General features: G+C 56.5%; 1 protein-coding gene across 17 annotated transcripts; it reads right to left on the reverse strand.

Annotated features, from left to right (window-relative positions):
- Nucleotides 1–15,548: 15,548 nt before the first annotated feature.
- IGSF9B (immunoglobulin superfamily member 9B) lies at nucleotides 15,549–58,802 on the reverse strand. 17 transcript variants are annotated; one of them, XR_010993590.1, is made up of 22 exons: nucleotides 55,660–56,306; nucleotides 50,713–50,910; nucleotides 49,061–49,207; nucleotides 47,468–47,619; nucleotides 46,252–46,369; nucleotides 45,147–45,288; nucleotides 44,872–45,017; nucleotides 42,419–42,561; nucleotides 41,494–41,634; nucleotides 40,166–40,282; nucleotides 38,445–38,537; nucleotides 38,191–38,341; nucleotides 37,518–37,641; nucleotides 34,629–34,804; nucleotides 33,820–34,046; nucleotides 32,899–32,983; nucleotides 31,453–31,614; nucleotides 30,682–30,727; nucleotides 27,722–29,353; nucleotides 19,459–19,580; nucleotides 18,762–19,056; nucleotides 15,549–16,032 (listed from the first exon to the last, which is right to left on the reverse strand). XR_010993590.1 is itself a non-coding variant. In XM_068172193.1 (21 exons), the coding sequence occupies exons 1-21, from the start codon at nucleotides 58,607–58,609 to the stop codon at nucleotides 18,833–18,835; spliced, it is 4,410 nt and encodes a 1,469-aa protein (XP_068028294.1). In that variant the 5' UTR covers nucleotides 58,610–58,802; the 3' UTR covers nucleotides 15,549–18,832. The 17 variants fall into 17 exon arrangements, 5 of the variants coding, with proteins under 5 accessions (XP_068028294.1, XP_068028293.1, XP_068028297.1 ...); XR_010993582.1 differs by having other exon boundaries at nucleotides 15,549–18,299; nucleotides 55,660–55,973; XR_010993589.1 differs by having other exon boundaries at nucleotides 18,196–19,056; nucleotides 55,660–55,954.
- Nucleotides 58,803–70,001: the final 11,199 nt, after the last annotated feature.

Genomic DNA, 70,001 nt, shown 5'->3' on the forward strand with positions numbered 1-70,001 from the left:
TGCAGGAGAAGGAGAAGTGTGGATGTGATGGTACCCACAGTCCAGCACCCGGGGATGCTTCCATGGCTGCAGGAGAAGGAGGTGAAGTGTGGATGTGAGTGGTACCTGCAGTCCAGCACCCGGGGATGCTTCCATGGATGCAGGAGAAGGAGGTGAAGTGTGGATGTGATGGTACCTGCAGTCCAGCACCCAGGGATGCTTCCATGGCTGCAGGAGAAGGAGGTGAAGTGTGGATGTGATGGTACCTGCAGTCCAGCACCTGGGGATGCTTCCATGACTGCAGGAGAAGGAGAAGTGTGGATGTGATGGTACCCACAGTCCAGCACCCAGGGATGGAGCAGGCCCAGTTCCCTTCTGCAGTTCCTGAGCGCTTTGGAGCCATCTAAGAGAAAAAATAAAACCCCAAGGGATTTGGGAGCTTCCCTCCTGGATGGAGACTTGAATTCCAAGCTCAAAGCAGGGTCATGGCCCTGGGGCTCTAGGATGAGGAGGGTTCCTCTGTCATGCATGGATGGAGAGAGAAGACAGGGATGATTTACTGGCCAGGATGGGAGATAAATGAAGGAGCAGATGGTGGAGTTAATGAGTGGAAAGGGTAGATGGATGGACACAATGTGATAATGGATGGTTGCATTTCTACCCTGATGAGGACGAATGTTCTGACGTGTCCTCACAGCTTGGCTGCTGTCTAGGATCTGTGATGGTGCCCACAGAGGACAGTTCTTGGTCCCTGTCCCTCTCACCCCCATATGGTCTGTGTCACCCTTCAGGAGCACCTTTGCTGTCACCAAAAATTATTCCAGTCACTCTTTGAAATATTCCCAGGCTCCTGCTCCACCAAAACAAGCATCAGAGTGCTCAGAACATGTTGGTCTCTATGGAACAGCTCCCAGCTTTGAGGAGAAGCCCCATGGGACCGATGGCTGCAGGCAGGGAACACTGCCCCACTGCAGTCCCTTGGTTGCCTGGGCTGTTTTCCCTTCCTTGCTGCAGCTGCTCGAGCTTGAAAAAACAGGAGAGGAAAAATAAATCAATAAGACACAAAGATAAATATGCTTTCCATGTTGCAGCCGATTCCTCTGGACGTGCCGTGGTGGCTGCATAATTCATAAACTCACCCCTAATATACAAATGGGGCAGTTCCTGCCAGGCTGGCCCAGAGGGACCCAAATTTTCCCCCACTGGCAGGCAAGCCCCCGTTGTGTGTGGCTTTTGGGGTGCAGAGTTGTGTGCTCATGTTCAGCACCGGTGTGATCCATCCCTTCCTGCAGCTCACATCATTCTGGGCTGTGGGGTGAGAAAATATTCCCTCCCCCTATTTGTGTTCAGCCTGTCCCTGCTGCAGTCCCTGGTGTCACCCCACAAGGCTTCTTGGGGGTTTGGGGCATTCAAAGACACTTCTCTCCCTGGGATAACATCCAGCACAGGGTTTGTTCCCCTACAGGCTGCCCTGGCTGCAGAAATCCTCCTTTTGGGGTCTGGAACCCTCACACACTCCCCCACAGAGTGATCCTGGGGCAGCCCCAGGTCTGGAAAAGGCTGGAGAATGAGGCACAGGTCTGGAAAAGGCTGGAGAACGAGGCACAGCTCAGCCTGCAAGTGCCCGTGAGAATTCTCTTGGGGCATAAATTCCTGCCCAGCCCCAGCCAAGCACAGACCCCTCCAGCTCTGCATCCACCCATTTCCAAACTTTCAAGGCAGCACTTCATCTCTCCTCACAAAAGCCATGTCTCTGAGAATAAACCCCAGCCAGAACCCAAGAAACTTCTCCAAAGTGAAGGATAAAACCCTCTGCGTGTGTCTAATGCTGCATCAGCCAGCTCACCCCATGACTGGACATCTCCTTGTGGGGGCAGAGCTGCACAGCCCCTCTCACTGCAGGGTTACTGTTGTTTTGCTGGAGAAATCCTTTTTTTTCCGTATTTTTATACTGCCCCCCTCACTCTGGGTCACTGGGGTGATGATCCAGCCAAAGATTTCCCCGGGTGCTGCATGTTCATGGAACCAGAAGGATTTGTGCCATCACATCAGGGATGAGACATCCCCCCAGTCCCATGGAACCCCCCTCCTGCCCACAGCCCCCTTGGATGGGTTTGATCTGAGGATCCAGGTCTTTAAAAAGGAAAATTTCACAGACATTTCCTTCCCATCCTTCAGACAAACACAACAGTGAAGGAAAGCACCCGGCTAAGACCTTGATGCAGCAGAAGGGCAAGAAAACCTACGTGCTTTTATGAGGGATTAGGGCCAACTTAGTTGTGTCTTAAGATACTAAAGGCTTATAAAAGCCCTGAAGAATAGGCTGCACTCCTCAGAAAAACCTCCCAGGGCTCCACTAAAAAAGTCAATTTAAAGTTAGAGTGCAGCCTGCTTCAGTGCAGAGCCGTGTTCTGCAAACAGCAAGCCTGGAGAGGGGAGTTTGGGGGGAAAAAAATGGGATTTGGGTCCCCTGCATGGATATCACAGAGCTGAGGGGCAGCTGGGAATAAACACTGTTCATCAGTATGGGTGAGAATGATGGGTGTTACAGAACTCAGCACCAACTTCTCAGCTAGAAAAGCAGTTTATTGGTGATTTTAGCACTGCAGCATCCTCAGGGACTTGTTTCAGGCAGCACATGTGTCGGAGCATTGGTTGGTGGGACGGTCGGGACGGATGGAGACGAGAGATCTCTGAAGTCAGGTCTTGGAACTTGCAGTTTATTACAAAGGGCGTGGGTGCAGGGACCCTGCTGAGAGCTGCCAGCCACAGCTCGGAGCAGGCCCAAAAGAGCAAGAGAGAGAGAGGCAAGAGCAAGAGAGGGCAGGAGTAAGAGTAAGAGTAAGAGTAAGAGAAAGAGAGCAAGGTTCCCATTACAATACAATAAATCTTCTTCTGTGCTGAATATCCTAATTTTCACTAACCAATCTCGTACAAGATACAAATCCCATATCATTTACATACAGCCTATAAGAATCATGACATTGCCAGACTGTGGTACATTTTAAACCCTAACAACTCCTCTTTGGACCCCTTCTGCCAAGCTGGTAGGGTCTGCTCTGACCCTTGGAGCTGTCTGCAAGCAGAGGGTATTGTTTCATCAGAAGGGGATTACTTTTAGCATCCCGTTGTTTTCCAGTTGTTCAGTAACCAAGGCTTGGTGTCCCAAAGCTTGCTTTCATTTCAATCTCGCTTATAGTTTCCATTTTCTCAAAATCTTTTGCCAGACAACCACATTTATAAGGCTTTCCTGCTTCATCTTCCCCAACACATGTGCAAGACCAGGATCTGACCTAGGGATCGGCAGGGTCCTGCCAGGCAATACTGTGGATGGAACCCACCTTGCTCAGCTCCCAGCTGAGATTCTTCCTTCCCAGGGGCTGCTCACAGCCTTCTCCTGCTTTCCCCACCTCTGTGCTCCTTCCTCCTCCATCCTGCCAGCACAGCTCACCAGGAGCGGCTGCTTTTCCCAGAGAAATGGCTTAATTAGCTTCCTATTGACTCAAGCAAGCACATTTCTCTGGCAGGGCTGGGAAAGGAGAGGCAGCAGCCCGGGGAGCAGATCCTGCAGCCCAGCAGCACCGCAGGCTGCCAGGATGGAAAGCTCTTTGCCCCATGGAATCACAGCTGGGAAAGGCAGATCCAGCCCCAGGAGGGGTTTGTGGCCCCTGCATGAGCATCCATGTGAGCATCCCTGGAGCAAATTCCATCCTGTATTCCCTGGGAGAAGAGGAACACACAAAGGGTGAGACTGTGGCAGGAGGAGAAATCCAATAAATAAAATTATTTCTTGATTTTCAGGGGGGAAATAAAATAAAATAAAATAATAATAATAATAATAATAATAATAATAATAGTAATAATAATAATAACAATAATAATAATGCCTTTGCTGGACAGTAAGTCTGGAAATCCAAGCACGAACACCAAATATGTCTGCAAGACACAGGGAAAAATTTTAATTTTGGAAACTGGCAAAAGATTTGAGATAGCTGGAGAACAATCAGCGTTTCGTCCATGCCTGGAGGGACTGACAAACTTTGCATAAACAATTTTCTTTCCCTCTGATGTGGAAAAGCTGCCATGGAGCTGTGGGAGAGGACGACGCTGGTCCCCACTGACTTGGGGAAAGCCAAGCCCAGAAGGATTCCTTGAAAAATGACATTAATGGCCCAGAGCAGCAGGATGGGGGGAATGCAATGGGAGAGGGGGAAGCAGCAGCTCTGATTTCTGAGGGATTTCCAGGGATCCTGTGCTGCTTTCTAATCATGAACCTGCCCACCCTGACCTAGTAAGAAAAGATATTTCCCTGCCAAGTTAATTGCCGTCCACGGAAAATAGAGTGGGGCGTTAGAAATAATCCCTTTTCCAGGCAAACCCCCCCAGACTGCACCATCCTGAGACCAGCACTCGAATATTAATGTGGTGGAGGATGCTGTCCACCTCAGCCAGGCACCAGCTCCAGCACAGCACAGAGATACCAGGAGCTCAATTTGTGTTTGCCTGAGCCAAGGAGAAAATCTAATTAAACATGGCGTGGGGGCTTGCAGGAGCTGGGGATGGGGCAGGAATATAAAGCACGGCCGCTTCCCGCAGATCAGAGGGCAATATTAATAAACCCACGGAGGGGGACTGCGGGATCAGCTGGTAATATTGATAAATGTAAAGCAAAGACAATGCAGCCTGGGAATATTGGATGGCAAAGCTGATAAAAACACAAGCAGGGATGCAGGCAGCTCTGTTGTCCTGCTGGAATGAGCAGTGCAGCTTCACAGCGGGATGGCACCGAGCGTCCCAACAGCCCCACAGCTGGGCGTGGGGGAATTTTGGCCTCCTGGCCTGCTGCATCCATTGCTGTGCCCCAAAACGTGCAGCCCCAGAGCAGCACAGCTGCCCTGCACACCCCTGAGCCAGGTCAGGGTGGGAAGAAGCTGTGGAGACACAGACACGTCTGGGATTCAGCCCGGGAGCTGGGGAAGCACTGGGGATGGGGAGCAGGGACACAGCAGTGGCTGGGGGAAGTGTGGGGGAGCACAGCAGGGTGAGCTGGGGGCACAGAGCCCTGGAGGCACTCCCTGCTTGCTCCACCAGCCACAGGGATTCGCGTGGATGCAGCAGGGATGGGGCTGAAGGGGGGGCAGAGGGCATGGCACAGCTCCCTGAAGCTCCCCATTACCTGCAGCCTTTCATCTGGAGCATGAGGTGAAAGTTTCTTTCCTTCTGCCCTCAGCAGAGTGACCTTGAGTGTCCCCAAAGCCCCTGGTGCAGGGACTGCGCTCCCCCAGCCGAGCACCCAGCGCTCCCCGCCCCTGCCAGCAGCACATCAAGCCAGGGCATCAAAAAGAGCCACTGAGTGTGTTTTAAATAAAAGATCTCATCTTTCAGAGCTATTGGAGTGATGATTTAAACATGAAGTCAAAGGCAGTAATGGTGTTGTCAGAGCCGTGGCGGTAAATCCAATCAATAATTCACTGATAGCAGAAACTGTGCCTCCAGCCAGAGCCACCTGTGGAGGGCACGGAGCTCCCCCGGGAGCAGGAGGTGCATCCCCTCGCCTCTCTGCCACCTCCTGCCAGTGCCTCCCGTCCTGGCAGCAGAGGTTTGGCCCCAGTGGGGCTGGGAGAGAGCCAGATCTAGGCCTCCATAGGAGGGGAATGATGCCTGGCACCAAGAGGGGAAATAAATTTGTTACCTGGGGCCAGGTGTTCAAATTGCTGGGAACACCTCAGCTCGGTGATTGCAGCTCAAAGCTTTTTCTCAGCCCCTGCACCCTTGGAGAGAGTCCAAACTGCCCTCAGGAAATGTCAACTGTCCTTGAAAGGCTTAAAGGCACTGCCAGGGGACTGTGCCCCAGGCCATCATCACGGCTGGGCTGCCCACCTGCACTGGGGATACTGGGGATACTGGGGGCCCACAGCTGCCATGCACACCAGTGCCATCCTCCCCCAGCCCAGGGAGCATCCCTGTGACCCACACAGCTTGCATGAGCTCCAGCAGCATCATTCTGGTGCCTTAGGATTTCAGCTTTTCTATTTTCCATCTATTTGTAATCCTGCAGTTCTTTAGTGTAGAACTCTAAACTCCACATCCAGTGTGAGCTGCTGCTTCCCCATTTGGGGCAGACACAACAATTCCTCTCCAGGCCTGGCAGTCAAGGACACCTCACTGCCTCAGGCCAGAGAGATGGAAACAAAAGTGAGTTGGGGGAGCAAACTTGGGGTAAATGACTTCATTAGCTGAAGCTGTAATTGGAAGATTGACCCCCAATATGCAAACGAAACAACCTTATAAAAGTATGAAAACTCGTGACCCATTGTCCATTTTTTGATTTAGCCCTGGGGGGGGTGGGGTGGGAGGCTAAATGTACTTGAAGGTCCTTCAATAAATAGAACTGCTTTTTATTCTCTTGATTTTGTCTGGCCTGTTTTTAGACACCAGTTCAACTGCACAATCCTCAGTCACAGCCCAACCACCCTGCGTTTGCCCCCTCACTCCCAGTGAAGCAGCGTGGACCAGTTCTCCTGTAGATCCAGCTGGGAGGGTTCCCACTCCTTCGCGCAGGGTTTCAGCAAGCCGGGAACAAGGCTGGAGGGCAGCACCTGAACAGCTCCCCGGCATCTTCCCACCTGTGCTGGGAGCACGGCAGGACGGTCCCTGACTCCTGCACCGACAGAGCAGAGGTGTGCAGGGTCCAGGGCTGCCTCAGCCCCCAGTTTTGGGGAACAGCTGGGGAAGGATGTGAGAAGAGCCTTTCTCTGCATCCCTGCTCCCCCCTGGAGTGGGGTTTAACTCGGAAGCCCCAGAGTTGGCACCCCAAAGATGCTGCAGTGCCCTGAGCTGCATCCCTGCTCGCTGGGGGGGTTCAGCTGGGACCGGGGTTTAACCCTGGAACCGACCCTAAGGACGTGTGTCCCCAGCGTGCTGAGGGGTGTGAGGGCCGCACATGTTCCAGCCCCTAAAAACCTTGCAGGGAGGCTGGGGGGGACTTCGTGCAGACCCCGGCGCTGGGGGTTAGCTCAAGGGCAAGCAGGAGGACAGACAGGCAGGCAGAAGCATCTCCTCCATCCCGGCCCGGTGGGGGACACACGGAGGACAGCGATGCTGGAGGTGGTCGAGGCAGCTTCTTCTCCCCCCGAGCGCTTCACCAGCGCCGGGAGCTGCCGAGCCGGCACTGCCACCTCGTGGCACGGCCACCAGCCAGCCTGGGGACACTGTGGCCTCGCACGGTCCCGGACACGCTCCATGGCTGCACAGAGATTTTATTATCTTGGGGCTCCTGCGGGATGAATCCGTGAAAAGGGGTGGCAAAAAACTCCAAAGGCAGCAGGTAAAGGGGAGGGGATGAGAAAGGGAAGCTGTGGGAGGGGACAGCAAGGGACAGGGTCACTGTCCATCATCACCCTGCCAGATGGGGTTGGGATTGTCTCCCCTCCTGTTCCTTGCCCCAAACAGGGACCTGAGCATCGGTGTCCATCCCAGTATCCACCTCGGCCTGGAGCACCAGCTGGGACATGCTGCAAATCCCAGGGGGACAACACAACTTGGGATGCTTAGGGCAAAGAACAGCCCAGCATCCCCCACAAACACCTCTGGGGCAGCCCAGCCCCTCCCCACAGCCCCTCTGACCAAATCAATGACAGCAACCGAGCCTTTTTATAGATATATTTTTTTTTTAGCAAATGTTTATTTATATCAAAATACAAAACATTTCTGAAGCAGGGTAATGTTACATGAGGAGCAAGTTAATCGATTCCAAAACCCATCATTCTCCTACAGCATGGCTAGTTGTACGTAACATTGCAACACTGCCAGAATTTCTTATAGTGGGTACATTAAAATAAGAAGAATCAACTCAAGAAGTCAATCTATGAACATGCAATGTTACCGGCGATAAATTAAGTACTCAGCAGGCCTTAAAATTCCAACAGGCAGAGACCGAGGGGCCAGCTACTCCCAGTAAGGCAGGGCTTCAAACTCTCATTTCTTCCACTTTTTGTTGGCTTATTAGCATTTACTCATTAACAGACAACAGTCCAAGAGCCAAAAGGACCCAACTTTCTTGGCAGGGTGGGATTATTGCTTCGAGCTATCAAAGCAGCCCCAGCTCCCGGCCGGCCCCAGGGGAAGGGCTGGGAGAGGGCAAGAGCCAGGGGTCTGCCTTGGCTAAGCACTGCGGAGGTCGGGCTGAGCTGGAAGATGTAAAATCCCCCGGAGGAGGGGGCTCGGTGGGTGAAAGCCCCTCGGAGCCACCGCGGGGATACCGGGAGCAGCGGGCAGCGCTCCCGGCGAGGTCTCGGATCCCTGCCCAGGGCAGGATAGCACCCAGTCGGAAGGAGAGTTTGGGGTGAGGGACCCCCACTTGTGCCCCTCATCGCACGCCTGGGGAGTGATGCTGAAATTTGGCTTTCCCTCCCTGCGGGCCGGGAATTCCGGGGAATGACGATTCCCATCCCGGGGAATTCCAGGGATGCCGATGCCGAGCGTGGCCATCGGTCCCTCCTGCTGGCATTTCCTGGCCTTGGCGGAGGCCGAGAGCAACAATACAGATACAGAGAGATTATAGAGAGAGCGGAATAAGTTTCGTATAAGGCTTTGGTACAGCACCATCATGTCAGATTTATTTGTAAATCGTTTACAGAAAAAAAAAGCTTACTGAAAAAATAGTGTCTTGTTTCTCTTATCTTTTTTTTTTATTATTTTTTTATTATTTTTATTTTCTTCTGAGGAACATACCTGAAAGTTCAAAAATTAACCCTCTAGTTGCCATCTGGGCTCCCATCACATGCTCGTTTTGCTGTGTGCAGTTCCAAAATGAAGCGATCCCAAATCCCACTAAATTGTGACGCAGCCCGCCCAGCTCACGGCAGCCACCAGTCACTAAAATCAACACCACAGAAACCTGGCAGCTGATCGCTACTCACTGTTTAGTAAAAATTAAAAAATAATTAAGAAAAAAAAAAACAAAACCCTAACAAAACTTCCATAAAAAGAAAAAAAAAAAAAGTCACGACAACGAACGTTATGGAACCAGCGGCACTAAAGTTTCTTTTATTGTTATTGTTATTTTAAAAAGTCAGTTCCACTGGTTACCATTGAAACAGCACCAAAGAGCACCCTAACGTGTGTTATACATCGTAATACTAGACATTCAAGAGATGGAAACGAGGTTGGATGGTCTAGTCTTTATATCCAGAGGCAAGAAATTCTTCTTAAAAAGAGGAAAAAGTTGTCCCGCGCAACCAGAGACACGTTGGGTCCAGAAGAAAATCCTGCCTTAGGGGAAAACACTATGGGGTTAGGAGGGGATTAAATCAAGAGCTACCTGTGGAGGTCTACGAGGGTTCAGAGAGTCTACAAACCTATTAAAAGGGAATTAAAAAGTCTGGGCTCCCCCCGGAGAGCCAGCGATGCTCCCATGGGAGAGCTGGAGATGCTCCCGGGGGGATCCCGGGCTGCTCCCCGAGGAGCTGGCGTGCAGGTGTGATCCCCAAATGCCCAAAGGATGAACCTTATGGCAACGTGGGCATTCCCAGGATTTCCAAAGGGCTTCCCCACATGGGAAATGCCAAGGGACTGGAGTCTGCACAGATGTGGAAGGTCCTGCACCCCCGGGGGCCACGGGAGCATCCCCTACCTGCTCTGTGCCAGCCCCGGAGAAGGAAAAAAAGGGAAGTTTGGCCTTAAAGTGCATCTGGGAGGGCAAGGAGTGAGTGCCAGCATCTCCCACCAAGCCAGAACCTCCCGAGCAGAGACAGGCGCTTCCCACAGCTCCCAGCCGAGCGGGAAGAGCCTGGGAGGGAGGGGGCAGAAGCAAACCCCCTGGACAGCAAGCTCCGGCCAGGTGCACGCGGATGGAGGCAGCGGGGATGGTGTCCAAAAAAAACCAAACCAAAGAAACCACGGGGAGCAGGACGATGCTGTGGGAGCCACCACCCCTGAGCCCCCCGGAGCGCAGGGGGGGAGGGAGCAGCTCCTGATGTGTCTGTTTGGCATCCAGAGGGTTAACGGTACTGTGGGAAGTGTGCTTTGTAAACATTTCTAGCTTTCCTTTGCCTGCTTTTTTTCTGTAAGTGATTCCAGGGGAGATGGGGAAAGGAGAAAGCTGCCTGCCCCCCTGCCCACCCCCAGCAATACCCAAAGCCCCACCGGTGAGGGGCAAGGCCGCCCCCCAGCCCGGACACCGAGCGGTGAGAAATCTCATCCCTTCTCTTTCTCCTGACATCTTTTTTTTTTTTTTTTTTTTTTTTTTTCCCGTTTGTTTGGTTTTTTTTAACATATAAAATACTCACTCATGTATTTACCGCTAATAAATGCAAGTTAGTCCCATCAAACATGCTTTGCTTTGATATCAAGAACTGGTGCTGAACAAATCTCGGCTGGATATTAGAAACATCCCCCACCCAAACCCCCCCGACCCGACGAAGAAGAGAGAGAAATATCATGGAAAATACAGGTGACACCTACAGAGGACATGGGGCCGCTGCTCCCGGGAGCACATTTGTGCTTCAGCCATGGGGACATGGCTGGGGGACCTCTGCCTGCCTCTGGAGGGGTGTAAGCACTCCAGGGCTGTGCCACCGTCCCTTTGGGGACATCTGAGCCCAAACAACAGCACCTGGACCCTCCCAGAGCCCAGGATTGCGGGACACAAACCAAGGGGAGTGAAGCCTCGGTCACCAGTGCCCAAAGACAATCCCCAAATTGTGCCCCAGCGAAGGCAGAGGGGTGGTTTGCAGCTCCCTGGCATTGCTCAGTCCCAAACTGGCTCCTTGTTCCCCCGCAGCTCAGGGGGAAGGGGGCAGGGATCCAGCAGAAAAGCCCCAAATATCCACAGCACACCCCCCACTGCGCTGGGGCTCGATGCCACCTCACCCATTGGGACAGGGACAGCCCCTCATCCCATCCATAGGGACAGGGACAGCCCCTCATCCCATCCATAGGGACAGGGACAGCCCCTCACCCCATCCATAGGGACAGGGACAGCCCCTCATCCCAGCCACAGGGACAGCCCCTCACCCCATCCATAGGGACAGGGAGAGCCCCTCATCCCATCCATAGGGACAGGGACAGCCCCTCATCCCAGCCATAGGGACAGGGAGAGCCCCTCACCCATCCATAGGGACAGGGACAGCCCCTCATCCCAGCCACAGGGACAGCCCCTCACCCCATCCATAGGGACAGGGACAGCCCCTCACCCCATCCATAGGGACAGCCCCTCATTCCAGCCACAGGGACAGGGAGAGCCCCTTATCCCATCCATAGGGACAGGGAGAGCCCCTTATCCCAGCCACAGGGACAGGGAGAGCCCCTCATCCCAGCCACAGGGACAGGGAGAGCCCCTCACCCCATCCACAGGGACAGGGACAGCCCTTCACCCCATCCATAGGGACAGGGAGAGCCCCTCACCCCATCCATAGGGACAGGGAGAGCCCCTCACCCCATCCATAGGGACAGGGAGAGCCCCTCATCCCATCCATAGGGACAGGGAGAGCTTCAAATCCCACCCATCCAGGCAGGGAGAGCCTCACATCCTGCCCCAGTGGACAGCAGCAGCCCCCACAGCACCAGTAAGCCCTGGGACTCTCCTGGAGAGGTACTGACATTCCCTACGGAGAAGGTTCCCCGCTCCAGCCGGGTGCAGGGACCTGGAGAATCCCACTGTGGCCACCTGGGTGGCTCTGAGGGGCTCCACCAGCTGCAGGAGGGTTTCAGAAACCCTCGAGGCTTATGAGGGCAGTGAGGACAGGTGACCAGGGAGGCAGCAGCGTGGGGACCCTGTCCCCACAGCATGTCCCCATCCTGTGCCACCCCCAGGCTGCAGCTGCCTAATGCTCCCCGAGCGCCCTCGGAGCTGAAATTTGTCTTCTTTCTCTGAGAAAAAAAAAGCCCAAGACAGCCCTCAGTGGAAACAGCACCTCGCCACAGCCCTGGGCAAGCTGGCAGCAAGCCCAGGCTTCCCCATCCCGGGATTTTTTTTCCCTTTTTAGTGTTTTTCCCTATTGAAACAGCAAACAGTGGTGATGCTGGGCCCGGAGCGGGCGGATCCCCCGGAGCACTGCAAGTGCCCCAGCCTGGCCCAGCCCTCCTCTCCCTCGCCACCGTATTGCTCAAACAGCACTAGGCATGGATACAAAAATAAAACAGCTATGTGACTTAGATATATATAATTTATATATATATATATATATATTTGTATATATATTTTTGTCTATTTATAGGTGGATGGAGAAGCAGAGAAGCTGAAGCGCAATATAATGTAAAAATACTCGCTCTGCTCCTGCTGTTGAGACTCTCCCCACCTCTGACAGCCTCTCTCATGCTGCACAGAAGTTTCTGACACCTATTACTAACGAATTATTTTAAATAGTTATTCTCCCCCCCTTCTAAAATAGAGAGTAAATATATATTTGTTTAATTTTATATACAATGTGGTTTCGATACACCAATATCATTTCTTTAGATAGAGATACTGGGGCTCATTGCTCAAGTCTCTTTTTTTTTTGTGTTTTATTTTAATCTAAGTGCTGGGGGGGAGTGGGTGGAAATCTGAGGAGCTTTCAGACCTGGGAAGATGGGCACCCTCTTTTGCAGCCCTGTAACCTCAGGAGAACAAGAATAAAAGCCCTCTTGGGAAAGAAAGTGTCATTTTGATGGTAAATATAAAATCTGGGCAAACTGTCCTCCATGGGGGATGCAAAGCCCCTCCATCCTGCATTTCCCACCCCACTGCAACCAGTACAAAAATCCTTAGCTACCTCTACAGAGCATGCTTGCCTCATCCAACACCCCCGAGCCTGGACCAGCCCCTCTTCCCCCCCCTTTCTCTGCCCACCCCCTCCCCAGGTCCTTCCTCCATCCATGCACGTATCAAAAGTCAGCCAGAGCCCCAAGACTAGGGATGCTCGTCCTGCTGCCACGCAATGCCAAGGAAAAGAGCTCAGCCAGCTGTGCTAAAACACCTAAACTTGGGGAAAATGGGCAAACACGGCTCCCCCTCAGCCCAGTCACCCAGGCAGGGAGCAGGCTCCCACGTCCAGTCCTCTCCCACAACCACACTGGTCCTCCCTGCTTGGGGATGTGCCAACTGATGGTAATAAAGTGTAATGTTAAGTTTCTTCTTTTGCTGGCGCCAGTGTTGCCAAATCTGCTCGCTGCTTCCCAGCCGTCAGTTCCTGGATCAAGCACTCCCTGACAGATCTCTGATAGGAACAACTGCACTTCCCACCTCTCCTTCCCACAAACACGGGCAGAGAGGAGTCAAGAGACTCAGAAACAGAAAAGAAAAACAACAGAATTAAACTTAAGGGCAAAATGGGAGTAAATATCCTGCTTTCTGTAAGGGCTACCCCATGCCCAGACAGAACAGGAGTGGCTCTGGGAGAGGAGTGGGAATCCAGCCTGAATCCAGCTGCCCCCATGCCCGGGGTCAGCACCAGCTCTCGCATCACTGGTGACTAAATCCCTCTCTGCCTCAGATCCTCAAAGACCTGCTAATGAGGTTTAAAATAAAAAGACACTGTCAAGAACATCTTGTCCCTCCGAGGAGGCACTGCTGGGGCTGGCTGGCACAGCCAGTGCTACATTCCTCAGCTCAGGGGACAAATTTAGCTGTATCCCTCTCTCATCCCTTCTGACTCACACTTCTCTGGGAAGAACAGACGCAAAGCAAAATGCTTTCACATGAGTAACCAGAGAGCAGCATCTAGAGGGACTTGAGGGAAGGGTTTCTGCCTGGTGCAGCTTTTTCTTTAAGCGATGGCACCAGAGATGAGTCAACGTGACATCCCCCTCCCATGTCGTGTCCCATGTCACGCCCTACGTGCCTCGGACACGCAGAGCACAGGACCTGTCCCTCCTGCTCCTCCATGTCATGGCCCAGGGGTGAGTCACAGACAATGAACAAAGCAAAGCTAAAAACTGGGGATGAAATAATGAAACAGAGCGATCTGTCGTGTGCAGCAGGGCCACAGCGCAGCTCACGCCATCCCCAAATTCCCCTCAGGCTGCAGCTGCTCCCAGCCCCTTCCCCGCTTTGCCCGTCCTGATCCCCCACTCCAGCACGGCTCTAACCTCTCCCCATGGCACACACATACCCCGACATGCAAATCTACTGAATTCTGCAAACCTATCTACCTTTGTCCTATGCTTCTCTATCTATTTATATCTCATATGTACAGTAGGTTTTACTCCGGTTCCTTGATAAGATTTCCTTCCAAAAAAGCCCTGACTTCAGTCTGGGGCTCCAGCGAGCCCATTTGGGGCGTGTGGAAATCCCTGAAGGTCCAGCCTCATGGAAAAATACCTCCAGATGAGAGCTACAGCTGAAACCAACCCAAAACTCAAAGAACTCCCAAATCTACATCACTGCCTGAAGCAGGAAGAGAAACCAAAATGCCAGGTGGATTTTGTCCTAATGCAGAAGGCAAGGTGGGAGCAGCAATGAGTCTGGAACGTGTGTCACGTTTGGATGCCACCAGACATGACTAAACCCTGCCAGGACCGTGCCTGGGCTGCTCAGCCCAAATCCAGTGTCCTCAACACTCCCAGAAGCAGGTACAGCAAGTTGTTACTCCCTTTATATTCCCTTTACATTTATATGTCCAAACAGCATCACCTCCAGCCTTCCTCCAAAGCGGGTGGCACTGAGCCAGCGGACAAGGTGACAAGCACCAGATGAACAGCCTGGGGTCCCCCAGTGGCCCAAAGCAGCCTCCAAGTCACAGGTGACCACCACAGGGCAGCAGGAATGAGAATCCTCCCAGGAAAATCATCCCCTGCTCACACAGACACCCTGGGGGCTCATGGAGATCTCACAGCTCAGGGGGCAGACTGCAAACCACACCGAGGTTCAGACTGGGAAGGGACCCTGGGACCTTGCAGCTCCCTAATCCCACAAACTCATCACTCCCTGTGCCAGTGGGTGCTGTTAGTGGCAGGCACAGAAACGAGACCCCACAAACAAGCCCTGAACGCTCCCTCTCCTCCCCTTACACTAACTTGCATTTTCCTTCACATCAACACCGCAGAACCAAAACGCTGCAGGGGCTGCACGGCGAAGTCACCTTAGAAACACGTGGATGAGAGCTCAGCAAGTCCTGCTGGAAGAGCAGGCAAAGCACTTTCCCTGCTCTTTTTCCCTGCCTGCTCCAGGACTCATTGTCGGACTGCAAGGGACAGCACCCCAGAGCACCCCTTTTCCACAGGATCTCAGTGGCATCCTGTACCCACCTCTCCATGTCACCTCCCCCAGCTCAGGGTGCCCCAATCCTGCAACCCACAAGGCGGCATGAAACCGGTGCTGGAGCATCCCCACCGTGGCTGCCTCGCAGGGAGAGGCATCAGCAAGCACCCCCCAAAACTGGGCTGGCACCCCTGCATTGACACCTCAGCAGAGCCCAGGGACAAATAACCTTGTGATTCAGAGGCATTTTTCCACCGTGGGCCAGGATTTGCCAAGGGATCTAATGGAACATCACGTTCACAACGTGCAAGGAGGAATCATATGGTTACTGATACAGAAAGAGCCATCTACCTCAGACCAGCTTAGAAAATAAGAGAGTTTGGTCCAGGAAGATAAAAATCAAGATATATTTTGCAGCATGAAAGGAAAAAAAAAAAAAAAAAATGAAGAAGCAGCAGCACCAGCAACAGCAGCTGTGTTTGCAAACCACCAAAGCGACACGGAGTTCAAACTGGGGTGAAATGGGGGAAGTGTTTGGCATCGTCTGACACGGCTTCGATGTTTCCAGGTCCACGGAAGGAGAGAGGAGCAACCCTGAAGGGCATGGAAACCAGAGGGCTGGGAGAAGCGAGGAGGTTGCCAAAGCAAGAGGAGAGCCAGTCAGCCAAAGCACGGCCCGAGTCTATCAGAAGGTAACTTGGTCTAGCAGGGAAAGGACTTAAGGATGGTTTTAGGGAGGAGCTGCTTCCACGAGGCGCCCGGGCGGGATTTCCCACTCCAGCAGCGTGGCAGGTACACGGCTGAAAGAGAGAGGGCTGCAGCTCCAGCCTCTAAAGGTCGAAGACCATGAAAAGCCCAGTGGCTCAAAACACCTGCAAAAGGAAAACAACTCTCAAAAGACTGACCCAGCAAGCCGGCATGCTCCGTCAACCTGCCCTGCACTCCAAGTCCTCTAGAGCTCCTTAAGATGGGATGGGGCATAGTCCTGAGGTAGCAACCTCAAGAGCTTGAAGACAGCGCCTGGCCCATCCAAACTGGTGTCGTAAATCGTTTGGAAAGCACTCAAATGGAAAAGCAACCCTCTGTTTGAGAGGCTGAGGCGATGAGAGCAAAAGGAAGAGCAAGTTGGCCATGGCACGGGCAGCACAGAGCCTCCACGCCTCCCCCGGCCCCGAGGGTCACCTGTCCATCAGGAGCAGCCCGGCTGGAGTGACTGGCGAGCTGAAGTTGGCCAAGCCAGGCAGAGTTTTCCCCGCTGCCAAGCGGGAGAATGGCATTAAATCAATTCAGATCCGAGCAGGTTCTAGGGAAAAACCCTAAAAACACACCCAAAGAAAAGAAATTCGCAGTCATACTGTTAGCAAGGTTGAGTTCTCACTCTGAGAGTTGAGGTTCTTATGTCAGGTCACTCGTCACGTCAATAAAAAGCCCTGGTGCAGGCTGGAAAGAGAGGGGCATTTCTGCCAGACCCTCCCTCCTTCCCAAGACAAACCTGGTGATGGTTTGAGAAAGTTGTTAAAGCTCAGAAATATCTGGTTATCGATTTAGAGGATTCATTGTCCAGTGGTTCAAACGTTACTTAGGGCCTGGAGATTGGAAAAGACACGGTGCTCTGCTTTTGGTGGCCACAGGTTCCCGAGCATCCTGCTGGGAAAGGAAGCACAACCTCTAAAACCAGGTATATGGAGGCAGAGCAATCAACGGGCTCCGACCTAAAAGTGTGGCGTGGTCAGAGAGCCGGATCACAACCAAGAGCTCACGTCTTCCTCCAAACATCTCAGCCCTTGTAGGTTCAACCAGCAGCAAGAGCAAAAACCAAGGCAAAGCAGAATTAAAGGCGAGATTGCAGAGAATCTCTTGGCAATTCTACCTGGGAATAAACAAAAGTTTCATATGCAAATAGAGAGCCTGGGGCTAAAAACATGCCTGCAGGCTCTCCAGCTCTCCTGACACTTCTTCTACAGCCTGAATCCACACAAAGCAAGGATATCTACATGAAACACTCAGTGTTTTATTCCCAGGCAGGCTGGAGGGTTTAGCACTTTACCGCAGAGGAAGAACTGTGCAAACCTGGATGCAGTGGTTGATTTTTACCACTTCAAACAAAAAAAAAAAAAAAAAAAAAAAAGAAAAAGAACCAACTCTAAATATTTTAAAGGTAGGGATTGCTTGGTATTAGCACTAAGCATTTACATAGCACTTGCAGTCTGTATGTCACCAAGTGCTTGTCCAAAGTGCTCAAATATGACTTATCCCCATTTTACAGATGGGAGAACTGAGGCACAGAGAGGTCAAGTGACTTGCCCAAGGCCACGCAGTCAGAGAGTGGAGGCAGAGCAGGAAAGTGAGCCCAGCTGTTCTCAGGTCACACCTTGCCTGCTAAAAACAAACCAAAAAAAAGGCCTATGCAATCCAGAAAACCACCAGCCACCTAACCTATCCTATTCTGAAGAGGAAATACATTCTGGTGGAGAGTTAGAACAGCATTACTGAGGGGAACAGGGGGCAAAGGGAGGGACACAACCCTGGCAGGTGTCACAGCCGACACATCCGGGCTGGAGCAGGAAGGAAAAGGGGAAAAACGGTGAAACCAGCAGCAACATATTTTAAGCTGGCACGAAACACTGGGCTTAGCTTTGCACGGAGCCATCCCCGTCCATCTGCAGAGCTGGGCACTTCCAGATGCTCTCCCTGGGGCTCAGCACCTGCCGACGGAGGCTTTGGGGACCACGCAGCCAAACCCCGTTCGCTCGCACGTCTGCATCTCCCCGCTTTGCAGTTATTGGTAGAGATGAAACATCACACAGTAAGAAATCACATCACCACGCGGCGCTGAAGAACATTTGCCTGAGATACACAGAGCGTCGGGCTGTGAATTAATCAAACCCACCCTCATCAAAGCTGGCACACACCACACCTGGAGGGGGAAACACCCTCAGATCACATCAGCCCCGTAACTGCGCGCTCGCACGGCATCAAGAACACGTTACCGAGGCTCAAGTGCATTTGCACACAGACAAATGGTGACTTCTCACATTGATTCGAAGGTTCAGGGTCTTTCTGACTTTTCCCTTTCAGAGATAGGTATGGAAAGATGTCACAGATGGTTTTGCTGCTGTTACCTTCACGTCAAAGGAGGCTGGGAAGGGGGAGGCAGGGAGATTTTCACGATTACAGCTTTCCTGGGATTATTTGGTTGTGTTTTTATCATAATCAGATTCATGGGATTACCAGTTCCCGCCTGGGTTGTTAGGTTCTTGTCACTTAATTACACCCTGTGTCATTTAACTTCTTCTGGCAATTGAGGGCCAGCTGCTCAATCCCACACTTTCCCGCTAAATGCATGCTGCTGACGCAGATGTTAAAAGCTCCATCCATGCCTTTGAAGCCTAGAGTTCTTTTCCAAAACCGAGGTGCAACACCCCCCTTCCCACCCCACCCAAACTTTTTGGGGTAGGGGAGAAGTGGATTTGAGGAACACCCAGCCCAAAGCATTCTCCCCAAAGCATCCCCCGGGTCCCCCCAGCTTGTCCCCGCCGTGAGCCACCGAACCCCTCAGAGAGGTGACAGCTTAGGGATGTCCCCCCCTCTTTCCCATCACCTCCATCCCCCCGTGGTGTGACACCAGCTCCCTCCACCGCTCCTGTTCAACCTCCTGGGACCGGCGCTAGGCTAGAGCAGGGTGGCATGCCCACTGGTGTCATCGTGGTCCACGCTGTTGAGAATGGCTGTCTGGTCTTCAGGGAGCTGCCGGTGGCAGAGGTCGTCCTTCAGCGCTGAGAGCCGGGCGAAGGGGTCCTGACGAGGGTGTCTCTTCTTCTTGCGGAGGCAGACAGCTTCGTCAGGTGACAGTACCTGAGAGCTGGGAGGGTGCTGAACCTGGGAGGCAGAGCCATCTGGGAAGGGGGGAGAGAAGGCAGATGGGACTGGGGCCAGCAGCAGGCAGAGCAGAGCGCTTTGCTTGCTGAAAAAGGGAGGTGACAGCAAGCCTGGCCCTGAACCCACAGCCTGGTAAGAAAACGCTGGGCATCAGGGGAAATGAAATTAACACTCAAAATCCAAACAAATGACTAAATATGGGAGATGCATGGAAAGGACTCGGTTTGGAGGAGCAAAGGAGGGATAACCTGCAGGCAAGCAGCCTGGGGAGACATCCCTTTGGGAGGCAGGGAACAAGGGCAGCATCCAGGAACGGGCTTGGAGAACCCCAGCGCTGGAGCCGGCAGGGATCTGCCCAAGCTCTGCTCACAGCAGGACACAGGGAATGCTGTTGGGGACCGTGGGGTCCTCGCACTCACTGAGTTGTTTTCTGGATTTCGAGGAGCCCTTGGATGACTTTTTGGGCTTCTTTATCCGCTGGTATTTCAGAGCTTCGAGCCTCTCAGGTGCAGCAGCGTCCCCGGGCGGAGATGGACGTTTTCTAGGAAGGAAAAGCAGACACGCGCCATCAGCGGCTCCCGGCCACGCTCGGGCCGCTGGACGTCCCCGGTGGGGGATCGGCCGATCCCAGCTGGCTCTGCCGTGGAAAAGGAAGAGGTGAGAAACCTGGGGCTGAGGGAGCAGGGCCAGCCAGGTGTGCCAGAGCGCGGGATGGAGGAAGTGAGGCGTCCCCGCTGTGCCCCTACGTCTCCTCCAGGTTTTCGAGCGGCACCGCGACCCGGCCGGTGCCACGTCCAGCACAGGCACCCCCAGCTCACCTGCCTGCCATGCCAACACTGCTAAACAAAACAGGATGGGGCAGATCCTATGTCCGATAAGGCATTTCTGGGAAGTGGTAGGAAACCCCTTGGGATGGAGAGAGAAGAGAAAGAGATAGGCAGAAGCGGCACGGCAGCATCGAGACGGGCACCACGAGCCACCCGGGGCGGACAACACCTGCGCCACAAACAGCAGGGAGGCAGGATCCTGCTGGCCCTGCTTCCACTGCCAGAAAAACCAGGGGCCACACGACAGACAGGGACACCAAGGGCACACACCGACAGAGCTGGGAGAGGTACCTCGTTCCCAGGTCCCTGTGAGAAGCGACAACAGAAACGCAACAGCACAGGAGCATCTGCTCCTGGAACAGCGAAAGGCTGGGAGCTGGAAATGGAAACACTGACAAGGTTTCACTGCAAGGACAAGGAGGACATTTGCAAAGGGGTGCTTCCTGCGGGAGAGCCAGCAGCCGCAAGGGATAGTTTATCAGCGGTACCCCCTGAGGAACTCTTCTACAGGAACCAGCTCAAGGTGCAGTATCCTCCCCTTTGCAAACAGATTTTTTGTTTTATTTGCTTCACTGTACCTGTTTTTCCCATCCAAGGCCTGGAAAGCATGACTGCTGTAGAGAGCAGAGCATTAGAGGAAAACCTTTTCCTTAGGAGAGCAGGCAGTCCAGCTCTTATCTATAGCACATCACAGCATCCCCCCTGCTTGCTGCTTTCCCGTCTCCTTCCCCCTCTCCATTTTACTTCCACAACCCTCCAAGAGTCACCAACTCCTATTGCCACAGAAAAAGTCTGAGGCCATCTGTTATAAACCCAAGCCACTTGCAGACAAGGTGTCCAGAGAAGACAGGAAGCGTCCACAAAGCACCTCTCAGTGCGATAAAGCAAACACTTTAAGCCAGGCTCCAATGAGGAAAGGAGATTTAAACTTTCAGAGGAGGAGATGACTCTCTTCTGCTCTCACAACTCGATCACCAGAGGTCAGCAACCAAACCTTGTCACAGGAGCCACACAGAGGACAGTGCTGATGGCAGCTCCTGCATCCATCTGTGACCAGGGCAGGGATCAGCATACCCCACAAGCCACGGACAGCAGGAGGGCAGGAACAGCCACCTCAGCTGGCTGCAAGAGGCAACATCAGTGCCTTCAGACTCCTGCTTGGGCACAGAACCATTGAGGATGATGTCCCCCCGTCTTTCAGCAAGGTGTGCCCCATGCAGCATTGCAAAACCACCGTGGCTGCTGGCAGGAGCAGCAGGGAAGGGGCGAGGACGTGGGCTGGAGCACAGACACCACACTCGCAGGGTGTGGTACCAGAGTACACCCACCCACAGAGAGTCTGGAGCTCCTCATCTCCCCTGGGGTTCAGGCAGAGCCTGGCTGGCACTGAAGACACCCTGCAGGCTTTCCCCCAAAGGTCCCATGTGTGCCACCACTGCAGAGCAGTGTGACAACAGCGCTTCCCATCCGACATCCCAAGGGTCTCCAGTGCGTTGAAATTTCAGCTGGAGCGCACAGGCAAGGAGCTCCCAGGAGATTTTTTCCCCTTGGGGAGCAGGAGGATTTTTGGGTTTTTTTGAAGATGAGTGTGATTGCAAAGCTTCTCAGTTCTGCTGGCAGCACTGGAGAGCACCCAGGGAAGTGCAGCGTGAGGTGAAGAAGCAGCTGAGGCGCAGCAGACGCAACAGAAATCCAAACACCGGGCACAGAAAAGCTCCTTTTCATGTTTTCCAACGCAACAGAGACGTTAGGGTGCAGGGAGTTCCTGGAGAGCCTCTGTTCCAGCTCCCAGCAGAGCATCACATCAGCTGAAGATGAAGCAGCTCATTAGACATTCTGGGAGTCCCGCTGGCTGGATCCAAGCTTTTCCTCATCCAGAAGACAACGTTTACATTTGCAGAGCTCAAACGCCTTCCCAAGTGCAATCAGCCTCTTGTGAGAGATGCTGCCAGCACCAGCTCTTCCCTCTGAGCTGAACCAACTGAGCCATGCACATGCTGGCTGAAGGTAGGACCACAGTGACCCACAGGTCACAGCACGGCATTCCCTGCAGCAATTCCTGCTTGAATTGCCAGTGACAGGCTTTTCCCACTTACAGCCAACATTCTGTGGGGTGCACATGAGTTACATTCCTGCAGGTGCTTGGCTAATGGTGACTTCAGCTGCTCCAGTTCCATCACCCACAGAGTTGACATGTGCCAAGCCCTGGACAGCACCGAGCTCGGCGATCCTGCCACCATCCTGCCCACCAGCACCTGCCTTCCACCACCTCTTCCCACCACCCAGACAGCTTTTGCCACTGTTATTAAAGCTCAGCCTGTAAAAGTCTCTTTCTGTTTCCACTCTTTTTTCTTTCCAAGAAGAAGCTGTTGTGGCATGCTGACAAAATTAAACAGATTTACATGAGGGATTACGAGGAAATTGCCTGAAGCTCATTTCCACTAGTTCTCCATAATTGAACTCGTATTTATACACACAAACATAAACAGTGAGTGCACTGAACCCATGTGTCACCATAAATACTGTCTGACCTCTGGCAAGGAAGAGATACAGAGGACAAAACAATGCTACTCAGCAGCCAAATTTTATCTGCTCTACCCACCCTTTATCTCTTCAAAGGGCGCCGATTCTTCCAAATTAATTTTCATTTTAAGCTCAGCCAAAAGAGTCTTCCTGCCCCCAGAGTTCACATTTTGGGCAGCTGCCCACACATGAAGGAGCTCTTGAATACCAACAGATGAGATGTTCAGGGAGGTGGGCGAACGTCTTCTGGAAACTTCAGTGTAGAGCCAAGCAAAGGAGCTTTGAGAAGCCCACGTGAACTCCTGGCACCAACCTTCTGCAAGGTACCACCAACACCTGGAGCAGCAGTTTTCCTTGAGTCTTCAAAGGAAAACCCTTCTGCATGAGCAAGTGTCTGGACTGCATGGACTGGGAGGTACTGGAGAGGCCACAAAGGTACTGAAGGACCTTCAAGAGTCCCAGGACAGGAAAAGGAAGTAGAGGAGAAGAAGTATCCAGCCCAACACACATCACAGCTGTTCTTCTTCAGATGTCCTTCCATGTACAAAGCAAAGATATAAGGGAGAAGACCCCTGAAATTATCACTGGCCTCTTTCCACTCAGAATGGGAACCCATATAAAGGAAGGGTCCAGGACATTCAAGGATCCTATACGTATATTCATATATATTCAACCTCATGGAGATCTGAACACGCCATCCCTGTTTCCTCCTCTCCTTGAGCCAAGACATTGACATCCAGGAATAGTTCGGGCATGTTAGAGCATCTACTTGGATAAAGTAGAGTATCCACTTGAAAGGAGCCCACTGTGTCCTTCAAACATCCTCCTCACATGAAGAGCTCAGTTCTCCTACAAGAGGCTCCTGCAAGTCAGAATTCCCACTCTGCTCCGAGGCAGTGCTGGCTGCTGCCTCCATCCCGGAACGCTTGGGATCCTTCAGCACAAGAGGTGCCAGAGAAACCGCGGTGACAGCCCCAGGCCAGGGCTGCTGCTGCTGCCAAGGCACCACCAGGAGGGAGGGAGGGAGGAAGGGGCTGGTCACAGTGGGGAGCACACCAGAGAAGGGGTGCCCTTCTACAGGTCTGCAGACACCACAACTCATCTACACAACGGACTTCACCACCATGCTGACGGAGAGGAGAGAAGGCGAGGGAAATGGGGCTGGGCTGGACAGGAAGAGGGGGATACAGTCATGGGGAAGGGGAGGGGAGAGAGGAAGATAAATGAAAAACAGGAGTGAGAAAATATATAAGGAAATTAAAGAGACTGAAAAGAAAAATAAACTAATAATAATAATAATAATAATAATAATAATAATAATAATAAAGAAAGAAAAGAAAAACGCACTCAGACAAGCGGACTCACAACTTCTCCAAGCGGAAGGAGGCATGGAACACATGCAGAGGATCAGCACATGGACAGTCTTTAAAGGGGAACCTGTTTTCTTTCAAGCAGGGAGCGAGGGCTGCTGCTCCTCCCGCAAGCCTGGCGCCGACATCCCTTCGTCACTCAACGCTACGCCACTGCCAAGCCCCCCAGCTCCCAGCACTGGCAGTGCTGCCCTGGCAAGGAGGGCCTGGGGAGGCCACCCAGGGCAGGCTGCCATGCCAAGGGGCAGGGGAGTTTGGTGCCTTGTCTGTGGTTTTTGGGTTTCCCTCTGCAGGGAGACGACAGCCCCCTTTTCCCTGTTCCAAGATGCACGCTGCATCCTAAGAAAAGAAGATGGGAGAACTCCTTGTGCTGGCTCAGTAATTGCACCATTTATCCCTGCCCATCCATAAAAACTACGTGAGCTTCACCTAGCAAAAGCCACCATGCTGCAGCAGGGAGCTCACATGCTGCCTCTCCTTCTCCTCTCAGCTTCTAATGCTGCAATAGAGAAATCTGGCTGGTCTGGTGAAAAATCCCCGTGCTCCGCATGCACTGACAATTTTATGACCCCAAATCATCAAGAAATTACTCGGCTGGGCTCTCTACAGGATTCCTTGCTTATTGAAGTGAGATTTATTCTTCTGGTTTCCCCTTTTTGGGGATAATGACTCTGGAGTTGCCCCTGTGACTGCAGCTCCCAGCAGCATCCTGGAGTAGGACACACGGCTGCTCCCACCTTGCTGGGCAGTGTCACCCTGCTCCTCAAAATCCATCAGCCCACAGCAGCCAGCACTGGAGCCAGTTAGGATCTAAACAAAAGCCACACCAAACTCAGACACGAGCCTGGACTCACCTCTGCTGTGTTAAACCCATGACTGCTCGTGTCCCTAATGCTGCCAGAGCAGGGAAGTGCCACAGAGCAAGAACAAACAGCCACATCCTCTCTGAGGGCTTCCCCATTTCCCAAAAAACCTGGCGCAGCCCAGATCTCAGCAAGGCTTGGTGCCAGCTTTGCTCCTCACAGGATGCCCTGCTCTGGGATCAGCAAGGAAAAACAGAAGGAGAAGGCAGACAAGTGCTCAATAGATTTGAAGGCTCAAACAGGATGGGTTTTGTCACGCCAAGAGGATGGCTCCTCCATGGAGCACACACATCCAGCACCTCCTCCTTGACAATCCTGCTTTCCCCACCCCAGGACAACCCTCCAGGTCAGCTGGAGGAATGCCCCTCTCCTGGAAACCTCTCCCTGATTTCTCTAGGCATCCCACCTTTCTCTCACGAGGCTCTTTCTCAGCCCAACAAGGCTCCTCAGGCTGTTGGAGAGAATCAGCCAGGACCTTGACTCTTCCCAACCAAGGCAGCAAAGCTCAACCTATAGTAAGACATGTCCTAAGGAAGTTTGGGCATGGCCATACCCTTAGAAACAGGCACATCTACAATCCCATCTCTGCTTTCACAACCAGCCTGGCTGATGGCCAAACAAGTGTTGCCAATTCTCTGGGTCACAAATTACTATTATTCCATCTGGACTGGGCAGTTTAGTGATATTCTTCTGCTTCTAAGGTCTGAAAACCATCTCCAGATTACTCCATCCCAGTTCCAGAAATGCCCATGGCTATCTAGGAAACCAGCCCCATGAAGGCAGCCCAGGAGGAATTTTCTTGGAAGAGTCTTTAAAGATCTGCTTAGTACAGTTTAATTACAGCTGGGTCAGAAGAAATCAAAAGATTTCTCCAAGGAGAATTTCAAGGATTTTCCCATGACTACACCTGTGATAGGAAGGAAAAAACACCTTTCTGGCAGCCTGAAATCATAGTTCTGCTGCTGCCAAGCATACAATCCCTCTTGAGAGAAAGATTTCTTCCATTTTCTGTGATTGAAGAGACTTGGGAAAAGAAAACAGATCCAGATACTGCTGGAAACAAAATTCTCTGTGTCCTGGACTGCAGCTGGAGACTGATTTTTGAAGCCTACTCTGAGCATGCTGTGTAAAGCTGGTGGCTCCAGAGGTGGCTGTTTCTCCTGGCTCCAGGGGGTGGCTGTGGGCTCCTCCTGGTTTGGATCATCTGGGACAAGCCCACCTCAACACACACCTCCCTAACACCACACAACCCTTGTGCACCCTGCCAGGGCCAAAAGTGTGTCACCACTCCCCAAGAAAGGAAGGGTGGTCCAGGGAGACGGCAGCTCGGCTCATCCCAAACCCCAGCCCCAAAGGCAGGGGAGCAGCGTGTGCTGCTGGGAGGGGAAACCCAAAAGCCACAGAGACTGTGCGTCCAGAGGTGTTTCCTAGTGTTTTCGCATTCCATATTCCCCTTTAAAGGAAGAGATGGTATTGGAAAAGCCCCTTCCGTGTCCCCTGTCATGCCCCACTCCCGGCCACCCTCCACAGCACCCACACCATCCTTTCGGACATGGATCACCCTTACCTATTGAGCTGAGGAGAAGCTTGTCTCGACAACACTGCCCAGATAGCTGAGATTAATCAAAAACAAAGCAGTTATCAACACCCGCAAGGAGCCGAGCTCCGCAACACATCAGCACGTCAACAACTCCAAAGGAAAAAGGAGGGAAAGAAACCAAACTGAAACACAAACGAAACGAGGCTGGAGAAGAAAGGGGGAAAGAAACAGAAGAGAAAGGAAAAGAAGAAACAAAAACGATAATCAACAAAGCGAATGGATACACTGCATAAAAGCACGGACAACAGTGCTGCTCTAACACGACTCTGTCCTGGACCTGGCTCTCCTTGGCATGCCCTGCTAGAGACATGGACCTGTGACTACATCCCTGACTGCATCGCTCCATAGCTGGGTTTTCCAGAGGCACACAGAAGTCATTTCAGGCTCATCCACCTGCTCTCCCTCCCCATCCTCTCTCTCCTGAGCCCTCCTTCCTCCTGTTCAATGCCGGAGGGATTTGCTAAGGCCATAACGCTTCCAGGTACCAGAGGGCGGGAGTGAAATGCGGAGGGCACTGCGGGGTGAAACGCTGCCTCCCCCCTCCCCAGATCACAGCCTCTTCTCCAAACGCCTCCGACCGCGCCGGCTCCACGGGGCTGGGAGCCCCGGCCCCCGACTCCTCTCTGCCACAAGCTGGAGGAAGGGCCTCAACCCCACCAGACAAGAAGCCAGAATGAAGCAAGACGAAAGGATGGGACGAAAGCACGGCTACGGGGTCTAAGGTGCTGTGAAAGACGGAAGGAAAGAGGAGAAATAGAGAGAAAGAGAGAGAGAGAGAGACGCTTTTGCCTGGAGCAACCCTGGTACCTGGAAAACCAGCCGCTACTGTCTAGTGCAGCCACATCCCTCTTTAGGGCAGGATCTGAGCGTGCCGGCAGCCTCCCGATCTCCGCTGGGCTTAGTTTATTTTTATTTTTGCTCCTCTCCTGACATGCTGCTGGTGTGGCTAAGTCCTTGATCTCTCCCTGCCCGCGTCCTGGGGCTGCAGCATCCCTTTTGCAGGTGGGGCGGTGACCGTGATAGCTGTTTCTGTCATGCATTAAAGCTCTCTAGACTCCGCGGGAAGGAAGAAGAGGAAGACAGAGGCGCGGCGGCGGCGGCCCTAACGTTCGAAGAAAGCCAAGAGCCAGCAGCTAGAAGAGGAAACAACCTCCAGTGACACCAGGACACTTACCTAAGCGAGCCAGGTCTGTGTACACCTGGTAGACGGCCCGTAGCCCAAGTCACGGCGCTTCCAAATTCCCAAAGGACCGGGAAGGTCACCTGCCTAAAACCCAGCGCTCTCGGGCGGCGGCCATGCAACCCGTGCCCGTGGCACCAGCCTCTGCCTAGCAAAGCCCGCGGGACGCCGTCTCCAAAAGGGATGCTGCAGCGTGCCCAGAGAGACCCTACCAGTTGGGATGGTGATGGCAGGGAGGGAGTCAGAGGGAGCGGGTAAGGCAGGGTGGGGGAAGCCAGGAAGGGGCTGGGGGGGATCACCATGGGGCTCACGCACTTACCCTGTGGCGGCTACCGTGGTGGTGGATGTCGGCTCCGGTTGGAGAATCTCCTCGTCAGCCCTCCTTGGAGAAGGGATGTCTCCGAAAACATCCATGGTTTCCACGGGCAGGGAGGAGCCCTGGGAGTTGGAGAAGCCGGTGCCCACGGGGGTGAAGGCGGTGGTCGGTCGGAAGCTGGGGCTGTCCCCGCGGCTGCTTGGCGCCGGAGATCCCGTGGAGGATGGCGTGGATTTGCGGGAGAAGCTGACGGCCGCGGGCGGCTGCAGCGTGATCTCCGACACCTCCGCCTGCTGGATGAGGCCCGGGCGGGGCCGGGCGCGGGCAGTCAGCTCCGGGGAGCTGTTGCGGGAGCTCAGGGGACTTTGGGTCAGAGGAGAAAGCCTTGAAGGTTGTAGCACCACCTGATGTAAACTGGGCTCAGCCCTCCTGACCTGCCGAGGGCTGGGCCGAGGTCGGGGTTGGGGCTCGTACCACCTGGTGTCCAGGCTGAATGTGCTTGTGCCGCTGGGGCCGACGGGCTCGGACGGTTCGTGGTAAGGCAACACGGGTATGCCCATACCTTGGCTGGTATGTCTTAGCTGCCCTTGACATCCCATGGGTTGCATAGGTTTGTCCTGCCACTTGGTGGTAGTGGGCACGGAGGATTGACCCCTGCCCGGTGACTTGCCCGTCCAACTCTTTGGTGCCTCCAGGGGCAGGATGCCCGAGTAGGATGCAGGGACCACCTGGAGGGAGGAGGGTGGTGGCCCCCGAGGAAGGCAGCCCGTGGGCTGGGAGCCCTCGGCCGCCTCGCAGGGCTGGAGCTGGTGGGGGAACGGCGCGGGGGCCAGCTCCAGGCTGCCGAAGGGGAACTCAGCCCTACCCCAGGGCTCGGGGGACCGGCCCCCCGTGGGGGTCTGGGCCAGGGGCAGCGTGCTGTTGGAGGCATTCTCCCCGTTCTCCTCGGGGATGGTGGGGTGTCCGAAGGGCCCCTCGGGGGGCAGTGGTGGGGAGGACATGACCGAGCTCAGCGGGCTGACTTCTGGCATGTAGAAGGGTGGCGGGTCCACCTCCCCGGGGCTGCTGCTGCTGAGGTAACCGTAAAACTGGTGGTGGAAAGCCCGGGGGGCCGGCGGGCGGGCCTGGCCGGTGGCCTGCAGGGTGCCGGGACCCTCCAGCGCCCGGTGGAACCGGGGGCTGTATGCTGGTGGCTGAAGGTAGGACTCCTGGCTGGAGGAGAGTGGGGTGAGCTGGGCTTTCAGGGCGGTCACGGAGGTGGGGACAACGGGGTCGTCATTCTCCTCGTCCGACTGCCTGAACTCGGGGTACATGTCCGTCTCCTCCACGAAGGGGAAGCCCTCGATCCGCCGTGTCTTCAGGGAGGGCTCCATCTCCGCCGGGTCCATGACGAAGCGCCCATCCGGCCCACGGCTGATGAGCTCGATCGGAGTGGTGGCCTCAGCTTCAGCCTCCGCCTTGGAGACGCTGTACTTCTTGCTGCTGATGGCTCGTTTGGTCTTCTTGTAAAGGGAGAGCTCCTTCTCCTTGGTGGGGCTCAGCATCCGCTTGGCCTGAGGGCCCTGGTCGTCAGAGGACTCCGAGGGGGGACGGAGCGTGCGGATGCTCTCGGGACTCACCTTGCCGGAAGACAACCTGGACCACAGGGGAGAAAAACCGAGAGAGGGGACGGTCACCCGGAGTGGAAATGAGCCCTTCTCGCCCAGAAGACCAACTCTGGATCCTGGAAACAAAGTGCTACCAGCTCTCAAAAGAGGATCCTCTTTTGGCAGGAAAATTGGCAGGAGCTAACCAGGATGGCAGAGTCTCGCCAGCAGTGGTGCACGACATCCCTGCTCCTTGGGAGGGCAGCTCAGAACACTTGGGGCTGAAAGCTCACACCAACACCTCGCAATAAGCTCCACCAACATCCCAACACCTCACAACAAGCTTCACCAAGACCTTGCAACAAGCTCCACAGCCCCCCAGGGAAAAAAGACACAACCAGAGCTCACTTCCAACTCCTTCTGGGGTTTCTTATGTCCACCTAAGCTATCCATGCCCAGGAAAGGCCCTGAGAAGAGGGACATCAGGCAAATATTCCCTCCCAAAGAACTCAGCCTCTCACTTGGAGATGCTGACAGATCATTTCAGACCAAATCTTTTGCCCATTCTCAACACTCAGACTTAAGGCTGAGCACCTCAAAAGGCAGAGAGCATCAGGTTATTTCCCTCATCCCTATCCAGACAGCCTTGGACAAACAGGATTGAGAGGCAAAAGACAGCAGATTCAACAGACAGTGCAGGTTATTTCAGTGCAGTGGATGAACTGAAAACAAGGGAGATTCAGATCCACCAGCACCAGGACATTTTCCAACAGACGAGGACTCAAAGAATGAGGTGTCCACATCCCAGACTCTTGCACTCCCACCGGGAATATGCTCCTGCTGATTTGCAGCTACACATGATTTTGATGGGCTCTGCAAGGAGCAGTGACTTCTGCAGCACCACGATCCACCACCTTTGGGCACGTGTGGAAAGAGGCTTCAGCAGGGCACTCTTCAAGAGAAAAGATGAATTTCCCAGGAAAAAAAAGAGCCAACAGAGAATGACTCAAAAACTACACTGAGCTGGCAGGAAGGACTCCATATGCAGCAGGCTAGTTCTTGTCCTAAGGAGCCCCTTCCAACTGGTGTGAAATTGAGTTCCATCAGCCAACTCCAGCTTTGGAAAATGTTCACAGATCCAGCGGGGTCATCTCTTAGCTCAGTTTGCTGCATTTGTCCCTGCTGATTTCTGCTCCAAAGCCCATTTGTCTCTTGTGAACTGCTGTGCTCCCAAAAGTTCAGGGAGCACCCAAAAATAGCTCATTGGGAGCAACCAAATAAGGATGAGATATTTCCATTTGAGCTTTGCAATGACTGTAGGAGGGAGGCACCTTGAAGACCCCACAGCCTGGTGCTGCAGCTAAGACAGATACTTACGGGGACTCCAAACTCTTCCTGCAGTGGGTTATCGAGAGAGGAGGGTCTGGAAGAGAATAAAAAGGGGAAAGAAGAGAGAACGCTGAGGAGGCGCAACACGACAGAGACAAGACCGACTCAACATCACGACAACAAAAGACACTCAACAAGAGGCCAAGGTTTCATTGCTCCAGTGCTTTAATGGTTGCTGACAAAAAACAGCTCCCGTCACAGGGTCCTGCCCGTCCTGCTGCCACAGCCCCACAGGCTGGAGGAGACAGAGCCGCTTCCCTGCCCTCTCCAGCTCCCCAGCCACCCTTTTCCCTACCAGCCACTCCTGCACAGAGGCTGCAGTCCCAGCTTTTGGGAAGCAGAGCAGCAGGGTCTCCTTTGGGGTCTTCTCTAGCCCAGCACTGCCCGCTCCAGGCTGGGAGCAGCTGGAGAGCCCAGTTCCAGGAGGACCTGGAGGAGGTGAGCAGTGCCCCCTGTCTGCATCCCAGAGGACAGCCCAGCCCTAAATCCCCAGCTCTAGGAGTTATCACCACGTGGGAGAGCTCCCTCGGAATTCCCAGGCTAGTTTCTCTGGCGCCTCTTCACCCACCCTGCCTCTCCCGCTCCCGACCACGGGCACTTTCAGGCACAGCCGAGGGAGGAAGTCAGGGCTTCACCTGAGGACGCGCACGGACGAAGAAGAGACAGACAGGGAAGAAGGTTACGACCACAACACAACCAGGGGGGAGAAACGAGGGGGAGACAGGAAGGAGGGAGGAAGCACACCGGGAATGGACTCACCTTTCTTGCGCTTGAGCTTGCGTTTGCGTTGCTTGTTGACGAAGCAGGCGGCGAGTGTGCTGAAGAGGATGGCAGCAGCCAGGAAGCAGATGGTGGCAACGATGCCAGCCAGCACCGGGCGGGCTAGGCCCTCGTCCGTCAGGTCAGGCTGAGGAAAAACATCTGGGGAAAAAACACAGTTCAGTGTTACACCTGCTGCCTTCCCCAGAGAAGGGGAACTCCACAGTGTGGAGGCAGTGATAGTCTCCAGGAATGATAATCTCTGTAAAGACCCTGCTTCCAAGCCAGCCCACCCAAGGAGAGCAATCAGCGCTGCTTCAGGACCAAGGGGTTTGGTGATCTCACACCAGATCACAGAATCATAAGCTACTTTGAGTTGGAAAAGGCTTTTTAAGGCTGTCCAGTCCAACTCCACTGCAATAAGCCGGAACATCTTCAACTAGATCAGATTTCCCAAAGCAACCTGATAAACTTTTCTGTGTTAGCTGGTGGACACACAGGGAAGAAGCTTCCACACCAAACAAATACATATTTATGTCTAAACAGACACAACTGCAGCAAACCTGCAGTCACTTCCTGGCTGAATAACACACTGCAGCAGCACAAGGTATTTCAACCTCTTTGTCAGTGCTTCATTGCAGCGCTCCAATGAAAACCAGGCTCCAAACCTTTGCTAAACAGGAGCACATGTGAAGCCCCAGCAGACCTCAGCTGGGGGCAGGTGCAGATGTGCACCCTGCACATCTTGGTGCTCCTGCCGTGTGCCATATCCAGGACCAGAGCATTCCCCCACAGAGCCGGGGCTTTCAGCCTGGCAGAGCAGCTGCCTGGGGCCGGGCACCTGCCGAACCCCATCAGAAAACCTGGGCGTGAGGAGCAAGGGCAGCGAGCAGGGAAGCTGCAGCAAGCTCTCCTCACCACACCGGCACCACTTGGGGGCAGAGAGAGACCGCGGCATCGCAGCACAGCTGGGCTGGGCTTTCCACGAGAGCCAGAAAATCCGGGCTCGCCGCATCCCCATCCCTTCCTGCTGCCCTCGCCTTCCCCAGCGCCATCACAACCCTCCTCCGCCTGCCCCTCGGCTCGAGGAGCATTCTCCGAGCTGCATATGCAGGGAACACGCACGAACTGCAGCACTTTGCAGTCTCCCTGCTTGCAAAGCTCTTTTCCCTGTGGACTCTGCACTGCAGTGCTACGTTTCCCTCTCTCCACCTTTCATTCCTGCGCCCAGGCTGCGCCAGTGCCCGCTCGGAGCTTTGTTCTCCAGGCTCGCCGCAGAGCCGGGGCGTGCTGGGCTCTGCGGGGCTCCGGGGATTTGTCCTCGCCTGCTCCCATCGGGGCATCCTGGGGTCAGCGCAGTGTTCAGCACACCCATGACAGCCCTGCACCCCCCTCAGCCCAGCTCACAGCCCCACAGCCAGGGGGAGAAGAGGAGCCAGCCCTCACCTGTACTGGACACGCCAGCGACGTTGCTGGGTTCGCTGATGAGATCCTGCATGACCGCCAGCACACGGAACTCGTACCAGGTGTCCTGCAACACCAAACACACCTGTCAGGGCCCCCACACAGCCTCCAGCCTCGTCCTACCAGAACCTCCAACATCGCCCAGATAAATAAAACCCTCTAACAACACCTTTTTAATGTTAGCAAGTCAGGCTTTTATCCTTGCCCAGGGGGTGTGTGGCCATTTTGTGTGGCCAACCAAAATTCTGACCTCCACCCAGACAGATACAAAACTTTTTCATCTATTAAGAGGTTTTCATCAAACAAAAATTATTGTTCTTTGGTTCTAAGTTACACAATTCTCTTTCATTAATTAGTATTCTATCCTCTATTGGTTATTGATTTCTCGCTTCTTATGCTAATTAGTGCATATTTTTAGTATCTTTTTCCTGCTGTAGGGATTTTCTAATGTATACTGAGACTTTGTTAATCTCTTTAGCTTCTGGTTTCTGTAAAATGTCCTTGTGGTCCACAAATCCTACATTCCAACCTCAACAATACATCCTTCTCTCCCTTTGTTCATTGAAGCATATCAGACTGACTTTATCAAAACTTTAAGTCTCAGCCATTTTCTCAAGCTGTGCTGCTACAAAAGTAGCTTATAACAACTTTGCCAAATGCTGGCTAAGAGTAATTGAAGAGTAACACACTATTTATCATTTATATGTATATTGATTGTGATTACTTAACACCATCAGCTAAAATTATTAAAATGTTCTATCTTTTCCAACACTTGCCCAGCTCCTTGATTGAGCCACTCCAAAACTTCCCCGGAGCTGCAGCAGATGGTGCAATATTATCACAGAACCATGAAGGCTGGAAAAGATCATTGAGTTGGGTGTGGTGCGGGCATCCCCTGCTCACCTGGGACAAGTCCTTGGCAAAGAACTCGCTCTCGGAGCCCGGGATGCCATCATCCAGGATCTCCCACTTCTCCGCCACGCGGAATTCCATGATGTAGCGGTCGATGGGGAAGCTGTGGTTGGCGGGAGGGAGCCACGACAGGAGGACGCCTTGCTGTGTCCGGTTGGCTGTTAGGCACCTCGGTGGGGTAACCAACACCAGAGGCTCTGGAGTTGTTACAGGGAATGCTGGGGACAGAGCAGAAGGGACAGGGACACCTCTGAGTTGGGGCAGGGCAAGCACAGGAGATCCTCTTCCACACGTGCCCCCACCAGCAGCAGAAGGACCACTGTGGCTGTTCCCACATTCCAGGAGTTTAGGGCACGTCTTGGGAGTCTGGTCTCTTGTCATAGAAATAGAAAAGTGGATTTTCAAAAGGCACTGGACTAATGAGGCCATGATTCCAGGCCTTCTTGCTTCCTCCCACCTCCACCTGAGAGCCCAGAGGCTTTGAGCTGTAACAAGTGATCTCGTGCTCTATTAATACCTCCTGATCCCAGCTGAACTTAAGGAGGATCTGAAAGGTGACTGGCACAGTACAGCTCTCCCATGCTGTCTCTCAGGACAAGCCTTCCAGAGCCTCATGCATCCAGCAAAGTCTGCAAGCTTCATCCAGGACCCTCCACAAAGTATCTCCTACATGGCTGGAAATTATTGCTGATGATGTTCATCTCCATCCCCAGCAGACAGGACACATGGAGCAAGCCCCTTCTCCCCACAGACCTCCCAGATCCCTTCCCAGCCCTCTCCTGTTCCCAAGGAAGACCTACCTAGAGTGTTCACAGTGACCACCTCACTGAAGGAGCTGGTGCCCAGCTTGTTTTGAGCCAAGACACTGAACTGGTAGGCAGTCTCTGGTTCCAAGGTATCCACCAGTAGCCAACTGGAACCAGCTGGCACAGGGAGAGACAGCCAGTCATGGGGTCCAAACTGGGCTCTCTTCATCCTGCCGAGAGAAAAGGGAGCATCCTCAGGGGAAGGTGTCTTTGACAGGGAGGACAAAGAGGCAGCATCAACTTCTTATGCAAAAATGGAGCTTTCCCGAGTGATGGTTTGGTTTGACAGCAGTGATGTGGATGGACATGGGGCAGCCCCTCACCACCCACGAGCTGGCAGAGGACACCACCCCCTCGTGTCCCACCAGCTCTCAGGGGCACTGCCACCAGCTCTCCCTTCTGCCCTGAGCAGGGTCAGGGATAACAGCAGTGCCAAGAGCCCCGCTCTGACACGATCTCCACCAGATTCCCATGGGCAAAAGCGGGAGCTGGAGCATTTTGGTGAGTGCTGCAAAGGGAACGGCTGACGCAGGAGACAGGCCCTGTTCCCATTTATACCTCGACATCTCCTGAGCCAGAGCCAAGTTCTCCCTCAGCTGTAGCCCTGTACATGTCATCCCACGAGAGACATTTAACTAAATCCCCATCTCTGCCACATTTGCACAAGACGGGGGCTGCCAGCACAGCGTGGGGCACCACTCAGGGTTTGGCAGAGCAGCAGAGGCACTGGCAGGGAGTGCAGGACACAACCTTTCTGCTGGCGTCTAACCACAAACCCAGGGTGAAAAACCCTCCCAGAGCCAACCCAGTGCCACCCAGGAGCATGCAGCCACCTCCACAAGCCATTAATCCCACCAGGATCCCACATCCCAAAGCAGCACCACTGCATGACTGCTATACTGCAAGTATAGGTGCTCGTGTTAGAAAGATTGTTTTAGGGAGTCTGAGCCCTCAGATGCAGGATTTGGTGGTGTCCATGGAGGATTTGGGAAGGATTGGTGCAGATGGTCTGTCCTGGACAGGTAAGGGGGCACACCTGCAGCCACCAGCACACAGCCAGGTGAATCCACCCAACAGGAAAAGAGGAAAGAGAAATGACGCTGCTGTCCAGGGAGCACAAAGTGAGGCAGAGAAACAGCAGCAAGCCATGGAAACGAGCAGGTCGGTGGAGAGCCATGCATGTGCTGTGTGCCTCTGCCAAACCCAGAGAAAGCCTCTGGATCACTGCAGCTCCAGCTGAGACTGCAGATCCCAGGATCCCCCACCACCGTGGCAGAGGCAGGAGGGCAGCAGGGCAGCCCCTCTCCTGGGCAGGTCCCTGCAGTGTTTAATCCCACTGCCCTCACATCCCTCCTTCCCGGCACTGCTGCGGGCAGGGACACACAAGAGAGGGGCTGAGGGTGGGGAAGGCAGGGGGTAAATGCAGCACTGAACTGGGAGAACCCCCTTGCTGAGGGAGCTGGAATGCTGTGCTGGCCCTGGCCACCCCTGGGGAGCGGGGTTTGCATTTCCAGCCTCAACAACGGCAGACACAGGAGGAGAGCACGAATCCAGAGAAAATGGAGCCATGTTTTGCTTGAGCATCCCACAGCCACAGCAGGGAGGAAAGCACACGGATGGCACTCCGGATGGCACTACGTGAGCCAGCTGTGTCCCAGATCCCTGGGCCCAGGGAACAGCACATCCCCCAGGGATCACACCCTAGGGTCAGGGCAAGACAGGTCACTGCCTCCCTGTCCAAAGTCCCCACAGCTCCCTGTGAATTCCTTAATGCAAGCTTGGTGCAAACACCCTTCCCTGCTGGCTGCTCTCTCCCTGTGGAGTCTGGAAGAGCCACGAGGAGGCAGGAATCCGAGAGTAGGTTGCAGAGCAAGAGCAGCAGCAGCTGCTGATGCAGCCAGAGCAGAGAGGTTTAACCACTCCTTCCCAAGGACATTTTCATCAAAGCAAGGTCTGCACTGCTCAGCTTGCTTCCTCATTTTCCCCCTCTCTGTTCAATCCATTCCTTCTTTCCATCTCCAGACAGACAGCCCAGCCCCAGGCTGGAGCAGAGCAGAAATCATTACAGGCAGCGTCTCCCTCTCTCCTCTCTATCAGCAGCCTCCATCAGGGCAAATTAAGGCAAGGAAAGAATGAAAGAGTGAGAGGAAAGGCTGAAGAATGCCAGCCCAAGCCTGGAAAGGGAACACATCACCCCCTCCACATTTCCAAGGATGATTCTTCAGAAGAAGATGACAACAGCAGAGCCCAAAGAAAACCCCAGCCTTGCTGCAGCTACATTTCTCCTTCCCCTGCCCCAGGGGAAAGGCACAGGGCTGAGCCTGGCCCTGCTGCAGGAAGGTGGGATGCATCTGGGTGCTGGGGAGCACAGGAGCCATGGGAGCAAAGCCCCAGTGCCAGGATCTCACAGTGGCTGGTCATGATCTCAGCTGGGATTTAACCACCTCCAGGGAGCCACAGAGCAAGGAGAGAACATTTCTGCTTAGTCACAGCTCTTCCAGGACACACTCTCTAAAGGTTGAATTTTCCATCCTCTCCCTGGCTGGTAAGCCTCATAAACAGTTTATCTTGAAATTAGATGCCAGAGGCACAGCTACAAAATGCAAAGCATCTCCCATGTACCACAAGCAGAGTAAAACCTGCTGAGGCAGACGGAGGCAGAGGCCAGCACAGAAGGGAGAGGAAATATGGGAACTATGCGATCCCACCACCACCACCACCACCCATCTCTCCGAGGAGCCCCGAGGGAGCTCAGCCCTGTAAGCCCCACGGGCACAGAGCTGGGCACACCACCCTCCCCACCCTCCTCCCCCCGGCTGCTCGAAGCTCGGGTCGGCTAGGAAGGAAAAGAAGCAGAGAGCAAAGCATGCCAGGATGACTCACAGAGGGCCGTACCAAACTGAGAAAGTCTGCTCGTATCCACCGTCATAGCCGGGCTCCCAGGAGACGTTGGCTGAGGTCATGGCGGCCACGACGTGCACGCTGGTCGGGGCGTGAGGGCTTGTCCCTGCAGAGAGAGGGGACAGCTTAGAGGGGAGCAGCACCAGGGCTGGAAGGGCTCTTCTCCCAAGCCATGGTCCAAGGGGACTCCTCTTGCACCAGGGCAATGGCCAAGGCCATTTCTGCTGGAAATGGCTGCAGGACGGATGGTCAAAACAACAGCACAGAGAAAGGCAACTCCACCAGGAAATAACATTTAAAGGAGACATTGCTCTTAGAATCATTGAGTGGTTTGGGTTGGAAGGAACTTGGAGAGAGAGTTACTCAAACCCTCCTGACATGGGCAGGGACACCTTCCAGTAGACCAGGCTGCTCCAAGCCCTGCCCAACAATACCTTGAACATTTCCAGAGATAGACCAGCCACAGCTTCTGTGCCAGGGCCTCATCACCCTCAAAGGGAGGAATTTCTTCCCAACATCCCATCTAAACCTCCTGTCTCTCAGTTTAAAGCCACTCCCCCTTGTCCTGTCACCACAGATCTCCTTGTGGGGAGCAAGCCCATCTCCTGCCTTGCCTGGGGGGCTCTCCCCAGGCCCCTTCCCCCCCTGCCCGTACCTACGACGGTCAGGTGGGTGCTGGCAGTAATGCTTGCGACGATGTTGGTGGCGACGCACTCCCACTCGCCGTGGTCGTCCTTGCCGAGGGAGCGGATCTGCAGGGTCCCGCCGGGCAGCGTGTTGTGCTTGCTCCTGCTGGGCTTCCCTACCTTGGGCAAGGAGCGGGGTGGGGGGCCAGGCAAAGAGAGAAAAAACATGACTCAGCAGCGGGTTGTGGGGCAGGGCGAGGCGGCGGCGGGGTCACTAAGCTACCTGCGCGGCCCAGGGGACACCGCCGGCCACCGGCAGGGGATCTGGTCTCTCCGGTCGTGGCAAGGCAGACGGTTCCCCCGTTTCCGAGAGGACCTGGGGGGCAACGCGAGAGGCATGCGTCAGGAGGCTGCTGCTCAGCACTCACACACAAGCGGGAAACCCCACGGCACTCGCACGGACAACGAGCCCCGCGCCGGGGCTCAACCTCCGGCATCCAAAGCTGAAACTGCTGCAAGGAGGGGCACTGGCCGTCCCAGCAAACCCCCTCCCGGGAAGGGGAAGGCATAGGCTGCCCCAGGAGATGCCTAAACTGCCCCTCAGCCTCAGTTAGCAGCAGATGAGAGGCTGGACCCTTCACATCAGAGGTCTGGGCAGCAAGGGCCCCATGGGGATGTGGGAGGATGGCGTGTGTGGAGGTGCCTGGAATCTCTCAAGCCGAGCGGAAAGATGGATCTTGTAACAACTCATCTATGTCCATCAGCCAAAGTTGTGCAAATCCCACGTTGTCCTGAGTCCTCTTCAGCTGTTCTTCATGTGGGGGATTCTGCTGATCAACACCAGGACCCACAGGTTGATGCAAAGAAGGAGAAGCAGAGGAGCCCACGGACACGTGGGGTTAGCAGTGCAAGGCAAGGAGTTCTTCAAGAGACTGGTCAGCACTGGTGGGCTGATGGGGAGGGAGGAAATTGGCTTCTGCCACTGGCAAACTGAGCTCAGCCCAAGCCAGCCCTGACTGAAGTTGGAGATAAGCCCAGAGCCACAAAATGAGGAGGACCAGCAGAAGACACAAGTGGGATTGGAAAGAAACCTGTCTGGAACTGGTGAGGTCATGGAAAATAAAATAAGATGGAGAAAAGACTAAACAGCCAACAAGCTTTAGGCAGGTCACTTGCAATGTGTACAAGTCATGGTCCTCCTCGTGCTGCTAAAAGGGACCCAGAGATGCAGCAGTTCAAGATACAAGGATTTGGGATGCTCCCACTGGGAGTCCCTCCCCATCAGAGGGACCCAGATCACTCTCAAGAGCCCTAAGAAGGGCATGAAAGGCTTGGAGGGAAGTTCCTGACAGCACAACAAAGAGCCCAGGAGGTCTCCTGCACAGTGGCTTTCCTATGGGAGCAGAAAAGGTGGGAAGCAAGGGGAAGGCTGCAGGAGGACTGCAAAGCCCTCCTTGCTCCCAGGCTGTGCCACCACACCCCACTCTATGACAAGGGACATCTTGAAGTCTTTATATCCAGTTCAGGATCATTAAAACAGCTTCTTCCCAGGGCCTTTGAAATCTTGGGGCGATAAAGCAGCTGCTGACTGGTCCAGAGCCAAAAGACCCCTGGATGTGCTGCGGTGACACATCCCCTCCCTCCACAGGAGGCGTGTGCTGCGAGAACGGCATTGCCACGACTGCCATGTCCTGCTGGTGTCCACCTGGGAGCCAGGCAAGGAGGAGGGTGTCCTGTGGGCAGTGCTGGCGAGGCAGAGGAGGGGGCTGGGGCGGGGGCAGTGTTTCAGCTTTGCGGATGATGCCGTGTCGGTTTCCCGGGATTACTCGGTGGCCACAAGCCGGGTTTCCCCCACCCACCTGCGGGACAGGACGGCAGTGGCTCAGCCCAAAGCGAAGCAGCTGTACCTGCAGTTTGCTCTTACCGGGACAGAGTGTGGCTTCTCTGTCTGCAATATTCACCAAAAGCCAAAGGCACTGCAGATTTGTCTGGCAGGCCGGGTACCTTTCTCCAGGCGATGATGGGAAAGGGGTCTCCGGCAGCAGCGCAAGGAATCAACAGCTCCCTCCCTGCCTCCTGTCTGTACTCCCAGCCTGGTAGCACCGTGAAATAGGGGGGGTCCTGCAGCCAAACAAGGGAAAACAAGGAGTGTCAGCCTGTCCAAACCCTCATCACCAAAACCAAGCCTTTGCCAGACCAACCCAATCCCCATCTGGGTAAGCTTGAGGCATTGCAAGGAAAATTGTGTGGAGAATGTGTGCTAAGGAGCCTCAATGGCACACCAAATTACACACCTGGAGGGAGCTTCTCTCCAAAGAATCTGGAGCATAGAAACATGGAATCACAGAATGGTTTGGGTTGGAAAGTACGTTAAAGCTCATCCCATTCCACTCTCTACCATGGGCAGGGACATATTCTACTATCACAGATTGCTCCAACCTGGCTTTGGACACTTCCAGGGATGGGGCAGCCACAGCTTCTCCAGGCAACCTGTGCCAGGGCCTCATCACCCTCACACAGAAGAGCTTTCTCCTAATATCCAACCTAAATTTTGCCTCCTTCAGTTTGATCCCATTACCCCTTGTACCATCTCTACAGTTCCTGACAAAGATTCCCTCTCCAGCTTCCTTGCAGGCCCCCTTAGACACAGGAAGGCTGTTGTGACAGCTCCACACAACTTCTCTTCTTCAGGCTCAGCAGCATCTTGCTTTTTACCTCCTCGAAACAGGAAGAAACCCACCCACATCACATCAGCCATCACCCTGATTTCCTCGCCCCGGCAGCCGCCCCGGCGGATGTGTGTGTCTGGTACACAAAGTGTTATCATCTGAACCTCGGCAAGACACCATGAATCACCACGGCTCCCTCCCAGGCACAGGACTCCGTGTTCAGGGAGGGAAGAGGCAGCAGCTCCCACCCCAGCTGCACCGGGAACTGCACTGGGAGCTCAGCGCGCCCCAGGCGCCGCACGCAGCCAGAGCACGTGGAGCTCAAATCATCCATTTATTAAAATCCTCCTGAACCCAAGCCCAGGCCAGCAGGGCTAAGTGTTTTGTTGGCAAAGGGGACATTCCAGGGAGATGTTTCCTCAAACTACCCCAGTCCAGTGTCAAAACTTGTGCTGCTGCTCTGGCAGGATATTTCCAGCTACACCAGACAGGATGCCCCGGGGGTTTGCCTGTGCTGGTGGGAAGCACTTCTCCAACCACAGCACAGACACGCCCTCACCCTGGAGCCTCTGCTCTTCTCCACACAGCCCCGGGAGCTGCTCCTGGCACAGGAGGACACTGCTCCCAGCAAACCCATGGGATTTTGGCAGAAGAGTTACTTACCTTCAGTACCAGTCGGGCAGGGGGAGACTGGCCCATCGTACCCAGGGCGTTATAAGGCACACAGGTGTAAGTGCCGAGAGCATCTTCAGTGGCCTCCTCGATCCGGATCGACCCGTCTTCCAGCAGGTTCCAGCCAGAATACTGCAGCAGGGAGAAGCAGAGAGCTCATGCATCCAACACCCACCACTGATCCTTATTTCCCCCTCAGCCAAGCCCCCACCCACGCCCAGGGTGCTGTCACATCCCCGGGAGATGCCCAATCCCACTCCCAACATCCAAAGCATCTCCTCAACAGTAGAGAGGGGAAACTTGGGCAACATCAGCCCATCCAAACACAACCAAACTCCTTCATGTAGCCCAAAAGGTTTAAGATCAGAATGTAACGCTAAATAAAACTTGTTCTAGTGTCAGCAAGACATCTCCACCTGGAGAGCTGAGGGCACCAAGGACCAGGAGGCCACAGCAGCAACAGCTTTAAATGGAATTAAAACTTCAAATCGTTAATATTTAAGCAAAAAATTTAAAATATTGAGCGTTTTCTTTAAATATTTAATGGCTAATATCCTTGCTCTGACTATCAAACCATGATTAGGGGAAGATGTAGATTTGTTAAAAGGGTCTTTTAACCACCAGTTGCCATTGGGAAAATAAATCAGGGTGATCAGGAGGTGACTTTAGGGGGAAGAAGGCATCAGATGTGGGAGACACAGAATGTCCACAGGCACTGTGGGCTCCATACAAGAGCTGGAATTAACTCTGCCCACAGCTGATGAGGAAAAGCAGCACCATCCCATCCATGAGATTCTTCTCTCCCAACAAAAAAGGGACCCACAGGTTGCCTGGTGGTGCTCACTGGTGTTTGCCAAGGACATGAGGGTCCGAAACCCTCTGTGCCCCCCTGTCCCCTCCCCGGGGGCTTCGTTACCTTCTCGATTCGCAGGGGACGCCCGTCCTTGTTCCACTTGACCAGCGTGACCGGGGGCTCCGCCTCCACCGGGCAGCGGATGTACCCGTGGATCCCGATGGGAACGTAGATGATGGGGGGCATGTTCACCACGCGGGCAGGATCTGGGAGGGCAGCAGCAGCACGTTAGTATGGGCAGAGAGCCCATCTCTCCTCCCAGCCTGGCTTCAGAGGATCTGCCTCACTTTTGTAATGAATTCCAAACCCAGCACCACCCTGGCTCCCACAGGCTGTTAAGCCAGGTTTGCTACACATAAATCCTCTGGAATACCTGGCATTTCTGGGAGGCTTTGCTCATGTCCAGGGTGTTCCTACCTGGGGCTCATTAAAGATTGCATTTAAGAAGAAATGGGAGATATGCCTGCTCCCAATACCACACCAGCTTGCATCCTGCTGAAGCCTGCACTGCTCCATTACAGCACAACATGTGCCAGGTGTGATGAACACCCAACACAGCCTGTTTTTACATACAAGCAATCAAAACTACTTCAACTGCAAGGCCTTAAAACACACCCAGATAGGAAAAGGGATCTGTGTCCAGGCTGCCAGGAGTCCTTTACCTCCCATATCTGCTTGTACTCGTGCCTCATTGAGGCTGGGTCATGTTGAACAGCATCCACCTCACCCTTTCCAAGATGCAAAAACCTTAAAATACACATCTAACCCCCCCCTCCACGCTGCACCACCCACACAGAGAGGTGTCTTGCAATCCTCCAGTCTAGAATGTGTCATTAACAGCACTTCTAAGAGCTTTTTAATTAAGTGTGAGTGGGTTGAAGAGAATCTAGACTTTCTTTAATAAGAAGCTTTAAAAAAAATGTTATTTTTAATAAGAAGAGTATTTCCACAATCTCGTCTAGACACCAGCAACACGAGGTTATGGGAAAATCCTGATGGGGCTTACGCTGCATTAAGGGATAAATGTGGGGGTTTTGGGGTGCCCTGCTGATGCAAAGTGGGGGGTAAATATTAAGGTGCTTAATAGGAAGGGATGAAAGATGTGGAAGATGAAAGATTATGGCTTTCTTGGGGCAAAACCAGCAGAGTTTGGGAGCTCTGCTCCCAGCACATCACCCCAACCACTCCCCAAAACCGCGTGCCCCGGCAGTGGCACCATAACCCAGATTGCCCAGTGCCACATATGGAGCAGGCTTTACCCCCCTCTGCTTAACTCCACCTCTTAGGAAATGTAATCAAGGACTCCAGCAGTGCGGGAGAGGGTAATGGGATCGAGCCTTTCACTACTAGGTCACTGGCCAGGGGCCAGCCCAGCCCACTAATGACCCAGAGCTGTGTCCCCATCTGCTTTCGGAGGATGGGAAGCTCCCTCCGGAGGCATCACCCCCATGTGTATGAGGTTTGCTCAGGAGGAAAAGGGTTTGTGGCACCAAAGCCGAGCACCCTTCCTTGTTCCGAAGCCTGGCTGAGCAGCAGATTGTCCGATCCTGTTCTCCCTGCCATTAGAGCTATTTTTAACAGCTATCAGCCCTGACAAGCGGCCCTGGATTAGCAGCAGGGCAGATTTGATGGCCTGAGGCCACAGGCTTTCCCAAGAGCCACCCAGCTGGGAACATCCAAGCCCCAAATCACGCCTGAGCCTGGGCACAGCACTAGTCACACCGTCCCCCTGCCCACTCTGCCCCTTCATCCATCCCCACAGGGACCTGCCAGCCCTTCTCTCAGAAGCTCCCCACTAACCAGCACCAGGTCTAAAGGCAGCAGCAGCTCTAAGGCAGCCATGGAAAATCCACACTGTGAGCCCACTTTGCTCAGGCCTGTCTTTCATTATGAAATAAAAACACCAAAGTCTTTCCGAGCCGAGCAATATTGCAATTGGAGCGGCGGCAATTGAGGCCATTACTGTGGAATGCCACAGGATGCCGGTGGCACACTACCCATTACCGCCCGGGGATTCCGGGAGAAGGAGCAAGCGTGGGAGGCAACGCTCCTGCTACAGCCCTTTCTCCTCCGCTTGTTTAGATCACTTACCGCCTGAAAAATGTGACACACCGAGCTCGCAGAACGGCCGTGCCGTTCACAGGAATAAGCCCCCGAAATGAACACCAAAAAATACACCTTGGCACTGAGAGCCCTTACCTCACCCCAGCAGGGTGAGGACAGTCGGGGAGCAGCCATGGGATGACGCTCACCTAATTAAAAAACCACCAGTAGCCGAGGTGGACACCGGTCCCAGCTGAGCAGTGTCACTCAGGCTGCTCAGACCATTTGCTTTCTTGTCTCCCACACCCACGTGGGAGATGCTCTTAAGCTTTTTTGCTGAGGATGATTCCGTGTTCATCCAAAGGCTGCTGTCACATCAGCCTGATTCTCCCAGTGTCACACCAGGACAAGAGAGCCTCTGGGGCTGCCTGGGAGCCAGGTGTTACCAATCCCAGCCCCATCCCTGCACTCACACTGCACGGTCAGGTAGGCAGAGGCTGATGGCGAGCGGCCCAGGCTGTTGCTGGGGATACAGGTGTATTTTCCAGCATCCTCTGGTTTGACACGGAAAATAATCAGCGTCCCATCGATCAGGATCCGCACCCTCAGCTTCAAGTCACTGCAGGAGAAGAGGAGAGGAGGATCACAAGGAGAGCCAGGGGCAAAGCCCAACACCATCCCAGCTCCCAGTACAACCCAGGAGCAGCAGGAGGAGGAGAACACGCTGCCCCACCAGCTATAAACTCACTTCTTGAAGTAGACGTTCTCCTCCTCCCAGTACCACAGGTAGGTGAGGTTCCCAGGATACGCCTCAGCCTGGCAGGTGAACAGCGCATCCTGGGAGATGTTGACTGTGATGTTCTCCGGAGGGGAAACGATAAAGGGAGGTCCTGGAGGGGAGAAGAGGAAGGTGTCACTCCCACCACTACAGGTGTCCCCACAAAGGTTGCTCAGGGTCAGTTCCATAACAGCGTTTTGGCTGGGAGCTGCTGGATGGCTCTGGGGCAGGGCTGGCTCTGATCCTCTGAGAACCACAGTGACCCTCTTATTCCCAGCCCTATTCTCCCTAATCTCTGGGCTGACTGAGAACCACAGTGACCCTGTTATTCCCAGCCCTCTCCCTAATCTCTGGGCTGACTGAGAACCACAATGACCCTGTTATTCCCAGCCCTCTCCCTAATCTCTGGGCTGACTGAGAACCACAGTGACCCTCTTATTCCCAGCCCTATTCTCCCTAATCTCTGGGTTGACTGAGAACCGCAGTGACCCTGTTATTCCCAGCCCTCTCCCTAATCTGTACAGCTTTGAGGAGGGGATCCACGCCCATGGTGCTTCTCCCAGGGCACACAAGGACATGCCTCCCTTCATCCCCAGCACTTCTGGAGGATAGTATCACCCACAGGAAAAATCCAGGGGGAACAGACTGCCAGGAGCCAGCAGCTCACCGCTGCCACAAAAGCAGAGCAGAGGACACCCCGTGCTCCTCTCTCTGTCGGTAGCTGTTGACCTAATTAAAGATTTATTTAATAAGAGAGGGAGCAAGGAGCAGGAGGCCTGTCATGCATCACCACTGTCTGACGAGGCGCTTCATGACAGCCTCAATCTTTTCCCCGCTTCCCAAACAAAACCGAGCTGCCATCAGGGCCTGGCTGCTCATCAGCACGGCCACCACCGCGTCCCAATTAAGCGGATTCCTCCATCCTACAAACCGGATGCAGAGCCACGGGGCAGCCAGCACCGTGCCAGGCACAGAGGCCTGGGGGGTCGCCCCAGGGTAACACCACAGCCCTGTGGCCCGTGGAATCCCCCCATCCTGGCTTCCCAGGGGATGCTGAGGAGCTGGAAGGTCTCACCTTGGACGAGCAGGCGTGTGGTGTGCACAGCCTCGCCCTGGATGCTGTAGGCCCGGCAGGTGTAGGCACCTCTGTCCTCCCGGCTGACCGAGAGCACCGTGAGGCTCCCGTCGCTCACCTGGGAACAAGGGAAGGCCCTGGAGCGTGGGCAGGGACCCCCAGGGGGACAGGGAAAGACCTTCCCTGCTTCCCACGGCAGAGAGCTGCCGGCACTTTTAGGGCCGGATGAGAGACGGGTTTCCCCGCTCTGCAAGACGTGGGATATTAATAAACCAACACACGCCTTTCTGCTCGATGCCAAGGGGAAGGGAAAAAAAAAAATCATGAAATAAATAAATAACCATCCCAGCGCATTCATCTCCCAGAAGTGACTGGCAGGCAGCAGGCTCCAAACCACACCTGCCAAGCACCCAGGCACCATTGGAGCTTCAGAAGGAGCTTTGCTGGAGCATTCCCTGCCCCCCAAGGACCTGCTCCATTGTTGGGGGATGAGAGGGAGACCCCAGATTAGCCACTGTCCTCCCTGTGGGGCCACCTCTCAGCTGGAAGAGGAGCGGATGGATTCCCCCTGGGGACACAGCAGAAGGATGGACAAGGGACTGTCACCTTTGGGTAGCAGCACCCCCATGCACTGGAAGGCCTCCCAGCCAGGCTTCCCCCCCACCTCATTCTGCCTCATCCTTCTATTTCAATTAGTAACAAATGATTCCTAATTACTCTCATTAGTGCCTGCGCTGATTCCAATGCCTGATTTACCAATTACAGCTCAGGGGGGAATCTCTGCCTGGAAGCCTCTGGGATGCAAAAAGGGTCCTGAAGGCAAGGGGAGGGAAGGAAATCCTCCCTGCTCAACCCTGCCCTGCCCCAGCCCTGCTGCACCCGTCCCAGCCCAGGGGAACACTACCCCAGGCTGCAGCCCACCCCATCTCCAGGGTCCTCACCCCCAGGCTGAGTCTGCAGGGAGCAGGTGAGGTGCAGGAGTAGGGCTGTCCCAAGCACTTGGAGGGTCTCCAGCCTGCACCCAAGGGCTGGCAGCGTTACAAGCTGCTGCTCAGCAGGGATGGGGTGGGGGAAAATGGGCATCTCACCAAGGAGAAGTGCTGAGAAAGCTCGGCTGGCTCCAGGCACGGCGGAGCTGCCGCCACCGTGGTCCTGTCAATACTGTTCCTGCCAGCTCCCAGCCCAGGAGTCCCCACGGCAGCCCTTCCCCACCTACCTGGTACTTGCCATTGGCACCCAAAAGGTCTCCCTCTCTGAGCCAGGTGACGATGGGCTTGGGGTTCCCGAACGCCATGCAGGTCAGGGTGACGCTGCTGCCCTCCTTCGCCTCTACGTACTGCGGTGGGGTCTCCGTGAACGTGGGGGGAGCTGGGGGCACAGGAGACCACCGGGTCACCCGTGGCCACTCTGGGTCTGAGGGCACACGGGGACAGAGGGGAAGCTGCTTCCTGCATACAGGGGACACTGCACATCCCCACCGCAGGGCTGGGACCACCCCAAAGGCAAATGGGGCTGCACGGACAGCGGTGTCCCTGGGGACACCGACCAAGAGGTGCCATGTCGCACCCCAGCCCTGTTCCCTCTCCTCCCCAGCAGCACTACGTCCTCCCCCCACCCCGCTGCACATTAACTCGCTATTGTCAAAACATGGGAAAACACCGCAGTGCAGATCGAAAGGCTCCTTCCTGATGAAAGAGGCTGGCAGGATTACAGCCCGCCCCTAATTACCCACGGCTGTTAAAGCCCACTTTAGAGGAAGACAGGTTGGCAATTTAATCTGCTTGGGAAAAAAAAAAAAAAAAAAGAAAAGGAATTATATTTTGTTTCTCCCCAAATGATTTTTATTTTCCCCCTAAGAAAATTAAGCATTGTAATGCGCTGGGGGAAAGCCACAGCCCTCACCCTGAAAGCAATTCCTCGGGCTGGGAGGATTATGGTTATTATATTGTTATTAAGCCCCTGCACACCCCGTGCTGCATAAAGCCCCAAAACTGGCCCATTTTGCCAAGGGGAGTGACAGGGCATCTGGGGCCATTTTCCAGCCCCTCCGGCTGGCGGTTTGCAGGATCTGTGCACGTGGCAGAGGTGAGCCAGGCACCACCATCCTCCTCCTTCCTCCTCCTCTTGCCCTCCTTCCCAAGCCCTCGGAGCTCATTAGTAGGTTGGGGGAAAGCAGGAAGCAGCAGGCAGGGATGGGGCTGGTGGCCTGCACAGCCCTGCTTGCAAAGCTCCCGCTCACTAATTGGGCTCAATTAGGTGGCTCTGCTCTGTGCCACAGCACAGCCATCCCCCCAAAGGTTAAATTAATTGCACAAGGTCAAGGCAAGACCAGCGAGGAGCTGCCAGTGGCCATATCTCTCCAGCCACCTCACTGCAGCAGGAGAGGCACAGCCCTGCTGCTAGGCTAAAAATAAAGATCTCTCTCCTGATGTGGAGAATGACAATTTGTTAATTAGTTTAATATACGGCCTTAATAAAATGAAAAAGTAATTTGAGTAAATCTGAATTTCAAGAAAACAAAGATTTGATTTTCTGATCTGTTTGTTGAGAGGAGATTCATTCCCAGCCCCAGTTCTTGATGTCTCTCCTTTAAACAAGCTCCACGTAATTAAACTGAGGAATCCCTAATAAAACTTTGTCCCTTTTGAAGTCACACCCTGGCTGGATCAGCCAGCCTGGATGGCTTCAGGCTCGCGTGTCTGTGCTCAGGCACAGATGCCATTGAGGCCCAGCATCCACCAGACATCCAGCATCCACCAGAAATCCCATTTTGGCACCGCAGGGATGCCGCAGCCCCCGCCCCGCTCACCATTGACCGTGAGGTGGACCCAGCTGCCGTTGTGGAAGGTGTCGTACTGCTGGTCCAGCATGAGCACTTTGCACTCGTACCAGCCCTGGTCCTCGGAGCGCACCTGCTCAATGCGCAGGGAGGCTTTGTCGTGCAGGCTGGCCCGGCCTGTGGGAGAGCACAGCGTTGGCACCATGTCCCCAGCACTGGAGCAGCCCCCAGAGCATCACTGCAGGGACCACCCCATCCCAAACTGGTGCAGCCCACAGAGCATCACTGCAGGGGCCACCCCATCCCAAACTGGTGCAGCCCACAGAGCATCACTGCAGGGGCCACCCCATCCCAAACTGGTGCAGCCCCCAGAGCATCACTGCAGGGGCCGCCCCATCCCAAACTGGTGCAGCCCACAGAGCATCACTGCAGGGGCCGCCCCATCCCAAACTGGTGCAGCCCCCAGAGCATGGCCCCATCCTCACACCAGAGCAGCTCCCAAAGTATCACTGCAGGGGACACCCCATCCTGACACCAGAGCATCCCCTCAGAGATCACTGCAGGGGACACCCCATCCCAAACTGGTGCAGCCCCCAGAACACGGCCACAGGGGACACCCCATCCCAAACTGGAGCAGCCCCAGAGCATCATTGCAGGTGACACCCCCATCCTGACACCTGTGTGGTGATCCACACGGGACACCCGATCCCTCTGTGGGCACTGTCCTGGTTTGGGGCTGGCTGAGCCCAATGTCGTGGTTGCAGCCGGTGGTGCCAGGCCGGTGACACACTCGCCCATCTGGGGATGGCAGAGCCAAGCTGCCAGGGCCAGGCAAGGTGCCTCGAGCAATGTCTGCCCGCAGCGACACCAGCCTTCTGCTCCCAGCCGGGGGCTGGCGGCGGCACAGCCGGCACACAGGCGTGCCCCAAAGCTTTTCCCCGCCTGGGAGACTCCCAGAAAGCAGGGCAGCCCTGAGCTGACCCTGTGCACGGCCCCAAAAACTGGGTCAGGAGCAAAGCAGCCTAAACCTCCACCTTGTTGCCGTGGCCACCGGGCTGTGGGATCGCTCATTGCTGAGCTGAGTTTGGCAGGGCTCAGCTGGTGCATCATCCCTGCTGCTGCATTTCTTAGAGAGCAATTTGGGCACAGTCCCGTAAGACCCAGGGAAGATTCCCAGGACAGCATTCCACAGGGAGAGAGATACCACAACGTGTCTGTCCTGCCACACCAACCTTCCAAGGGCTGGTTTCCAGCTCACAGATCCCACCAGAGGACACCGGCCACGTGTCACAGGCAGCACATTGGCAAGCAGCCACATGAGTTCTGCAGCTCCAACCTGTCACCTCCGCCCAGCACGTGGCCCTGGCTCCATCCCCACTGTCCCCCCAGCACCCCTCCCTGGGCTCACAGCTGCTCTGGGGCACAGCAGCAGCAGCAGCAGCCACTGCCACCATGCGTCACCCTGGGTTTCTCTGCCTCGCTTGCTCCCGTCCCACGCAGCCCAGCTGGCTTCCTAACGCTGCTGCTTAATTAAAACCAACTGGGTGGAAAGCGAGCAATGAGAGGCAGAGCCCGCGTGGTTTCCGACGGAGGAACGGATGGAGCGGAGCTGCGCATCCCGGCCCGTGCCGCAGCCAGGACCTGGCACCCTCCCCTCGTCCCCCTGCGCCCCCAGGACTCACCGGCATACTCTGGGTCGACATGGGGAGGGTAAAACCCAAACTTGATGAAGATGGGGATGGGGACGCCGAACTTGAACCACTCCACGACATAGGGAGGGGGCTGCCCCGTGAGCGGGTGGATCACGTCGCATCCCAGGATCACGCTCTCGCCAGCGCGAGCGGTCACGAACTCGGGCTCCTCCCTCGAGCCGAGGGCACCTGCGAGGGGGCGAAGGAAGACTCTGTGGCTGATCCCACTGCTGGTCCCCAGCATTGAACCAGGATGCTCAGAAGAGCAACAGCAGTAGTAATGCCCATCCCCAGCCACCTGTCTCCAACAAGGGCAGCCCATGGGTCGCCCTTGCCCCAAAAACATCCTGCATCCTGGAGGGGGTCCCAAGTCCTTACACTCGGCTCCAAGGCCACCCTGAGCTACCACAGGAGTCAGGACAGTGGCCATCAGCACCCCAGTGCTCCAGGACAGCTTCTCAACCTCTGCACCAGGGCAAAGGTGATGCCCAGTGACCCTCACAGGGGTTTTGGGGACCCCCTGCTCCCAGTAGAGGGGCACAGAGTATGCCTAGCACTGCTCCTCACATAGCAGCACCATCTGGGCTACCCTGTGTCCTTGTGGCAGGGAAAAGGCTGCTTTTAGCTTGTGCCCCTGCATCCTCCAGCAGGCAGGGCTGAGCATGCAGGGACCCCAGGCTACAGCTCTCCGGCCGGTGCCAGGGTGGGCCGGGCCCCCGGAGCCGCCATGCTCCAGCCAAGCCCACATGTCCTCGGGCATCCCCGAGAGCCCCAAGCCTGAAACCCGTCTGCGACCTGCGCGTCGGGTCTGTCACCCTGCTCCTCCCAGCTGGCTAATTACAGGGGACTTTGGTCTCAGCTCCAAGGCTGCTCCACCCCGGCTGTGCCGCCCTGCTCGCTGCAGCCTGGCGTCATCCTGCTCTGCCAGCAGCAGCAAAGCTGCATCCTCAGCACGGCGTTCAGACAAGGAGAGAGAGGGAAACCCAGGGCTGGGGGGGGAAGCCAAACAGGGGGTCCCCAAAACCAGGTTTAGACCCACATCGCCCTTCCCATCAAGGAAGGGGCCCCCGTTTTCCTGGCACACGCGGCCGCTGGCTGTTCTGGGGGGGTTGCTCGGGGAGGGATGCTCGGGGAAGCACGTTCCCACTCCTCCGCGCTGCTCCTCGGGGCCGCCGGTGATTGGCGGCGAGTGACATCACCGCTTCCCCGCCGCGGGAGCCGAGCATCACCGGCTATTTTTGGCTCTGGCACAAGCGCGTACCGGCGAGAGGCCCGTGATGTGCCACCCCACGAGCCCACCAGCCGAGTGTCCCCGCGGGAAGGGCAGCGGGCAGAGCTGGCCGCAGCTCGCACATGGCACGCACAAGGTGCGTCCCTGCAGAGGGTCACAGCCTGAGGGTCACCCAAGCCCCCACGCCACCAGCAAACAGGGCACGGGTGGCTCTTTAACTGGGAGGGCTGGCTGGTGGCAGCGGGGTGGGTGACGCCGGGGCGCAGAGCTGTGAGCCATGTGCAAGGAGCGGATGCTGCATTGCACACCCGCTGCAGGCAGCCGGCCCCGCTCTGGGGTCCTGCAGAGCTGGGGGTCCTGCACGGCCACGGGTCCGCCCGGACCCCAGCGGGGCGCGGGGAATCGCTGAGCACACACGTGCGGTGTGCACGCACACCCCCGCACACGCTTTGCACCGCCTCGACAACACTCTTGCACCTTTCCATCCCTCGTTAGCGCTGCATCGCCGATCAGCTCCCGTTCGCACCCTGTCAGCAGGGACGGTGCCAGCCCTCCCCTGCCACCCCGGCTCTGAGCTGGGAGAACCCGTCCTGACCCCTCCAGCCGGGAGGCTGAGGGGGGCTGCGCTGCAGCGCTGGAGCCCCCCTCCCTGCCCGTGGTCCTGCCGCGCTGATCGGGGACGGAGCTGTCACGTGCTGCTCAAGAGCATCCAAGGACGCGCTTCCCCGGCCGCCTTGCCCGAGCGAGCAGGTCCCCAGCACCTCGTCACCTTCAAAGTGACACCCTCTACCCACCAGCAGGAGAAGATGGAAGCGGTAGCACCCAAACTCCTTTCCCAAGCCCCCCACCCGCTCCAGCGCTCCCGGTCCTGGGCTACCAAGACAGAATCTTGGTTTCCAGCACCTCTCCACCAACTGGAGCCTGGAATGCTAATGTTTGCCCAGCTGGAGCAAGCCCGCTGCTCAAGAGGCCACCCAGACACCCTGGGGATGGGTGCCAGAGAGTCACACCACACCAGGATCCCCTGACTGGCTCCCTGGCAGAGCAGTGGGTGACGTCCCCGGGGAGGGGACGAGCCAGCCGCTCCGCCGGACGCACGCCTGGCCAGGGCTGCCCAGGCGCAGGAAAATAGGTCATCCCCGGCAGCTCGCAGCGCCGGTGTCTGATCGCAAGGCCGGTGGGGAATTGCATGCACGGCTGAGCATCACCTCCCCAGTGCACGGCCGACTGGCAGCCATGGCGGAGAACCGGCCCCCGGCTCTCCCCATCTGCCACCCACCCCGCTACCGGCCCCGTGCCCTCCTGTCCCCACTTCCAGAGCGCCAGGAAGGCAATAGGGAGATGTCTCACAAACCCTCTTTGGGTCTCCTCAACTTCCCAATCCACCAACCCTGCGGGGTCCCAACCCTGACCAGGTTTTCCTTCCAAGTCCAGACCATGAAGAAAGCAAGGAATGGAGACAGCAGCTCTCGATTCAAAGTGTTTTCTCACCCCCACATTTGTAGGGAAACGCTTGAAAACAATCCACAGACGCCAGAAGAAACAGAGCACAAATAGACGGGGTATTTTTAAACCCACTTGATTTTCCCAGCCAAGTTCAGAGAGGTTTCAAGGCTGAATCTGCGGTTTGGAAACAGGGTCAACATCAGGGAACGGCAGCACTGAGGTGAACCCCAAATCCGCCTCGGTGCAGGGGCTCACGTGAAGCTGGGGGATGCCTCGTAAAGAAAAACAAGTAATCAACAGGCTTCGTCATCCAAGCAGATCCAGGAAAAATAAAAGCACGCCGCGTGCCAGGAGGCAAGAATACAAGATGCGGAGGTGGAGTTGAACAGCATCCCAAAGGGAGAGGAGGGAAGGCTGCCGCCACTGAGACGGTGCCACCGTGGGGCTTCCCAGGATGGCGATGCCAAGGATGGGGAGACCCTCACCTGGATCTGGGCATCCAGTTCCTCTGATCCCAAGGGCAGAGGCAGAAGGTGCCACAGGACTCGGTGAGGCTGAAGGCATCCAGCATCTCTGCTGCGCTCGCTGAAGCAGGACCCTTCCTGCAGGTGCTTTGTGAGAAGGACATGGCCATGGCAGAGAGGTTTCCAAAGGCATTAATGCCTGGGAAGGCTTCCCCTCCTGCCACAGTGGACACCCATGCCCTGGGGCAGAGAGGGCATCCTGTCCTGACCCACCATCGCATTGCAGCCTGCAAACAGAGGCACCACTATCCATTTCCAGCACTGCCCCACACCCCTGGCACTCATCCCCACCCCTCTGCCCCCATGGGGATGGCTGAGGGAGCAGACACAAGGCCCGGAGCCTGTGGACCTCTCCTCCCTGGTGAGCTGAGACGAGATGTGCTCTGACACATCCCGCTCCCATCGGTGGAGGCGGGATATGGCAGGGATCTCTGAGGACAAGGCCACCAGCGTGGCATATGGAGGCCAGCAGGGAAGGAGAGCAGGCAGCCATTGCCATGAAATGAAGATGGGGAGAGACTGCAGCCCAGGCTGGGGGACAGGGGCAACGTGCTGCAGGGACCCCAAATGCCAGGGCAGGGTGTGGGGTGCTGGCAGATTGCCTGTCCCCCAGCTCTGTAGCCCCCTAAATATCTCAGTGGGGGTTGCACCCCCCCCATTACAAACCCAGCCCCTTGGCCTATCTTGGGGTATCCAGAGCCCTCCAAAAGCACCTGCCTGTTTCCTGACAGGGGGAAGCCCTGGGGCTGGGAGCGCAGCACTCACCCCCTCCCCCAGCTGGAAAGCAGCATCTGGGCTTTCAGTGCGATTCCTGCGTTTTAAACCCGATTTTCCAGATGGATGGAGGGCGATGCGCAGGTCAAGTGACATGCCTCAAGGTCACACGGGGCCAGGGAGGAGAAGGATTAGCAGCTCTGAGGGGTGGCTTGGTGCCCCATTCCCAGCAAGATGGGGACTCAGAACCCCATTCCTGGGCCCAAGAGGTGTCCTGTGGGACCACCACCACTCTCCCCAGGCAGGCAGGCAGCTGCCCTGGCATCCCAAAGGGAATGCATGCATGGGATGCTGCCCCACAGCGGGTCTTTGCTCCCTGAATTGGCACAGGTGGGAATGTGCCTGGCTGGGCAGCAGCTGAGCAAGCACATGGGAGTACAGGTTGGTGCTCTGAGAGGCACAGAGATGGAGCAGGAAAGAAAATTACTTCCCTGAGGTCACCTTACTCCTACCTGGGGGTCCCTTATGCCCCCTCCCTCCAATCGCCACCAGCCCGGTGTTGAGCATCCGGTGTTGGCAGCTGCCTCGTGGGAGGCATCATCTCCCAGCAACGACCAGCAGCTACCTGTGCACTCCCCGTGAGCTCCCTCCACGTACCATGGGGATGAACAAACAGCTGCGGTGGGAGCTGGAGCACCAAACCCATCCCAGAAGAGACCTCTGGCATCTGGAGAGCGCTGCCAGGGCACTGTGTCCCCAGTCCTGCCCCACACCACACCAGGCTGGCACCACCCTCCCCATGGAGCAGTGGGTACCATCCCAACGCATTCACAGCCCTCTAGCAGGAAACTGGGATGCAGGCAGTGCTCCGAGCTGCCCGCCAGCAGCTCCTGAATCACGCTGTTCCTGGCTCAGGCAGCCCTCCCACCGACGCCAGTCTCTCCACGGAGGAGCGGGAGGAAGCGAGTTGTTTTTCCAAAGGCCAGCTGGTCGCTCAGGGCTCCCAGATCGGGAGATTCCTACCGCAGGGAAAGGGACAGGGAAGGACTCCTCCATCGGCACGGCATGGGGCTGGACCCACTGCTTGCCCATCTGCAGGGCTTCTCATTCAGCGTGAAGGCACGACATCCAAAACGGAGGACCAGAGGTGAACGGGAGCTGTGCCACTCTGCCACAGCTCTGGAGAGGAACTTGCAGGGCTCACCCATCACCAGCAAAGCTGCATCTTCCAAGTCAAAAGGCAACTGAGCCAGCAAAGCATCGCCGCAAGGACCCTCCGGCAAGCCAAGTCATCGACCGAGCCACTCACGTCCCTCCCTGCCCTGCGCACTCCCATCCAACAGGTCCAGAGGAGCAGAAAACCTCCAGGGAATGATGGAAATGGGAGCCTGGCCAACGCCCTTGGCTGTTCCTGGAGCCAAAACATCCCCTTGCCAGAAGAGAGCGGGGCCAAAGCCACACGTGCCAAATCCTCGGCTCCTGGTCCAGACTCCTCCACGGCCAAAGAGGCAAAACCCAAGAGCTCTGCACCGTGAGCGAGCAGGGGAGGCAGCGCTGGCACTGCCGCCCCGAGCCACTCCAACCGGCCAAGGTTAGTGCCAGGAGCATCGCCCGCCGCGGTGCCCAGGGAACCTCTTCAGCGGAGCCGAATCCTCCCTCGGCAAAGCCTCCTGCCGGATCCACGAGCATCCCCACTGACTGTGTGGTGCCACGGCGTCACACTCGTGGGAGAGGGAGGAAAAGCCCCTCAGTGTGACGGCACTGCTGGGAATGCCAGGAGGCCGGATCCTTCCTCTGACACCCACTCCTGGCGCGGTCACGTCCTGGCTCTCCTCCCCCATGCCATAAGAGGGGATAACGCATCCTCCTTCCCTCTCTGAGCTGATTAACGCCTGGAAAGCCCTTGGAGAGCCCGGCAAGAAGGCTGCCTAGGGCCAGCACTGCTGCTTCTCAGCTCGGCAAGGAGGAAGTGGTGTGGGAGGAAGGCCACGGCAAGAGGAAAAGCCCCAGCGAGGGCACCTGCACTCGGTGAGCCCCAGCTCTCCTCCAAAGCCTTGTCCCCGAGCAATGCGGGGTGACAACTCCCCTTGAGGACGGGACAGTGCTGGCACCAAAGGGTTGCAGCAGCTGGAGGAGTCCCGTGGGCTCCCTGCCCCTGCTGGGGCCGCGCCGGCCCGCAGCACCCCGTCCCCCGGCACCCACCCACGCATTACTCACGGCACGCTCATTCATCAAGTACACGCTGCTCCACACACACAGCACCCCCGTGCCGGGGCTTCCCGGTACCCACCCACCCCGGCACCAGCTCCGGAGCTCCATCCGAGCGGCTCCAGGGTATTTCCAAGTTCCCAGGTGCCGAACGCGCTGCTCTGCTCCTCTCCCCGGCAGAGCATCCCTGTACAAGCAGCTGCTGCAAACACTGCCTCACCACACTGCAGCACGCAGTTCAGGCAGGCAGCAGCCGGCCACGGCTCAGTAAGAGGGGCTACGTACCCCCAAATGGGGCAGCCCCATCCTGAACCCCCGAAAGGACAGCCCCGTCCTGACACACACCCCCCTGCCTCCAGGAGCCGCCTGCCAGGCGAGGAGGACAAGGGACTGTGGCATGGCACAGATGTGACCCAGTGGGCTCGAGGAGCGCTGTGAATTGGGGGGGCTGCAGCACCCCGGTACGTGCCCCCTCCCAGCCCACCCGTGCCCCCCGAGGCGGCGTCCCCCACACCACGGGGAGGGGAGAGGTGGTGGCTGCCAGCCAGGCATCGCTTGCTGCCGGCAGCCAGTGCATCCCCATGGGCAGGGTGGGTGACCCAGAGCACAGCTCCAGGGTCTCATCCCGAGTAAGGACCACCGGGACGCAGGGGAAACCATGTGCCCAGTGAGGAGCCACCGGCAGAGATAGGGAAAGGTGCTGCACCAGCGGCAGGCAGCTCCCCTCTACCTGCAGGGATGGCTCGGAGGGGTGGGAGGGGAACGGCAGCTGAAGGGAAAGAAGCTAGAGCAGGAAAATCAGGGTTATTCCTTGCTGCCGTCTCCGTCCTGACCTTGGACAACCCTGTGCCTCAGTTTACCACAGCACAGCAGCCAGTCTGCAGTGGGGGGAGAAGGAGGGCAGCCTCTCCTGGGCGGAGGGGTGGGAGCAAAGTCACCCCCAAACCCGCAGCCGGGGCGCTGCAGGGGAAGGCGACGAATACCTCCTGCATTTCTCCTTGCCCAGCCGGGCTACCCTTGCAGGGAAGGGCAAACGCTGCCCGCACCCCCCGGAGCTGCCGCAGGCGCTTCCTGAGGATGAGAGCAGAAATCCGAATGCGGAGAAAAGCTTGCCCATCCCTGATCAACGGGGACACTCAGGCAGCCGTGCTCCCTCCCCGCCAGGACCCGCACCCGCTTCCCTTCTCCCAAAGGGAATTTCCAGCCCCTGGGCAGAGGCTCCGCCGCACCGGGAGCGCGGCTTCCCGAACTTCCCCAGCTGCAGCCGCTGCCCTCGGGGAGGTCACAGCCAGCCCCGCCGAGCGCCTGCGGAGGGAGGATGCGCCGGGCGCTCCCGGCTCCCCCCGGCAGCGGGGGATGAAGGAATCGCCAGCGCCCCGCCGCAGCGGGAAGCGCTCGATCTCCGCACCGGCAGCGGGGAAGACGCGAACCCCGCAAACCCCCTTCGCAGCCGCCGTTCCCCCTCCTACCCTCCTCCCCAGCCCCTTCCCGGTATCCTCTCCCCGGGACGTGATGCCCACCCCCCCTCCCCGCCCCGGTTCGCGCATCCCTCCCGGTCCAAGCGCATCCCCCCCGCCGCATCCGGTACACCGGGAGAAGGGGGGGGGACACACGCAAAGGCGGCCCCGCCGCCGCCCCGCAGACCCCGGCGCGCCCCTCCCGGGCTCATCCCGGCGGAGAACACCCCGCGGCCGCACTCACCTTGGACGGGCAGCCCGCGGGCGCCGAGCACACTTGCTACCAAAGCGGCCACATACCAAATCATAGTACTACCGGCCCCCGGTGCGCAGCATCTTCCGCCCGCCGGGCGGCCCGGCCGGGGCGGGGCGGGGCCGGGCCGGGCTGGCCGTGGCCGGGCAGGGCTCGGCGGGGCTGGCGGGGCCGGAGGGGCGGCTCAGAGCCGGCCGCCCGCCGCTGCGCCCATGCCCGCGCCCATCGCCGCGCCGCACCTGCGCTCCGCCGCGCGGTGCAGCCTAGCCTGCGCCCTTTAGCGGCTCGGCACCGCCCCCGCCCGCCGCCCATTGGCCGCGCCCCGGCGGAGTGGGCGGTGATTGGCCGCCGCCGCGGCCCGGGCCGGTTCAAGGTGGGTTGGCGCGCACGGGGCCCCGGCGCCGCAGTATCATGCGCACTGCCGGGAGCGGCGCGGTCACCTCCGCCGGACGGTCACCTCCCCGCACCGACACCCGCCGCGACCCGCGCCCGCCTGGGCCCCCGCGCCGCCTCGCTGCCACCTCCCCGCCACCTCCCCGTGTCCAGATGGGCCACCGCGCCACCTCAGTGCCACCTCCCCGTCCCCAGATGGGCCACCGCGCCACCTCAGTGCCACCTCCCCGTCCCCAGATGTGCCACCGTGCCACCTCCCCGTCCCCAGATGTGCCACCGCGCCACCTCAGTGCCACCTCCCCGTCCCCAGATGTGCCACCGCGCCACCTCAGTGCCACCTCCCCGTCCCCAGATGTGTCACCGAAGCGGATCAGCGTCACCTCCCCGTGTCCAGATGTGCCACCGCGCCACCTCAGTGCCACCTCCCCGTCCCCAGATGGGCCACCGCGCCACCTCAGTGCCACCTCCCCGTCCCCAGATGTGCCACCGCGCCACCTCAGGGCCACCTCCCCGTCCCCAGATGTGTCACCGAAGCGGATCAGCGTCACCTCCCCGTGTCCAGATGTGCCACCGCGCCGCCTCAGTGCCACCTCCCCGTCCCCAGATGTGCCACCGCGCCACCTCAGTGCCACCTCCCCGTCCCCAGATGTGCCACCGAAGCGGATCAGCGTCACCTCCCTGTCTCTAGTTGTGCCCCTGCACCAGTACAGTGTCACCTTTCTGTCCCCAGATGCGCCCTAGGCCGGTACAGTGTCACCTCCTTGTGTCTAGGAGTGCCCCTGCACCGGCTCGGTGCCACCTCCCCGTGTCCAGATGTGTCACCGCACCTCCTCAGTGTCACCTCCCTGTCCCCAGATGCATCACTGCAACAGCTCGGTGCCACCTCCTCGCCCCCGAATGTGTCACTGCACTGTTTAAGTGTCACCTCCCTGTCCACAGATGTGTCACCGCACCTACTCAGTGTCACCTTCCCATGCCCACATGGACCCCTACACTGGTACCACGTCACCTGCCTGTGTCCAGATGTGCCCCTGTACCGGCTCAGTGGCACCTCCCCATGCCCACACGGACCCCTACACTGGTACCACGTCACCTGCCTGTGTCCAGATGTGCCCCTGTACCGGCTCAGTGGCACCTCCCCATGCCCACACGGACCCCTACACTGGTACCACGTCACCTGCCTGTGTCCAGATGTGCCCCTGTACCGGCTCAGTGGCACCTCCCCGTCCACAGATGTGCCCTTGTACCGACTCATTATCACCTCCCTATCCCCAAATGTCACTGCACCTACTCAGTGTTCCCTCCTTGTGTCCAGAAGTGTCCCTGCCTTGGTGCAACATCACCTTCCTGTCTCCAGATGTGTCCCCTACACCAGCTCAGCATCACTTTCAGCTCAGTGCCACTCCCTGTCCCCAGATGAATTCTCTGCACCAGCTCAGAATTACTTCCCTGTCCCCAGCTGTGCCCCTGCATAGCCTTAGTGTCACCTCCCTGTCTCTGGATGTGCCCCCTACACCAGCTCAGCATCACCCTGGTGCAGAGTCACCTCCCTGGCCCCAGCTGCCACCTGCCCCTTCTGCCATACACCTCTTCTCTGGCACGCCAATGACAGCTGTGACTAGGCAGGGTCACCTCCCTACCACAGGCTGAGCCACCTGCCCCCTGCACCAGCTCCACATCAGCTGTGCCATCTGTCCCTGCCACCCTGCACCACCTCAGGGTCACCTCCCTGCCAGCTGCTTGGTGCCACTGCAGCCTTGTACTGCACATCAGCTCAGGGTAACACAGCTGCCACCATCTGTGCCCTGCCCAGGGTCATCGCCCCACCAGCCTGGGACAGATGTATCACCTGCTCCCTGCACCAGCTTGCTGTCACCTCTGCCAGGACCCTGCACGGCTCAGTCACATCACTGCCACCACCACAGCTTGGTGTCACATTCACCTGGCACCGGCTCAGTGCCACTGTCACCTCTAGCACCAGCTGTGTCACCTCCTCCTGTCATTGCACCACCTGTGCCACCTCCCCTGCTCCTGCTCCACACCATTTGCCCACTGTGACAGCTCCTTGTCCCCTGCTGGGCACAGCCCACTTGACAAGAGAGAACTGAGGTTCATTTCAATGGAAAACAGGCAGAAAACAGCAAGTGCCCCTGTGCTCCCCCACCTCAGCCCACCCATCCTCCCTGCAAAGACCTGGCGATGCCAGATGGGCAAACAGCCGGGCTGGCTCCCCCAGGAGCATGCCAGCCATGGAAAACGGGCCACTGAACTTCCCCTAGATGACAGCCAGCCCTGGAGGGGACAGGCTCGCACACAGAGGGGGACACATTGTTTTGTCCCCAGCACTCACTGTCTTCCCCTTGCCCATTGGAAGAGGTCTGAGCAGCTGCTCTTCCCACCTCTTCCCATGCACGTTCAGGAAAGAAGAAAAAAAAAAAAAAAAAAAACCACCAAAACCCAACTCTTGCAGAGAATGTGGGAGTTGGAGAAACATCCCACAGCTTCTCCCTGGAATTACATTCCTGGAGGATCAGATGTTGGCACAGCCCTGGGAAGGAGGCAAGAGCATCCCCCAGCCCAGCCCCAGCTCACGCGAGCTGCCGGGCACTTTGCTTCCCTAGCAAATTCCAAGACCTCATAAAAGCCTGACTCAGCTCCTAGTGCTGAGGCCTGAAGTGAAAGCTTGCAGATCTGCACAGGGGGTTGGCACAGCCAAGGGTGACCCTTGTGCTGGGGCAGTTCTGCTCTCCAAGCTGCTCTCCTATTTCCTGAAAGTCTGGTTTGGAGTGGCCCGGGAGGGCAAAACCCCTTGTCCAGCACCCTCCCCACGCCAGTCCTGCCACCTTCAAAGCACCCAAAAACTCCCAGCCATCACTCACTGCCTGCAAAACAACCAGCCCAAGGCTGGCAGAGCTCCATCTGCCCTCGCTCAGCCAGACAGAGACGACGCGTTCTGGTCCGGCTGGACTCCGTGTCACCAGTCAGATCATCTCCATGTCTTCACTTGGTTTTGCCACAATCAAAGAGGAAAAAAAAAAAAAAAAAATGAAGGGCATTGATGGCACCTATGGTAACACAGCCCAACCTGGGAGGCATCAGGAGCCCGTGGTGGATGGGGGGACCCAGCCCTGATCCCAGTGTGTTCATCCCCAAGCCGAGCCCAGCACAGGGGCCCCACCAACATCCCTCAAGAAACTGGAAATATGGGCTTGGTTTGGAGCATGGCTGTCAGTTCACACCCTTGATTCTCCAGACTAATTTGCTGGTTTCATGAAATCCATTCCCCACTGTTTTCACACTTCTCTCCCTCTCTATTTATAGCTGGGTTTATTTACATGAGCAGGGCACTCCTTGTACTTTCACGTCAGTCTGTGGTGGCAGAGCTGGGAGCGGGTGAAGGAATCAGTGGCAAGGCAAGGAGCACGCCAGTCCCTGGCCATGACCACCTCCTGCCCAGCACGTGGGAGGCAGGCGGGCAGCCCTCCATGCCATGGGGATGAGCTGGAACCAAATCAGCCGCACAGCCCCCAGACCCACACAAATGTCTCGTCCCCATCTCCACAGGGCACAGCGCTGCAGTTCCCATTTCCCATGGGATGCAGGTCACCCTGCAGCTGGCACCCTCCTGCCCCACATTCCCAGCTGGAGCTGCTCTTGCAGCAGCATTTTGCTGACCTGAGCTGTACCTGTGTGCTGTGCTACTGACCCAGGCATGCCCTTGCCCTCCACACAGGCATGGCCAGCAGAGCCCACCGTGCCCAGCTGGGTCACTGACAACTGCCCAGTGATAATTCCACTGCTCTGTCTAACAAGAGGGATAAAAATGTGTTGCTCTTTAAAAGGAAACAGCTCTGACAGATGAGGCAGGAGTTCTCAGATTAGCACCAGAGACCTGGGGGATGCAGCTCTCCCCATCACACGCATTCATCTGGGAGAGATGCAGCCCTGGCTGAGCCCTGCTGCCATCTCCCTGAGACTTGGCTCTCAGGATCAGGGACAGAGGTTTTGGATTGGGAAGTGGCACAAGAAAAGTGGGAATGAGCTACAACTCAGGCTGGAAACCCAGGGAATTCCAGCACTTGGAGCAGCAAGGATCTGGATCAGACTTCATATGGGGCAGCAAAAATACTCAACACTGGAGAGGGGCTGACCTAAAAATGGGACTTGCCAGGGTGTGGATTGCTGCCTGTCTCCCTCTAGCTCCTCACTGCTGGTGACCAGTCCAGGAAAGCAGGAATCTGGACCCAGCTGCTTCCCACCTGGCCGAGGGATGCTCCAACCCACACGGGGCTGAGTCTCCCTGCACAAGTACATGATTATTCACAGCCTCCAGCATTTGCATGGTGGAGTCACGAGTCTCACAACACCTGATCTCCCGGGAGAGCTGCCTCCTGTACTTCGGAGGGAACGGCCCACATTCCAAAAGTGGGACTTGGTGTCTCACAGCATCCCACATGGCCCAGCTGTCACCTCCTCCCCTCTCTGTGCAGGGACCAGGAGAGCCCACCCCATCCCTGCCACCTCAGCGAGGCAGAGCAGCAGGGCAGAGGCCCGCAGGAGCACTGAAAACTCGGGAGTTGAGTCTGGAAGGGCTGTGCCAGCCCTCAGTGTCGCTGCGTGCACAGCGAGCTTGCTCTTCGGAAAGACCAAAACAAGCCCCCTCAAAGGACGAGCAGGCAGATGGGCTCGGCTCACACCCAGCTGGGGTTAGGCTCATTCCCTCCTCGTCCCCTCTCCCCTCGCCGGTGGCTCATCGCCGGCGCGTGACTCCAGATGGCAAACAAGGAATATCCTGCCATGCCTTCCTGGCTGCACATCCAAGTCGTGGAATGATCCACCTGTGGTATTTCAGAAAAGACACACTAAACTTGTGTGAAGAGGGGTCAGTTGAGTCACGGTAACAACTTTCTCCTCCCGTTAGCAGGTCTCCAACAGAGCTAATTACTCATCAGCCCACTAATAGACTCACTCACACAGCACTCCCTGGATCAAGCAGCAGCGATTGTCTGTCTTGTCTTGTTAACCTCAAAGAAAGATCCGACTGTGGTAACGCGATACCCCATCCTTATCTCATCACCTGCTTCTCCAGCCTAAATATGTCTTTCCACGGCGCGGAGCATCCCTGTCCAAACACCAGCCAGGGGAAGCCTTGCGCTGCTCCGCGGGATCTCGTCTGGTGCAGATGCAGCCTGGGGGTCGGTGGGAGCCCCCAGACCCACGGCAGCCACCGTGACCTGGTGTTTGCTCCCCCAAGCAAGGGGCAGCAGGACACTGCTGAGCTCCCCGGGGGCCCATCTCACCCTTCACACAAAGCAGTGCGGTGCTGTAGCCCCCACATCCTGCTGCCCCATGGGGGGACACATCCCTCTTGGAGCTGGTGGGGGTCACCCCTGCATCCTAAAAGGATAACAGAATGTAACCTGCAGCCCCCTCCAGCCTGGCAGCACCACCCCCCACGGCACCCCAGCACTGCCGCCCACCCCATTACTCACTGGGGCTCTCTGGCACCGGGAACACACCTCCCTGCGCGGGAGCACAGGCACAGCACGTGCTTCTGGGGGCTGCGGGACTTGTCATCGGCGCTGTCATCGCCATGAGTAACCACACTTTGCCTTGGCTTCCCCGAGAACATCCCCAAAAAGCCAGGAGCGTGCCGCTCTCCTTGCTGGTGGTGGGGGGGGGGGAGGCACAGAGCCGTGGCAGTTGCTCAGCTCCCTGCACCGCGGGAAACTGAGGCACGGGGATCCGGCCGTGCCGGACAGCTGAGCTCCCAGGGGGAGTGGGACAAAGCTGGGCTCTGGCAGGCTGGGGACGAGAGGTGACTCAGTGAAGCTCGGGCGGCCAGGCTGGCTCAGCAGTGTGGGCACACGCCATGTCCCAGTGCTCCAACCTCTCACCCTGGCATCTTTCCAGCCCCTGCACATGCAGCGTGTCATCAGCTGTGACACTCTGCTGACGTCCCCGGATCATGTGGCATCAACCTCGTCCGTAATTACCGGCGCAGGAGCTCTTCTCCTCTCCTTGTTCTCTGCTGCCCTGCCGGGCTCCCCAATGTCCGTGGCCAGAGCCCGCCTCAGCCCAGTCCCACCCTTACTGGGGGGAAGCTGGTCGTCACCCCAAGCTCCCCCTGGAGCCTTGTTGGTGCCAGGCAGGGTCCCCAGGATGTGGGTCTGTCTGCAATCCAAGCCTTGCCCCCCAAAATCCCACCACCACGTGCTGGCCCCGCTGCAGGAGGGGACAAGCCTGTCGGGGTCCCCTCCACAGCCGGACCCCACAGCACCCCAGGAAGGGCACGGGCAGGCAGGTGCCAGGCTGGGCTGGCCGAGGGCAGGGAAGAGCACTGCAGCTCTCCCGAGGAGGGGGGCCGGGCTTAGAAAAGGCTTTTGCTGCCGGAGAGAAGGGATCTCTTGTGCAGTGCCAAGAGGCAGGGGAGCCTCAGAGCCGCCTTTGTTCAAGGGGAGAAGATGATGGCTGCAGGGTCTGCAGCCTCGCACCTCCCTGCCCTGACTGAACCAGTTACTGTTTTTCTCCTCCCTCAAAGTGATCATCTTAGGTGGGGGGCTCAGGGTGGCCCCTGAGGACACAACAGCCAGAGACCATCCATCCTTTGCTGGATTGCTTTTCCCATAGCCATACCAGGTACACCCCAAACCGGAGTACCTCATGGATGAGGGAAGCAGAGTCCAACCTCTCAGGGAACCCCTCCGTGTCCCTCCAGCCCCCCTCCTGCTGTTCCCTGCCCCGCAGCAGGTGGGCAAATCCTCAACTCCCGGGAACATCAGCCTGACAACCTGTAACAGGATTGCCCGAGGCCACAGCCCTCCAAGCTGTCTGCTCATGCACAGGAGGCCAGGCACAGTGAAAAGAGGCTCTGGCCCTTCCGTGTGTCTCCTCCAGGCACAGCCCAAGTGCCACGATGGGCTGAAGGAGACAGTGTGCTCAGGACAGGTGGATTTGGAGGCTCCCAGCTCAGAAACCTGTGCCTCCAAGCTCAGGGCATCACCACAACATCCCCAAATCCTCCCTGGATCAGGAGAGACTTGGGGGTGAAGGTGCCACGAGCAGGTGACACTGCAGCCAGCCATGGGTAGGAAATCCCCATCCAGAAATCACACAGTGACACCAGCCTGCAGGTCCGGGGGCCCCCAGGTCACCCTTTAGCACTCCCAGGGGACACAGGGAGAGGTGACAGCCCTTCAGGGCTCTCCTGGGGACGTGGGGGTCCTGCCTCACAGGGACACACAGCTCCCCAAACCATCCCTTCAATGGACACGGGCACAAAGCAACGAGAAGAGCTGGCCAGTGCTCAGCTGCCGCTGAAACTAGCCCGGCGAGCCAGCCCGGCCCGGGAGCAGCGGCTGTCGACAGCGCTTCCCGCAGCTGGGCTTGGCTCCCAGTCAGCTTCCCCCTCCCCAGGCTCCCTCCCTGCCAGGCAGCAATCAGCCCTGCATTCACAGGGCTGCGGGAAGATGACTCGGCAGCGAGTCAGACCACTTTGGGGACAAATGTGCAATCAGTCCCCAGGAACACGCCTGGCTCCCCTGGAAGGCCGGCAGAGCTCCAGGGAATGCCCTGAAGAGGCTGTGGGCATGGGTAGTACTCCACCTTGCTATGCTGATGCTCCCCCATCCCCAAAAAAAACCCCTCCAGTGTGCTCGCCCACTCCTGCAACATCCTCCAGACCCAGCTCGGGCAGGAGGACCATGGAAAGCTCTCCCTCATTTTTGAGCCTTCACTGAAGATGGTCCTGGGAGTGGAGCAGCTGGAAAGCCTCACAGCCCCAGCCTGTTTTCCCTGTCAGACAGCAGCAGGAAAACTTTCCAAGTGCTGAGAGCCTGGGAGACTTGTGACTGATGTGTGCCCCAGTCCCACCTGGCTGCATCAGCACCCCCAATAACAACCTGGGCAGCATGACAACCACACTTTGACCCACCAGATTCAGGGAGAGCCCCCTCCCCTGTCATCCCAGCCCTGATTTCCATGGATTTGATCCCCCAGACAACATTTCCCTCCCATCTCAGGCACTGGTGTGTCGCTGACATTTCTTTCCCCAGATGCCACTTATTTATAGCATGCCTGACCTTTCCCCAAGTTTACATCCTCCTCTCCCTTCCCTTCCACCCACCCAACTCTGGGAACCATCCCCGGGGTGCTCCCAAGCCCAGCTGTGTGCAGACATCCCCAGGGCCCGGCTGGGATGTGGTTCCCCAGCATGGCTATGGGCAGCACGGGAGGACAAAGCTGGGGGTGTCTGTCAGGCACGGGCCCCCTCCTTTCCCACTGCAAGGAACAGCTTCCAATTAAAGCAGCTGCCTTTGAAATCCAGATGGTCCATCATTCTTGCTGGGGAAGAGGAGAAAGTCTGTTTCGCCGCAGCCCCCTGCGAAGGCAGGGCTGGGGAAAGCAGCAGGCTCCAGCCGTGTGGGTGGGATTTGCCAGCGAGCTGCAGGCTGGAAGGCCAAGACAGAGCAGGGAAATTTGCATTGCAGCCCAGCTCGGGGCTCTGGTGCCGTTCCCTTCGGCTGCAGGGGAATTTCTCCCATTTTTGCCCAATTGTGGCAAGACCCAGCTCCCTCCAGGGTCCCCCATTGCTCTCTCCTTGGGCAGTGCAGTGGGTTCCCTCCCTTGCAGGTGCCTCCCAGCACCCAACCTCTGCCCAATTTGGGAAAAATTGCAGTCTGGGGCTGGAGGGGCTGCTCCAGCGGAAAGGAAAAGCACGTTTGGAAAACACCCAGCTTCAGCACCCATCCCTTTGCAGTGCAAACCCCTCTGTTCCTGCCAGCCTGGGGTGGGGGGTCTGGGTGCCAGGAAGGGCATCGCGGCTGCTGGAAGAGCAGGAGCCCCTCGCCCTCCCTGCTGCCTGTCCGTCCCTCTGTCCCTCCCCAGGCGATGGGCTCCGGCGGCCGTCCCGACCTCCCGGCCCGCGCCGCCTCTGCTGCTCTAATTACTCCTCTCGCACCCGGCGCCGGGGCCCTCCGACCAAATTACGATCGATCCTTTGCTCCAGCCCAATCGATGCCATTGACTGAGGCATTAGAAAGACAAATCCGGGCTCCCCGCCCCGGGAAGGCGGCGGCAGCCTCAGGGGTGGGGGATGCCACCGCGCATGGCGAGATGTGGGAGGCACAGGGATGCCCTCGCTTGATGCTCTCCATCCCTACGGAGAGAGCAAACACCTCCCAGGACCTGAAAGCACCGACTCAGTTGCCCTTCAGCTGCTGGACATAAGACAACCGACAGCAGGGATCAAACTCCTGGAGCACACAGCCCTGACCAGCCAGAAATCCCTGGCAGGAAAGGACTTCCCTCCCAAGAATTCCCCCGCTTCTTCCCAGCTCCCACTCTCTTTCTCAATAAAAGAAAGGATTTTCCCTTAACCTGCTGAATCAGCAAATCCAGCCTGCATCCCAGTCACCTGAATCAAGCAGCAGTGATATTTAACAACACGGGCAGCTGATGAACCAGCTAACCTGGGAAGGGGGAGAGCTCAGTGGGACAGCCCTGCATGGGACAGGGATGCCATGGTCCTGTGTGGGCTGGGGATGCTCTGGTCCAGCCCTGAATGGGACAAGGATGCTCTGGTCCAGCACTGTGTGGATTGGGGATGCTCTGGTCCAGCTCTGGATGGGATGGGGGTGCTGTGGTCCAGCCCTAAATGGGATGGAGACACTTTGGTCCAGCCCTGAATGTGTTTGGGCATTCTGGTCCAGCCCTGAGTGGGATGGGGATGCTCTGGTCCAGCTCTGGATGGGTTTGGGATGCTCTGGTCCAGCTCTGGATGGGTTGGGGATGCTCTGGATGGGTTTGGGATGCTCTGGTCCAGCTCTGGATGGGTTGGGGATGCTCTGGATGTGTTTGGGATACTCTGGTCCAGCTCTGGATGGGTTGGGGATGCTCTGGATGGGTTTGGGATGCTCTGGTCCAGCTCTGGATGGGTTGGGGATGCTCTGGATGGGTTTGGGATGCTCTGGTCCAGCTCTGAATGGGTTGGGGATGCTCTGGTCCAGCTCTGGATGGGTTGGGGATGCTCTGGTCCAGCTCTGGATGGGTTGGGGATGCTCTGGTCCAGCCCTGCATGAACAGGGAGGACATGATCCAGCCCTGCCTGGCACAGGGATGGGCCATCCTCCATCACACCATATGAGGAAGAAATTCCAGTGCTGCCCAGTAGCCACCAGCAAGGCTGCAGTGGGGAATAATTGAATCACAGCCTGGACAAGGGATCACTGGCTAAAACCCCCCTGGCCCAGCGTTACACAGATGGGAAACAGAGGGGGGCCACCCCTGAGCCCCCTCCTCCCAGGAGCAGATAATAGACCCCGTGTGAGCAAATTACAAGGAATTTGCAGCCATCCCATCTAATCCACAGGGGAGACATCTGAATCCTACAAGGAGCATTTGGCTTCTGGGAATAGAGGAGCTTAGAGACATGCAGAGGCATTAAAAACACGCCTGGGGATTAAGCTGGGAACTGGGAAGGGAGAGCACAGCTGGAGACCATGGGTAGCTGTGGGAGAAGATGGATGGGGCTATCCAAGGGCTGTGGGCAAACTGGTTTTAGGCAATGTCCAAGTGTCCCAGTGTCCTGATGTAGGCTTGGCATCTGAGGCATCATTGGTACAGGTGGGAATCCACGGATGCTGCCAGAAAGGTGGGATTTGACCACAGTGTGCTAAAGTGAGGTGTCACGGTGTTTTCCAACTCCCAAGCAGGTACCAAGAGCTGCAGCCTGTGCCCAAACCCACATCCAGGTCAGACCACCCAGCCCTGGGGTCGAGCAAAGTCAGCCCCAAGCATCCCCCAGGATCAGGTCCATGCCAGTGGGGTCTTCCAAGGATAGACTTTGGCAATGACCCTCATCATTTGGGATTTATTCTGATCATCTCTAATCCTCTGCCTTGATTGCTGAGGCCCCCAATCTCATTAGTTGGACTACGCTGGGTCATTATTGATGTTGGGGAGTGTTTAAAATTGATATTAATCCCATCTCGATAATCTGGTATTTATTGATTTTTATTTTTAACCTCTCATGTTATTAAGATGAGCTAAGCCAG

The sequence above is a fragment of the Anomalospiza imberbis genome, chromosome 24, assembly GCF_031753505.1.
Source record: "Anomalospiza imberbis isolate Cuckoo-Finch-1a 21T00152 chromosome 24, ASM3175350v1, whole genome shotgun sequence".
NCBI classification, from domain to species: Eukaryota; Metazoa; Chordata; class Aves; order Passeriformes; family Viduidae; genus Anomalospiza; species Anomalospiza imberbis.

Excerpts from the sequence above, each read along its gene's own strand:
- IGSF9B (XM_068172192.1), bottom strand. The coding sequence starts at position 55,744 with ATGAGAAGCCCTGCAGATGGGCAAGCAGTGGGTCCAGCCCCATGCCGT. Across the intron at positions 42,562-44,871 it reads TGCCTACCTGACCGTGCAGT|ATCCTGCCCGCGTGGTGAAC; the intron begins GTGAGTGCAGGG and ends CTGCCCTCCCAG. Across the intron at positions 34,047-34,628 it reads GGTCACTGTGAACACTCTAG|CATTCCCTGTAACAACTCCA; the intron begins GTAGGTCTTCCT and ends CTCTGTCCCCAG.